Consider the following 72,089-nt stretch of genomic DNA (forward strand, 5'->3'; position numbering starts at 1 on the left):
AAAAAAATATCTTTTTTGTGGCTTCTCATTGCTTCGTTACGACCAAAATTTTTTTAAAGCTTTAAGCCTCTGTGTGTGCTCTGAGGAGAAAAAGAACTTAACGTTTTATCTAAATAAAATAGAAGTGAATTTTTTTTCTATAAAATTAAAAAAATTGAACAGTTGCGCTGTAGTTTGCATCATCAGGTTTTTACAACTAAAAGTCAAAGAATTCTCAAACGAAAAAAAAAGTTACATTAGATCAATATCATTATCAAGAAATTGTTATTTGAGTTTTAGAATTTTTCGTAACTATAAACACAAAGTTTTCATCGAAATATGTCAAGATTTTTCTCCCAGTTTTCTCACTTTTTCCGACCAGTTCTACAGCCAAAGTATTGTATTTTACTAATCTTGTAAGTTTTAATTCAAAAAATACTGTTTTTAGCTTATTGTTTACGGTCTATCTGGTTGAAAATCGGTATAGGAAAATTAAAACGGGTTGCATAAATAGTAGTACTAAAAGCATTCCACCATTCCGGGTCCATTCATTTTCCGAATAAAGGTGCGTAACTCAGACATTCGCAACTTGGTGGAGGGTCACTACAGTGCAGTCATAGTTAACAGATCGATATCGTATTTTCTGTACCAAAAGGATACAAAATTTTCTAGTGACACCCAACAGTCAGTTTTTGTTGTCCCTGAGGGCATTCCGGCTGCTCCTGGCACTGCTTGACGGGTCAGTCTGCTACTCCAATCACTTCACCCTTCCGGTTGAGCGCAAATTAGCATTAACGTGCATAAATACATAAAAATCCTAAAGTAAAGGCACAAGAAAAAAGCCATAATTTTGATCGTAAAGATCTGGTTTGATATAAATGCTTTTATTAACAATGAATTTTACAACAACGAAATGGAAGGTCGGATGACATCTCATCTGGTGGAATGATTTCTACTGATTATAATTTTTTTTTTTACTGTTTTTGATTTTTTTTCGGTTATTTTTATATTTTTTGGTTTTTTCTTGGGTGCGATAATTTTTTGTTTGTTTTCTTGTATATCTTTAGATGTTTTCACATACCACTCAGTGAATGACGGGACGGCCGATCTCTCCACTCTTTCGGATACGTGAATTTTCTGTCCTAGCTATGTTAAAAAACTGAATCAGGGAATCCGGAAGGCTTCTGGGTTCCGAACCACCTTTCCGGCTCTTAGTTAAGAAATTTTTGTAGAGCATCCGTTCGGCTAAAGGGTTCATTGATCGCAATTTTGAACGATTAACACCCAAGAGCGTGTTAATTTTTAACGGGCTAAAAGTTAAAAAACTGACATGTCAATCAAAAATATTCCCAAATCAAAATTTTATAACCATGAAAGAACAAAAAACTAAAAACTCTCAGAAATTACAGGAAAATGTTATCCATGATTACGTAATTCTATTATGTAATTACACTTGTTTAAATTTGATTGGTTAAAAACCTTTAGAGCCTTTCTAGACATGTTTCTCATCTTTGATCGTTTTGTAAATATTGTATTAAATTTTAATCCTGATGATGCACAAAATGAGCGAAAACGTTTGAATTAACATTTTAAATTTCTTATAACCATTTTTGTTAAGTTCTAACCCTTTTTAGCGATAAGCTATAAGCAAACTGTTATATTCTTTTAGAGAAAACAGTCATTAGTTCGAATTTGTTTTTCTCTATTTGTACAGAATTTTACTACCGCTTTTTGTTCATAATGTCAGTAGTGTTTGAGTTAAAATGGCGATGATTGTAGCTGCCAGCTCCCTTTATCACGCCTGAAAGATCTTGAGCAAGAGGAACAAAGAGAGACGCAGCAGAAGGTCTACGCAGTCCCCGGCCTTTCTTTGAACCCCAATACCTTAAACAGGGGAAGGATTTACGAGTGTTATTGGAACTGCAACCTCTGGCCAGTAAGCAGATTTTTATCTGGCACGACGTGCTGAACAACAGCATATCATCCCATTGCACGAACAACTATACGCCCTGCCCACTTGATGACCTACTGGCGTATTTACAATATATTCAACTTCATCAGTCAAGTGAATTGGAGTTGAAGTCACTACGGGTGGTGCTGTCCCATCGAGACCACCTGCCAGGCATTTTCTCAAGGATACGGGCCCAGACCAAGAAACCATCCCATGGACGCCGCAGGGCAAATGCGCGGAGGTGTTGGCTGGGAAACGAACGACCAATAAGTGGTAAAATTTTGTTGTGGCTGTTTCTTCTTTGCTGAGTGCCATATGAGTTTAAGTGCTCGTCGCCAGCAAAGAACAGATGACCGCAATTTTGATGCCACCACCACTCTTTAGATTGATCCTGAAAAAAAACTCACTTGGAAACTTGTGTTAGGTTATTTAAAACATTTTATAAAAATTAATAGCAGTTTACTGAGAATCAAATTTCTGAGAAAATGTCTCGATAACGACATTGTACCAGATTTTTTACGGTTTCGCGTGCCTGATAACGGTGTTTTTTCGGATCGAGTGGTGCACAGTTTCCAACTGAGACTCTTGAGATCTGAGATAAGCTAGGCAAATGCGGATAGGAACAAGGCATCGGGTAACCTAGCAAAAGCAAGAGAGGTAGTGAGAAGGAGTATAGATGAGAAGTGGTGGCCTTCGGTAATATTCTATCTGAACCGGCAAGCAAGGTGCAGTGTCAATAACCTGATAAGCCGACACAAAAGAAAGCTCGAAAAACTTTTGGAAAGACAGGATAGACCATTAAAAAACTTGGATGAAAGGTCAGTTAGAATTTTAGATGAAGTGATGTTGCCGCATTCGGTGCGGGAAGTCTTAAGTTTTGGACGAGAACATCCGGTACAAGAGAAATTCAATAAAATTCTTTTCCTTGCTGAAATTGATAGTTTTTTGTCTGAACTGAAGTTAAATAGAATACCCGGAAAAGAATTATGTGAGATTGAAGCAGCTGCAAAGAGTTATGCTAAGAATGTGAAACAGACCCCCTCTGACAAAGGTGTTGAAAAAGCCAGAATTGATTTGAGGACAACGGTCTTCTGGCAGTGCCGTTTGATAAGGGGGTGGGATTTTGTGTAATGAAAAAGGAGACATATGAGAAAAAACTGAAAAATTTATTACAGGCAAAATAATTTAGTGAGAGGAAGAATCTGACAGACAGCGTGATTATGAAAATTGAAAAAGACATGAGCAAAGTATTACTCGCCATGAAAAAGAAGGACGAGATTAGCGAAGCGCTGTAAACTAGGTTGAGATCAACGGGAGCACAGCCGGCTAGGCTGTATGGGTTAGCAAACGTACACAAACAAGGCACACCACTTCGGCCATCCTTTCTTTACCTGGTAGCTCATATGACAACCTAAACAAAACATTGGCAAAGTACTTTGATGAAATTGAGGGGGCAAACATAGAAACGAACACTCAAATGGCCAGGAAGACCTTGGAGAAAACTGAGTTGGACTCGAGAGTATAATCTCCCTTGATGTAGAGAGTTTGTACACTATTATCCCGCTCAAGGAAGCGGTTGAAATAGCCCTGAGGAGATTATATGAGCAAATCAACCCTCCGGAAACATCTCGCAAGACTATGAAAAAACTACTGAATTTGGCAGTGAGTAAGGTACACTTTAATTGCAATGGTTTGTGGTGTGTACAAAAAGACGGTTTAACAATGGGCGCCTCCCTTGCAGTAATTTTGGCCAATTTGTGGCTCAAAGAATACGAACCTGCATTAAAGAAAGAAGTAACAAAATTGACTGTGTTAAATGAGGGTAACAAGGAAGTGTGCTCTAGATGTCAGAAAAAGGTGACATATCGGACAAAGGGGTAGAATGCGGCCCTTGTTTGAATTGGAACCACTTGGGGTGTACTAACACTTCGGAATCGGAATATGCAGACATCGCTGAAACAGAATGGTATTGCATGACTTGCGAAAAACAACAGGAAGTAGATCGGACTGTGAATGGTGTTAAATATTTTCTAAGATATGTGGACGACATAGTTAGAACGGTCAAGGGCGATCCTGGGGTAGTTCTCGAGGCTGCCAATAAGTTGCATCCAAACGTGCAGTTCACCATAGAAGAACTTGACAGTAACGATATTTTGGCCTTTTTGGACTTAAATGTCAACGCGGTTTCAGGAAAAGAGGTCTTATGTGGTTGGTGCCAAAAACCCACTGATACCGGAACCATTCTAATTTTCAGAGGCTGCGCATCTTTGCAGTACAAAAGAAGCGTTGTTGAAGGGACAGTTCAAAGGGTTTTCAGAAGTACCTCAACATGAGAAGATTTTGACCAGGCATTGGAAAAAAAATGGAAGCAATGGATTGATAATCAATATCCAAAAATTGGTTTGACAGGGTAGTGTTTGAAACTCTTAACAAGATCATTGAGGGAAAGAAAAATGTAGAGGTGAAGGCATCAGAACCGAGAAATGATAAAAGGTTGAAAGACTCCTCCCCTTCTTACAATGCAACATCGAGGCAATCCCTCAATTTACAACAAGAAAATTGAAAACATGATGGCCATCCCTCAAAACTTCCTTTGCTCGTGAACTGAGATCCATAGTGGTTTACAAGCTTACATGTAGTGGATGTAACTCCACCTATGTCGGCCAGACAGTCCGACATTTAGCCACGAGGGTCGATGAACACCGCAAAGGGGACTCCCCAGTAGAGCAACACTTGTTAGAATGTAATAATGAGGTAGGCGGTACTGCTGAGCTGAAGTCAGTGATTATAGACCAAACAGCCAACACTCATAAGCTACTGACAATAGAGGCTTTGCATATTTGGAGGGAGAGGCCGATGATCAACACACGCGATGAATTCAGGAGCCCGGAATTAACACTAAAAACATAGTCTATGTATAACATGGCTAAAAGTTAAAAAACTGACATGTCAGAATCAAAAATATTCCCAAATTGAAATTTTATAACCATGAAAGAACAAAAAACTAAAAAATCTCAGAAATTTACAGGAAAATGTTATTCATGTTTACGTAATTATAATATGTAATTACAGTTGTTTAAATTTGATTGGTTAAAAAGTTTTAGAGCCTTTTTAGGCATGTTTCTCATTTTTCAGATCTTTGATCGTTTTGTAAATAGTGTAAAAAATTTTAATCCTGATGATGCACAAAATAATCAAAAACGTTTGAATTAACATTTCAAATTTCTTATACATCTGCCCCCTCGAGAAACTCCTGGATCCGCCCCAGTTTACATGTATACGGGGGCGGATCTAGGATTTTCTTGAGGGGGGGGGGCAGATTTATAAGAAATTTGAATTGTTAATTCAAACGTTTTCGCAAATTTTGTGCATCATCAGGATTAAAATTTTTGTATAATATTTACAAAACGATCAAAGATCTGAAAAATGAGAAACAAGTCTAAAAAGGCTCTAAAACTTTTTAACCAATCAAATTTAAACAACTGTAACCACATATTAAAATTACGTAATCATGAATAACTTTTTCCTGTAAATTTCTGAGATTTTTGAGTTTTTTGTTCTTTCCTGGTTATAAAATTTCGATTTGGGAATATTTTTGATTCTAACATGTCAGTTTCTTAACTTTTAGCCATGTTATACATAGACTACAATTTAAGTGTTAATTCCCGGCTCCTGAATTCATCGCGTGTGTTGGTCCTCGGCCTCTCCCTCCAAATATGCAAAGCCTCTATTGTCAGTAGCTTATGAGTTTTGGGTGTTTGGTCTATAATCTCTGACTTCAGCTCAGCAGTACCTCATTATTACATTCTAACAAGTGTTGCCCTACTGGGGAGTCCCCTTTGCGGTGTTCATCGACCCTCGTGGCTAAATGTCGGACTGTCTGGCCGACATAGGTGGAGTTACATCCACTACATGTAAGCTTGTACACCACTATGGATCTCAGTTCACGAGCAAAGGAAGTTTTGAGGGATGGCAATCATGTTTTCAATTTTCTTGTTGTAAAAATCATTTGTGCCCCGGATTTTAGCCGAACCTTTGCAGCTTACAGTTGAGGTGGATTGCCTCGATGTTGCATTGTAAGAAGGGGAGGAGTCTTTCAACCATTAATCATTTCTTGGTTCTGATGCCTACACCTCTAAATTTTTCTTTCCCTCATGATCCTGTTAAGAAATTTAAACACTACCCTGTCAAACCAATTTTTGGATATTGATTTTCATTCCATTGCTTCCAATTGTTTTCCAATGCCTGGTCAAAATCTTCTCATGTTGAGGTACTTCTGAAAAACCTATGAACAGTCCCTTCAACAACGTTTCTTTTGTACTGCAAAGGTGTGCAGCCTCTAAAATTTAGAATGGTGCCGGTATCAGTGGGTTTTTGGTACCAACCACCTAAGACCCTTTTTCCTGAATCCACGTTGACATTTAAGTCCAAAAAGGCCAAATTACCGTTACTGTCAAGTTCTTCTATGGTGAACTGCACGTTTGAATGCAACTTATTGGCAGCCTCGAGAACTACCCCAGGATCGCCCTTGACCGTTCTAACTATGTCGTCCACATATCTTAGAAAAACTTTAACACCATTCACAGTCCGATCTGCTTCCTGTTGCTTTTCGCAAGTCATGCAATACCATACTGTTTCAGCGATGTCTGCGTATTCGGATTCCGAAATGTTACTACACCCTAAGTGGTACCAATTCAAACAAGCTTCGCATTCTACCCCTTTTGTCCGATATGTCACCTTTTTCTATATCTATATCTGAAGAAGACAGCTCCTCTTCAAGAATCCGGATTTGTATCTGAGAAAGACTGCGAACTTTATTTCAACAAACTTTAGCTTCCCTGAATGGCCTGAGAATATTTTAAATTAGCATCAAATTCAAATTCAGATAAAGAGAAGCTAGGAGTTGACGGAAAGGTTGATCCATACCCGGTGCTTATGATGATTTTATCTACTGAACAATAGTAATATTAGTAGTAGCCCTGTTTTTAGGCGTGACCTCGTGGTCTGACGATACTGAGACCAATCATGATCTCACTGTTTTGCATGTACCTCAATTAATTTGCGTGATTAATAACTAAAATATATGTATGTATATCTAGGCTTGCAACAGAGAGTGCATCATTCCAGAAATGTTTACTATGTGGGCAGGATTTCCTAATTGGGATATGTTGACTTGTTGCTTCGAGCATCATACTTTTTAATTTCTGCCATGTTGTTGTTGTTGTTGTTGTGGATTCTCAGAAAGACTTCTGATGGGACTGCTCCCAGTTCGTTTCTTCTTAAAACGTCTTCCATACATCCCTGCAGTTTCGACAATCACAAAACAGTATCCATGTGCAAGGATTCGCCTCATTGAATTTCGCCATTTGATAGGTCCACATAAAATTCAAGAGTCTGTTTTTTAGCCCCGTGGGATCGAAGAAATCTACTGTTCCAGGTAGATGATTGGCCACCCGAGACAGCCTGAAACAAAACTCAGCGCGAGCTTTTTCTGTGCGGACTTTTTTAAGGCTTAATGTCGGGCCGTCATTTTGTCTTGTATTTGAGGCAGACTTGTTGGTTAGTAGTCGTATTTGTAAATCGTTTTCACTGTGAAAAAAGCTCGATAGATTCAATAGATTGCATAGCTGTATGAACATAGTAAGGGACAATGTATTCGTTCGTTTCAACAACGTTAGATAATCACTCTCATAACTGTTTGTTACCCATTTTAGCGCTCTTTTCTGGAATCGTTCAAGTTTTGATAAATTTGCGCGGCATATATTAAAACACGAAGATGCAAATGTTATAAGTGGTAAAACCGCTGACTTGTAAACACCCAATTTTACTCTCTGTGAAACCCCTTTTGCCACATTTCTTTTAGCAAAATAGAAAATCTGATTAGCTTTTTTCATTCTCGCCATTAGATGATTTGACCAGCTTAGGGTTTTATCAATATGTACCCCCAAATCTTTTATTGTTTTTACTGATTCAAGCATATGCCCATTGATTTGAATTGAATTTGAGTTTCCTCGAAAAATCAGCTCTTTGCATTTGTCAGGAGCCAACTCCATTTTGTTTCCGTTCACCCAATTTTCTAAAGCCGATATATCTGATTGTATTTCAAATTTGGATAGGCCCGCCGAGAAAAGTTTTAAATCGTCTGCATAAATGAAGGGAGTAGTGAATTTTAGCACTTCTGGCAGGTCATTTATAAAAATGCAAAACAGTAACGGCCCCAGCAGAGACCCTTGAGGAACTCCACTTGTAACTAATTTAGAAGAGGATGATACATTGTCACATTTTACCCACTGCGTTCTGTTTTCAAGATAGCTCGCTAGGACTTCCAAAAAACACCCCCTACTCCAATATTCAAAATGGGGCTCTTTATCGAATGCCTCGGAAAAATCGGTGTAATAAACGAGCACTTCATCGTTCGGATTTTTATCCAGCGCCTCGTAAACTCGTTGTAAAAATGCTAACAGATTAGTTACAACCGACTTCTTTTTAACAAAAACATGTTGACTTGATTTCATGTATTTTTGAAAGTGATCGTAAAGTGGTTCTTACATGCATTTTTTGAGCACTTTAGAGATAATTGTTAATAACGAGACAGGTCTGTAGTTTTTTATTTGCCTTTTGTCGTCTTTTTTGTGTATGGGCGAAATAGCAGCACTTTTCCAGAATTTAGGTACACATCGTACCCTCTTGATATTTTTGAAAATAGCATTTAAATTGGAGCTCATCGGTTTAGCTAAAATTTTCAAAAAACAAAGCGGCAGACCATCCGGTCCTTTAATTTTTGTTACATCCAGTTTAGTCAACAATTCTCGGTTTTTGTTTTGAGATATGTCAAAATTTATGAGGGAAGCATTTTCGCAAGCAATGTCTGTTACTTTAAAATTCAATTTCGGAGTAAATACAGAGTGGAAAAACTTATATAATTTTTCGACTTTTTCAGTTGACTCCTTATATTTAATACCATTTAATTCCATTTCACGCGGTAGGCTCGACTTCTGCTTTTTCAACTTTTTGAAATGTTTGAAAATCATGTTAGTATTTCGAGAACCTAAGATACTTTCTTGGTACTCTACTCGTTCTAGTTCCATATTTTGCATTAAACTGTTTTCAAAATTCGTTATCGTTTCCTGCAAATGGGGAGTAGGCCTTGAGTCGAATTGTTTTCGCTTTGTTTCTAGAATTTTAATCAAATTTGAAGTCTTTGGACTCACCCAAGGTAGTAATTTTTGTCTATGCATGGTTCGTCTTAGAACAAAATTTGAAATTAGATTGTTGATATATTCGTACATTTCGTCAGACATTCTATCGATATTTTTAAAACAAATAGGTGAAAAGGGATATTTTTGCATATAATCAATCATGCCATCATAGTCCGCCGAGCAAAAACTATAAAAACTTTCTTTGACTGGTTTTTTGTCTTGAACATCTATTTCAATTTTCAGCGATATAGGTCTGTGATCTGTTATATCATAGCTTTTTTCAAAATTCGCGCAAATTTCAGCGAAACCCTCCAACCCCCTCATTAGAGCGACATCTAATATATTTGAACCACAAGTTGGAAATTCAATTATTTGATTCATTTCTGCTTCGTCTACTAATTCCAAAATTTCATTTTCATATATACTCGTGCTTTGGTTAATTCTCCAATCCGTTTGAGGGAAAATTATGTCGCCACATAAAAGAACATGATGATTTTTAATGGAGACAATCGAATCAAAAATCTTTTTGAAATCTTCAAAATTATATCTGTATTTGCTATCTTCTGGGGGATTGTATACGCAAAAAAATCAAGAAAATGAAATTGTTCACTTCTATTTGAACCGCTAATGCACATTCTGGTAGATCTAGATTTAGTTTATATGAATTAAAACAATCTCTTACTGCGATAAGAACACCACCGTGATTCGAAGTGTTACCTGTTAATTTGTGGTCCGCTCTATAAAATTTTGCATGCCATTCACTAGATAGTGTAACCAAAGTAACTCTTGGTTTAGAACGACTTTCTGAAAATTTTCCAAGTCGATGTACATTTTCCACGTTTGCATTCACTCGCAGTTTTTCAAATATTTCTTTTATTGTTTCGTTTGCGTGAAAAACATTTTTATTTTTTGAAAAATCTTTGTTTTCAGGAATTCCCTGATTTCTTAGACATTTCGACACATTTTGAAAATTATTTGACTTCTTATCATCTGCTTTTTCATTCTGTTTCGTGCTATTTTTCTTGATTAAGGCTTCTGCCTTCTCGGTGCTTTTTTCGGTAAACGCATTCATTTTTGAATTGAAAATTTGTTCTATCGTGTTTTCGATTACAGGCTTTAGGGTATTGACGACCGGAATAAATTTGCTCTCAATAATATCAGTAGTGAACTTATCTTTAAGTTGCTGAATTGTAGCATCTTGAAAAAAGTCGTCCCTCTAGTTCCCTGATTCCATTGACTGCCACAGGTGTCAAACCAGTGCATGTAGTATCAAGATGCATCCTTGCGTCACATCCCACACAGTGGTACATTTCAGCAGAAGACATCATTGGTTTACGGCATGATTTGCAGCTATGACGTTGATTTGACATGTTTATATGAAACTATTTAATATTGAGCGTAATTGCCATCAGCATCCTCAAGTTCAGATGCAATTTCGCTCAATTTATCCAGAGACTCTGTCCAACTTTCCCAGTCGGGTTTCTCGAGCCACAGCCGCAATTTGACGGCGGTTTTGTCCGATTATTGGGAAAATTGCAACTGGAATATGACCACGTTGTAGTGCTCCGGCGAAGAGTTCCACGTCGTAGTCGCATGTTGTTGTTGTTGTTGTTGTTGGGGATTTACAGCACTGCTTTTGGGATTCTTGGTCCCGGCGTCTTCTCTAAAACAATGTCCACTTGTTTCTGCACGTGATACAATCACAGAATAATTGCCACGTGCACGTTGTCATTTCTGAAAATCTCTCGTTTACAAATTTCCACATCGTGTTTAAAATTCTCGTCTTGAGGCCAATTCGTTTATCAAAATGAATATATGGTTCTAATCGATTTACAATCCTACTGGTTCTGAAAACAAATTCGTTTCTCGCTTTTTTCCGTTCTCACTTTTCGCATCTCAAAAATTTCTGTATTTCTAGCCCGTGTTGTTCGCCTGTTTAACACTATTTCATTTCGTTCATTAGAATCAAGACTGGCAAGAAGTAAGATGTTATTTAGCTGGATGAACATGGGCAGGGGTAAAATGTTTAGCAAGCGTAGTTCGTTGATGTACACTCCCGTTTTATTTCCAGTGATCCAACGGATTACTTTCTTTTGAAATCGCTCCAACTGCAATTGATCCCCCCTCGATATATGTGTACATGAGAGTCCGTATAATAACACTGGGAGTATTAGTGACTTATACAGGCCTAACTTTACAAACGTATTTATCTTTGCTGATAGGTTTCTTCTCAGGAGGTACAGTACTTGGTTTGCCTTCTTTAATCTTGTTTCAATGTGTACCTTCCAACTTAAATCGCCCGACACAAAAATTCCCAGATCTTTCACAACCATCGATGTTCCAAGCACTACACCAAAAAGCATAGAGTTAGCGTCTCCGCCCCTAAAACTTACTTTTGCACATTTATCTAGTGCTAATTCCATTTTGTTTTCAGTTACCCACTGCTGAATTTTGTCCAGATCTTCTTGAATTTCAATTGATGTTTTTTTGATGGAAAGTTGTTTAAGATCATCCGCAAAAATATATGGTTCAGAGAATTTGAGTACTTCAGAGGTAGGTCGTTAATAAAAATGCAAAAGAGCAGTGGTCCTAAAAGTGATCCTTGGGGAACACCACTAGTGACTTCTAAAACTTTTGAGCTGATATTGTCTACTCGTACAAACTGTTTCCTGTTTTTCAAATAGTCATAGAGTACCTCTAACATGCAGCCTCCTATTCCTATAAGTGCAACTTTCTTAAGTAGATCAAAATGCGGAACTTTATCAAAGGCTTTTGCAAAATCAGTGTAGACTGCTACAATTTCTGCGTTTGAGTCATTGTCAAGCGCTTCATATATTTCTTTCAGGAAAGAGAGCATGTTTGTCAAAACTGATCTACCTTTAGTAAAACCGTGTTGATGTTTCGTCAAATACCAGGCAAAGTAAGGGTACAGGTCTTTGTATATACATTTTTCAAGGACTTTGCTGTCAATATTTAATAGCGATACTGGTCGATAGTTGTTCACCATTTTTCGGTCACCTTTTTTGTGAACAGGAGTAACTGCAGCTGTTTTCCATGAATCAGGTATTTTTCGTAGGCGTTTTACGTTTCTCAAAAGTTTGTTCATCGGTTTGAATATATTGCGGTTCGTTTTCTGAAAAAAGCTAGGTGGCAACCCATTTGGGCCGCGTGACTTTGTTACGTCCAGAGTTGATAAAATCTCACTTACTGTCTTTTTCGATATATCAAAATTCGTTAACAAGGGATTTTCAAATTGAATATCTCTAATACTAAAACTTTCTTTAGGATTAAAAACTGAATGAAAGAAGTCGTTTAGCATGTTGACTTGTTCGTTTGGATTTGTGCTTTCAACTTCATCTTTTATGAGTAACTTAGGAAGACTTGTATGTTTATTCAAGTTCTTTAGGTGTTTAAAAATTACATTAGTGTTCCGTGTTCTAAACAATTCCTCTTGGTAGTTTTTCCTGTCCAATTCCGATGATTCAGTTACTAAATTTTCAAACAGTTTAACTTGTTGTCTTCTGTAGTTGGTCGGTTTGAGTATGCATGATTGCCGTTTTGTTTGTAACTTGTTGATCAAATTTGAAGTGCTACTTGTTATCCAAGGTGGAAGTGATTTCCTATGTCTTGTTGTGAGAGGCCCAAAACTCTTTATGGTTTCATCCAAATATTGGGTGTACTCCTCATGCATTTTGTTAATGTTTGTGTGGCATACTGGTTCAAATGGGTTCTCGTTTATAAAATTGTTTATTCCTTCAAAATCGGCATTTCCAAAACTTCTAAAATTTTCCAAGTATGGTTTCGGCTCTGATACCGTGCATTCAATAGACAACATTATGGCATTGTGATCTGAGCAGTCATAAATCTTGGAAACGTTAAAATCTTGTTCGGCACTTGTATAGCAATTCCGATAGAAGGCTACGTCTAGTATGTTCTTCACACATGTTGGGAAATCTATCGCCTGCCTAAAGAGTCCATTTTTAAAAATTTGCAGTATTTGGTTTTCTTCCTCGTCAGTACTGGTGAGGGTATTCCAGTATCTGATGGGAAGTTTCATCAAGTAGATTTCCTGTTACAATGATAAGATCAATGACAGTGCTTCCATTCGTAGATAAAAGGTTTCACCATTGTTCAGTATCATGAATTCATCAAGCAGGATGGGCATATTCTCCTTTGTGTCGCTTCGGTATTCGTGTCTGGCATTTAGGTCTTCAAGTACGATGAGTCCACCAAGTTGATTCCTCTCCACGTACTTGACTGCTGATTTTATCTGGACCAGAAAGGATTTCCTACCTTCTATGTTTTCAGGAGTGATATAGGCAACTCTTCGACTACCAAGCAGACATACTAACCAAACACTGTCGAAGTCCGGGCTTTTCAAATTTCTGGCTCGAGTGTGTAGTACGTCCTGGTTTTTTGAAATGGCAACTCCCTGGATGTTTGCCTTGTTAGAAGATTCGGTTTTGTAATTTTGAGAAGTATCACGGGATAAATATAGTGGGTTCCATATCTTGCAGGAAGGGTAGTAAAATCCAGAAAGGGTAGTAAAAACCTCCCAGGAAGAAGAGTTAAATGCTCCCGTGAGCCCTTCTGATTCTTGGGAATTGCGCTGTAAGATTGTAGCTGTACAATCGTTTCAACTCGGAGCTCTCTGTTCCGAATATTGTTTATAATACTTTTAATCCTCTTCTATCTTGATTGCACGTAATCTTCGTCCGTGAAAATCGTCTGACTTATTTTCGCGGTTTCATGCACGCCCCAATCGAGGATTTGAAATTAATTCCGTCAATCCAAATTGACCTCTCCGAATTCATTCAATTGCATTTTCAGGTCATACTGGTCGAATGTCACAATGATTTGTTCGTATCCAACTTAACGCAAGACAACGTAGATAGTCCTAAATTCTACAGCTGGGGGTTGATTCAATTGTTTGTTCAGTTCTTTTATTTTTTCTTGACTAATCTCACCTTTACGTGAAGCATTATACTAACCACTTCAACCACAGGGAGTCCATCTTCGGTTAAATTTCGGCAATTTACGATTGACCGAATTCGAGAGGAGACACTCATCAGTGAATTAGCTTACTCGGGTCCACTTAGAGTTGAGTTGAAGTTATTGAAATGAGGCGACAGTGAGTTGTTGATAGTGTCGTGTCAAGTAACAAATTCGTCCTTTGGTTCCGCTTCGCTTATATGGGTCAAGATTGACTTCTTCATTTTTGGTGTCCTCTTATGACAATTGAGGCGGGGAAGGATTGAGAAATGAATGAAGCCCTGCCTTATCAAGCTTCTCTTTATGTAGTCTGCTGGAGTATCGAGTGCTCCAAATAAAGAACTTGCGCCAAGGATGATAATTACAGGGCCACCACGGATGCCCTCATCTCATTTAATCTTAAAAGACACTATTTAATAAGATTACCGCTTGGTTGTTATAAATTCAAATCCAATCAACTATCCGACGCATCTAGCATAGAGGTAAAACAACAGCTGTAGAGATGGGAAATGCTAGGGGTTCGAATCTGACCGGGCTCTTTTTTGCAAACTAGTGTTTGTGCTTTTTCGGACTATCGTCCGTCTGTTTTTTTTTGTCGGCTTGGTTCCCGTAGCTCGAAGGATCAGCTTTATTCCAAGTTGCTGTAATCCCCATGCTTGAGACGACAAAGCCCGGGAGTTCGATTCCACTTGAGACCTATTTTTCTGCAATTAGAAGATGTTGCCTAATTTAGATAATTGTCTATGTTTTTTGTCCGCTTATTTCCACAGAAAGGTCTTTTTTTTTGAAAACTTGCCTTCTTTATAACATCCCCACAGGTCTTTGTAGAGTGTAATGGTACAGGCAGTTTTGTTCCGGATATTTTGGGCGTTTCTTGCAATTTAAATGACAAAAACGATATTTTGAAGTTTTTTTTCTACATTTTTTTTGTTAGATTTCAATCATAGTAATTCTTTTTTTTAATCGCAAGTGGCGCGAAACTTGTATTTTTAGTTAAAGAGGATCTATCAGTTAAATTTTGCGTTGAATTATCGTGAATAATATCATGGATAGTAGTGTAACCTAAATTCACTGAATTCTGGTATAAACTTGCATATCTGAACTTATTTTCATTTGGCAATTAATTCATTTGGAAATTTTTTTTATGATTTGTTTCTTTTCAGAATGAATGAAACAGGTGGAAATCATCTCTCAGAACTTGATTCCTTGCTAAACGAGCTGCACAGTGCTACTGCAAACAACGGTATGTATATTCGGTTGTTCGATCATTACATATGATTGACATTCTTTGGCAAATATTCATTGATCATTTTCAGCAAAAATTCTTCGCAATGATAATGCTGCTGATCGGAATCAAATGTTCAAGCCACCCCTGGATAACCTCATAAATGACCTTGAATCTTCAATTAAATTGTGAGTATAAATTTGTGAAAACTCATATATCATAAATGAAAAATATACTATGAACAAACTATGTCACTCTCTTAATCTATCTCAGTAGCTAATTTATGGTTTTTATGCTTGAATCAATTGTAATATAATTGAAACTAATTTGACGTATTCCTGTAGTTTATAACTAAACCAGTACCGATTTTTGTAAATATTTTTTTTCGCTTAAAATGGGTAATCGACTGAGATGATTTCGGCCTATGTTGCGTCGCATGGAGGACGACCCTCGATTGTTTGGGGTATGTCCCAGTTTGAAGCTAATTTGAAAGCTTTTCCAATTGCTTTTGGCTATGTTTTCTTTTCAAACTTTGTTACGACAATAAAGTTTCTGAACAGGTAGTTAGGATGAGCCATCTGCTCTTATGTTTTAACGTAATTTGTCGTTTCTCTTGTATGCAGAAAACTGGTAATGTTTGAATGTTTAATTTTTTCGACATCTAGTAATACAATACCGAATGAATATACAAGTTTTTTTTGACATTAAATACAAAATAGCACATCTACATAGCCATGAAATGAATGGAGGGATAAATAAAAGATCGTTTTTTTATTGATTGAGTGAGAGATATGCCCGATTTTGAAGAGATGAACCCGAATTTGAAGAGATGAGCCCGATATCGAATGGCAAATCGCGCAGTGGAGCCATAAAAGTTAGCACAACTAGAAAGGAGCACTGCAAAAAAGTGCATGTATCAGGACGATGACCTGAATGTTCCGACTGCTTTCAACTTCTAAAGTGTCAGCCCTAAAAGATCCGAATTTCAAGGAGCCTGAATGTCATGTTTTTTCTACGAAAAATGGAAGTTGATAAAATTTCAAAAAAGCTCATTACCCTTGCGACAAGCAAGGATATTGCAATCGGTTATAGACTTTTTTTTCCGTAAACAACTTTGTCCACAGGATCTTCACTTCTAGAGGATCTTTCATCTGAAATGCTCAATCTCTTGAAAATTCTAATAAAAATACTATCACTTAGCTAGTAATTAATTCAAGCCCGTTCAGGTTGTAATTATCTTTTCAAATAAATTTCATTTTTTTGGTTCCTGCTTTTCGTCCTAGTTTCTGTTGGTTCATTTTTCATTTTTTAAACGTTTTTTTTTATCTGGTAGAGTTTTTATTGGCTTACTTTTTTTTAAAGCATGGGTTTTGTTCCAATTTAAACTGTCTTTACTGTAACTGAAACTTCACAAATTTGTAAATTTACCATGTCTGATTTTGAGAGTTTTTTTTTCATTTTTTCAAAATACTCAAACAGCTTCAGTTTCTAATATACCGACTTAGTCAACTTATTTTGCGTAATTTGTTTCACTTTTGATGGGTCATAAAAATTTAAATTTATGAAATTTTTTATGACAACAGTTTGGTTCGGCTCAACAGGTTTGGACCCAAAGTTTGTCCTCTTTGTTGTACTTCGGTAAATGATTAACATCTTTTAAGGACGGTATATTATTTTCATCTGATAGAAGTATGAAGTTATCAAATGTTTTTTCAAGTAATTTTATCCAACATAATTTTTCAGAAAATTTTTCTAACTTCTGTTTTTTTCCATTCTCTGTTTTGTAGCGCAATTTGTTTTTTTTTTGCGTCGCAATTGTTGCGAAGCTCCGCGTCGCCTCTGTGTCATTTTCTTAAAGCAACTTCCCCCCCCCCCCCCCCCCCCACACACAAGCTCAGCTGCACAATCTTCCCAATTGTATTTTGGCTATTTTTGGAACACCACAGTGCAGATTTTGCGCTAATGATAATAGTTTGATAAGCAAGGGTATTGTAACCGGATATGCGCTGACAACCATCATAGACCATGATTTACGCTAGCAAGCGGCGCGTAGTGTCGTGTCATTTAACGAAGTCCACTTTTGTCCAACCCAAGTCATATTAAAAGTGCTCATTTATCAAAGGCACTATTAGTTTGAATTACAGAGAGATGTTAAAAAAGACTCACCCTTGCCACTATCCTTATACCGTGAAATGCACGTTGTTTTTATATTTGTCGACATAAACAAAGGCAGATACAACATCGAGTGGGAATCTTTTGTTCAAAGCTTATGCAAATAGGAAAAAAACACGAAAGCGCAGGAAATGAAATTTTAAAACGCGAAATTCGTTGAAGCAAAAACAAGAACACGACTTCTCGACAAGAGGTACATTCTTAGCAAATGCAGTAGGTAAAATATTGAGTTTAGTTTTGTGTACAAAAAGTTTTTTGCGAATAAGTTTAATCTGAAAGACATTGGCTCATAGAGAATGGAATGTTTGTCAAAACTCAATTGTATTTTGGTAAAAACTGGAATTAGAGAACGACACATCCCTTGGGGGCTACCCCAAGTTTTTTTATTATTACATATGCGAAGCGTTGCGTTTTATTACAATTTTTTTGGAACCAAGTCGCAAATAAAAGTGCTCTTTTGGTGCAACTGTTGGTATATTTCAACTTAATCATATTTAAGCCTATTTCAGCATAGGCAATTTAATAACATATTTTGTTGCTTTTTTTGGCTAGTGTCAGGTCCTGTTTGAGAAATCAGGTATTTTGAAAATGTATGAGATTTGTTTTTTTGTTCTTTTGCGGCGCTTTGGAAACTTTTTGCAGAAATTTCAATTTTTCTCAAAACTACTGCACTGTTTTTCAAAAAAAACCTTTGCAATGGACAAACCGGCTGCTCTTCATTATGCCTGCATATTTCGCTTCTCTTTTCATTTTACCCCACGTTCTACTCTGTTCGAAAGTGTCAGTAGGGGGATTTTTCAATTTCTCAAATATCAATTGCACAAATCTGATATGAAGGTTTCAATCTTGGGATCTCAGCTTCTCAAGCGGGTATTCCATAAAATTGGTGGAAAAAAGTTTTAAATTTTGACTAATTTTTAAAAGTTTTTCAAAAACAACCCTTCCAAATCGGAGATTAAGGTTTTAACCGAAGTACTAAAAAAAGTTATGTCAATTGTTTCCCGAGCTAGCGGCTTTATCAGTACAGTATATCATAAATTTTTAAAGCAGGTGTATCCAGTATTAGCTGGGCCACTAGTTCACTAGTTTACTTCCAAGTGACCGTGGCGCTTATTGGAGGACGTGAGTGACGCTCCTAATAATCAGGTTGGAGAAATCCGGAACCTTGAAATAGTTCTATTTTGTTTTTGCTCGAATCTTCGCTACTTTATTGGTGGCTAGTATTATTAAAATTGCAAGCGGTCTTGGAGCAGATGAGAGAAAGTGATACTCTCAATCTCAACAAAAAAAAATTCATGGTGTTTTTTTAATATTTTCCTTATTTTACTTTGTTTCGCCTTTTTAGAGCTCTATTTTGCATTTTCCTGGCTTGTGTTTGCAAAGCGCAGCTTCGCCTCTGTGTAAATTTGATGGAACTGCTCTGTTATAGTATTTTTGAGACCATATCAGTAGCAGCTTTGCTAATGTGAGAATGCTAGCTGTTTATAGTCAGTTTAAAAAAATTCGCATTATTAAAAGTTGCAACCAGTTCTTTTTAAGAGATTTATTAAGAGTCGATGAACGTAGTTTAGACTGTTTTATAAGTCGCGAATGTTTTTTCGATTTTTTTCAGAAAATCTTAAAATTTGTTCTGGCTCAAGTTTACTTTTTCGCGGTTTGACTTTTGAATTATTTTTAAGTTTAGTTTTTTCTTTTGTTAAAAGGAAGGTAAACTCCACTATCAAACAGCAAAATTGTAAAGGTCACGAAAAACGTAATTGACTTTTAGTTTCGAAAGTGGAATTGAACTTTCAGATTTCCTAGCGAAAGAAAAGTTTACTTATTGATCCAATTTTCTCATTTGGGTTAATGTTATGGAATATGCCAAAGTCTAAGGCTTTTGTCAGATCACTATATCTCGCCAAGTACAAAAAACGCCACTAGTTCGAAAACAAACTTTTAATGTATTTTTTAAGAATATGGCGGAAAATTCTTGACCATTTGCGTAGAAACCGGCTATCCTTGTTTTGAAATAGTTTTCAGTAATAATGACGCCCTGATCATGCAAGTGAAACCCATGAAAGAAGCTGCTTCGTTCATGAAAGAAGCTGCTTCGTTTTCTGGTCGTCTGATTATAACAATCAATTTAATTGCAATGGAAAAATCAAGAAAATTAAAATCTTCAAAATTCTATAGCTCTTGCCATTGTGGTTTTGAAAACTTGGCAAATGAAATCACCGTCAACTCATTCTTGTTTTTTTTTGTGACAGCAATAGAAATGGCAATGTTTTGATTGAGAGGTTTAATCAGATCCTCGAGTTGACTGATAAAAATACCCCTCGTAGACATGTTATTTTTCTCCTTTGGTTTTATCTATTTTATCAAACAAGTTTACTTTTCTTCCTTTGAGAAAAGTTAGAAGCAAGGAAATGTTGATTCTGATCATTGTGTTGTTTTAGAAATGAAACGCGTGGTGTGCGCTCTTCTACATCTTACGATGGAAGAGTCCACCAGCAGCCCCAACCGCAGTCAAGTGATAGGAGATACATGCAAGAAACAAACATAGACGATGTTGCACCCAATCAAGTGAGCATGCTGTTTTTTCTTTATATCAGACCGAAACTTGGTGTCGCGATAGTTAGAAAACCCCAAATTGCAAAATCATTTCTGGGTGGGTGCTGAATTTCAATTAGGTTTTAGACAGGGTGTTGTTTAGAGCTGAAGTGTGTTGTTTTTATCTTTTTTTTTGTTTAAAAAAATGGCACTTGCTAGATAGTGTTTTTTTTTTTCATATCTAATTTTTGAGTTTACATTGGTTACATGTAAACCCAAGCAAGATGACACAAACATTTAAACACAACTTAAAAAATACCAGCTATATCAGCTGGGCTGAGTCGACGTTTTTTCCAATCATGTGGCTCTGACAACGGTTGTTAGTTCAAGCCCCGGCAGGAGCTTTACTTTTTAACAAATTGCTTATCGTTTGTGGCAATCTTGTAATTTTTTGATCAACATGTTTCTAAAACTGTCAATCTTTTTTTTCAGGGCAGATTTTCAGCGCCAGCGGGTGCTCAAGATGACACCGAAGAAATTTACGATATAGCCACAATCTCAAATTCTAAACATCATGCAAATCCTGAGGACATTTATGACAACGCAATATATGATACAAATTACTATGTGTCTGAAAACGTCGAATCTTCAGAAGCGAATAGAAATTCAGAGGCGCCTGTTAGCGAAGTAGTTTCTGTTCAGAGCGAGTTTACTAAAGAGCGAGTTTACTCGGAGCAAACAAACCACTCAGAGAAAACGGTTTCTAACTCAAATCAAAATCAGCCACCGTCAGCTAAGTCTAGATTATCGCGCGGTGATATGGAACCAGCAATGAATCAATCAAAATTAGTAGATGGTTTTCCAGTTAATGGCGATTTCCAGGAATGCTACGATGCCGTGACTCAAAAAATGGCTTCAATGGGAGTACATGCACCCAGTAAAGGAACGTGTGAAAAATGTGGAATGACTATTCATGGACAGGTTAGTTAGTTTAATTAATTTTAAAATCAATTCATTACATCTAAAGATTAATAATTGTTGAATTACTCACAAATAGTGTGTCCAACTGAATTCTTTTTGTCTGTTTTTCAGTTTCAGTTAAAGTTACAGTTCTGATTTTCCGGGTCTTTCCATTTCAGTTACAGTTACAGTTTTTACAGTTTTTTTCTTTCAGTTTCAGTTACAGTTTCAGTTGAAGCTTTCAGTTGGAAAAATTGAATCAAACAACATGTTGAATTTGAAAACAAAACTTACAAAGAAACAAAAACTTAACGAGTTCAATCAAAAGTCAAGTCATTCAATCAAGTCACGGTTACTCGTAATCATTGTTCTTTCACGGAGCCCAGTGTTCGACAGCACTCTAAGTCTTCCTTCCGCTTGGATGGCTGCTCCCGAAAAAAGTCTTTCAACTCCGACTCCAGCGCCGCTGAAACACAGGTTCGCAAGCGCAAACTGAGACAACTCAGGAACAGTAGATAGTCTGTCGCGCCAAAACTTGTGAAGGTCTTCCGAGTGATGTTTGAGATCAATGTCAAATCCCGGTTTCATGTGTTCGTAAGTAGAGATATTCGCGCAATAGCTCTCAAACTGGGCCGAAAGCTTAACGGCTATTTCTTCGGGTTGCGATGCAGATGGAGGTGGAGTGAACAAACTCGGAAAGTTTTCTTCTTCGTCAGATCTGTCTTCGTAGAAATCAGACCATAGCATCTCGGAGTGTCTTGTGTCATCCTTCTTTTCTGCTGTTTCTTTGACTTCGAGTTGCTTTTGCCATTCAGGGTGCTTCTTTTTGAGGTGCAGTTTGAGGTTGGTAGGACCATGCTTCACCAGACTTGTGAACTCGCAGTCGTCGTCCGTACATCTGTACGCTGTCTTGCTCTCATCTATAACAAAGTATTGATGCACCGGGTTGCTACGCTTGCGACCAGTTGTTGTTGCTGCCATCTCGTTCTGGAAACGTATGAATTGCGTCAAGTATTTATACTAAGCTATCTGCAACTGAAACTGTAACTGTAACTGAAACTCTAACTGAAACAAGGACCGGAGTTGGTTTCAGTTACAGTTTCAGTTACAGTTCAAAACATCCGGCTGTTTCAGTTACAGTTTCAGTTGATCAAAACCATTTCAGTTGTGCAGTAACAGTTTCAGTTACAGTTTTCAATTCAGTTACAGTTGGACACACTACTCACAAATAAGTTTGAGGGTTTTCCGAAGAATGTTCTAAATGCTTTGCCGCAGCAATTTATTAACTAATCCAAAAATATCGTTTGAATCAATCACTAATGTGTTGCACCGATAATAGACCGAACTGCGCTCTTATTTAAATTTGAAGGATAAAATTTTTAATTTTAAGTTTGAATAAATCAAATAGTTAATCTATTATATATTTAAATGCGGGCTTCACTATCTCGCCATGTTTAAGCTTTTTCAACGTATTATTTTTGCATGTTTAATCTATATCGTATATTGCAATGGTTAAGAATTTTTTTTCGATTTTCCAATTTGATTTTAGTGGTTATTTTACCGAGTTTAAATTAAGCAGCCCAATACCGAATTAGGGGTTGCGAATTTGGCCTTCAATTTTGAATGCCCGAATCATTTTAGTTAACAAGATAAGACGATTTTTGAGATCTTTTCATAAATTTTCAGAAATTTCAAATAACAAAATAATTTACAAAACTTGAAGTTCCCAACCCGGTAGTTGGGTACTGTTAGAGTACTATCAAGGATTGCGAATCTTGGCTGCAAATATGACTGCTCAATTCTTTGTAGTTTTCGAGATATGACGTTTTTTGTGATTTTTTCAAAAATTTTCAGAAAACTTAAATTATTATTATTTTTTGAAAATCTGAAGTTCCAAATTCTGTAATTAGGGCCTGTCAGAGTACTCTCAAAGATTGCGAATCTTGCCTCCAAGTATGACTGCTCAATTCTTCGTAGTTTTCGAGATATGATGTTTTTGTGATTTTTTCAAAAATTTTCAGAAAACTTCAATCATTGATTTATGAAAATCTGAAATTCCCAACCCTGTAGTTGGGTACTGTTCGAGTACTATCAAAAGTTTCGAATCGTGCCTCCAAGTATGACTGCTCAATTCTTTGTAGTTTTCGAGATATGATGTTTTTGTGATTTTTTCAAAAATTTTCAGAAAACTTCAATCATTATGATTTTTAAAAGTCTGAAATTCCCAACCCTGTACCTGGGTACTGTCAGAGTACTATCAAACATTGCGAATCTTGCCTCCAAGTCTGACTGCTCATTTTATTGTAGTTTTCGAGATATGGCGTTTTTTGTGATTTTTTCAAAAATTTTCAGAAAACTTCAATTATTACAATTTTTTAAAAATTTGAAATTCCCAAACCTGTAGTTGGGCATTCTCAGAGTACTATCAGGGGTTGCGAATCTTGCGTCCAATTATGACTGCTCAAATCCTTGTAGTTTTCGAGATATGACGATTTTTGTGGTTTTTCAAAAAATTTTCAGAAAACTTATAATAATTTTTTTTCGCAAAATCTGAAATTCTCAACCCTGTAGTTGGGTCCTGTCAGAGTACTCTCAATGATTGCGAATCTTGCCTCCAAATATGACCGCTCAATTCTCTGTAGTTCTCGAGATACGATGTTTTTGTGATTTTTTCGAAAATTTTCAGAAAACTTCAATTATGATTTTTTCAAAAATCTGAATTTCCCAACCCTGTAGTTGGGTATTCTCAGAGTACTATCAAGGATTGCGAATCTTGCGTCCAATTATGGCTGCTCAAATCATTGTAGTTTTCGAGATATGACGATTTTTGTGATTTTTCAAAAATTTTCAGAAAACTCAAATTATGATTATTTTTTAAAAATCTGAAGTTCCCAACCCTGTAGTTAGGTCCTGTTAGAGTACTATCAAGGATTGCGAATCTTGCCTCCAAGTATGACTGCTCAATTCTTTTCGAGTTGTGACGTTTTTTGTGATTTTTTCAAAATTTTCGGAAAGTTTAAATTAATTATTTTTCAAAATTTGAAATTCCCAACGCTATAGTTCGGTGTTGGCAGGCTACTCTAAAGTGTTGCAAATCTTGCCACATGCGACTGCTAAACGCGACTTCTCAAATGCTTTTATTTTCCGGGATGTGACGTTTTTTGTTTTTTTGAAAGTTTCTCGAATTTATCTACAAAGAAATTCAAAAAATTTGAAACTACTAGCTTGATGAAGATACAGCCTTATTGTCAGCGTACACCCAGGCGTCTCAAATCTTGCCTCTTAATATGAATGCTCAAGTCCTTTTAGTTTCCGAGATAAGACTTTTTTTAATTTTTTTTTCGGGAAATTTCTCCAGAGGCCCATTAAGTTTTCGAGATGACGCTTTTAAAATGGGAATAAAAAAAATTAAAAAGTTCGAAATTACCAACCCTGTAATTGGGTGCAGTCAGAGTACACTAAAAGTTTGCAGATGTTGTTTCCAATATATGCGGTTTTTCATGAGTTGTCGGAAAATTTCGAAGCACCGGAGGTGCGTTAAACGCTAGTCTTAATTTAAAGTTGCGAGTTCTTAATAATTAATCTGGTCTTAACTTTTGGAATTGTTCAGATAGTGACTGCACTGGGAAAGCTGTGGCACCCGCCCTGTTTCTCATGTGTGTTATGTGTGAGACAACTGGCCGGGGAGACTGACTTCTTTGACAGACATGGGGAGGCCTTCTGTGAGTCTTGCTACCAAAAGAGCTTCGCGCCCAAATGCCACCAGTGCAATCAGCCAATCATAGATGTTAGTTTGGTTTGGGATTTTACACCTAATGCGGGAGATTTTTGAAAGTGGTTTTATGGTACTTTCATTTGAAATGGCATTTTTATTGAATTTGGCCAATTTGTTACATTCGTAGAACGATTAATTTTTGATAGCTTTACTTTTCATAGCCGTATTTTTATAATGACCGACCGTTGAAAATAGGGATAAACTTTGTATTCGGCTGTTTTTTGTTCGTCTTGAAGAGTAATGAACGTAGTGAGTACTATTATATAGGTCTTGCTGATTTTTTTGTTTTTTTTTCAGGAAAAAGTCTCAAAATTTGCTCACGCTCAATTTTGATTTTTCATGGTTTGAGTTGTGATTTCTTTTTAGTTCAGTGCATTTCGATTGTTAAAAGGAAGGCAAACTCCACTATCAAACAGCAAAAATGTAAAGGGCACGAAAAACGTGATCCGCTTCCAATTTCGAAAATGGAAGTAAATAATCAGATTTCCCAGTGAAATAAAAGTTCTACCTATTGATCCAGTGTCCATCATAAATTGTTCTACAAATTCAAAGAGCTTTAAAGCCATCTATTTTTTTCTTCGAAGTTCAAACGTTTAAGTTTTTTGAAAAAAAAGTAAGTTTTTGTTTCAGTTTCCTTGCGTTCATTACTCTTTTCCAACTGTCAGTTGGCTATGTTTTTTTGTTTTCGATGCAAAATCAGGTACCACAAATAATCATCGGAATGGGTCGAGATTCGAACGACCTTAAATCGACTATCTTTGTTTTTAATTGTAGGTGTTGTGAAAAGTCTGGATACGCTCTGAAAAGGAAAGAAAACGCAAATGGAACGACCTTAGTCAGAGAAAATATCAAAATTTATCAAGATTTTTTAAGTTAGAATAAGAGTACAAAATGGTTATTCTGCTCATAAACGAAATAGGCAATGGAAACTGAATTTGTTTGTTTTTCAGACGTTCGTTTCGGCTCTGGACCAGAACTGGCACCCAGAGTGTTTTGCGTGCAGTCGCTGCAGCCTGAAACTGGGCGAAGGAGAGGTGACTTACCATGAAGGAGTAGATGGTAAAGTGTATTGTGGCAACTGCTACTCACACTTCTGTGCACCCAAGTGTCGGGGCACTAAGTGTGGTGGCCAAAGCATAGACAGACAGTTCATATCCGCACTTGGAGGCCAGTGGCATCCAGAATGTTTCGTGTGTGCGGTAAGAAGTTTTATTTTTTTGGTTTTGCTTGCACTGATTTTTAGGGTAGATTTTCAGCAGGCATAGTACATGTATTTATATATCTCCTCCTGCATCTGAATCATATCAATTTTTTTACGCATAATTAGTTTTTAAATCAGCTCAAATGTGCGTAGGATTGTTTTTTTTCAAGAGAATTAAGTTAATTCTTTCTTTTTTCTTTTTTTTCCTGTTGTGTCGTTCTTTCGGAAATGTTAGTTTTATAAAGTTGAATCAGATTGTTGCATAATTTTTCTTTGGTTTCACCGCAAGTGTTTGGGCTAATCTGTACGGTCAATCAATTTGCCGAATAGACTGAACCACACTTGAATCTGAAAACATTCTCTACTATTACCCTTAAATGGATAGCACTGTTTTCCACTAATCAATTTTTGACCGACTTCAATTTTTCTGAAGCTGCTTTTAGCGCCGTTTTATACTGATTGGAGAGCGAATGCACAGGTGTTATGCTACTAATAGTTAATGTTCATGAAGCTCATAAAAGACGTTATCTAAACAGTTTGTTGTGATAAAAAAGTTTTCAGGAGTGTGAGTGTGAGTTCTCTAGCAGTGGCAACTTCTTCGAGTTCGAGGGCAAGCCCTACTGTGAAACCCACTACCACAAGAAGAGGGGATCCTTATGCCATAGGTGTGCTCACCCAATCACCGGCAGGTAAGAAATGCTAAGAAATTTTTGATCGATTTTTTTAAAAACTTTTTTTTTCGAAAACTGCTCAGTCAAATCTGAGATGAAGATTTCAACTGAAAGAGCAAGTAATAGTTTTCTCTTTTAAATAAGCTTTTGATCCATTTACTTAAGCAGAGAATTACCTACTTAAGCAGTACAATATATGATTAAAATATTACAACAGTTAGATTCAGCATTAGCTGCTGCTTTATTGGTGGCTAGCGTTCGTAAAATTACAAGCGGCCGTCGAGCACCTGTGAGAAACTGATACTCTTAGTATCAAAAAAAGTTCTAAGTGCTTTTTAAATCGTATCCTTGTATCACTTTGTTTTGCCTGTTAGAGCTCTTTTTTGCATTTTCCTCGCTTGTGTTTTGCATGGAACTGTTTCTTTATAGTAATTTTTGGGACCATATCAAAAGCAGCTTTGCTGATGTGAGAATACTAGCTGTTTATAGTCAGTTTAAAAAAGTTTCTATTATTAAAAAGTTTCAACCAGTTCCAAGTAAGAGATTTATTAAGAGTCGATGAACGTAGTTCAGACTCTTTTATAGGTCGCGATGATTTTTTTTTTCATCAGGAAAAGTCTTAGTTTGTTCAGGCTCAAGTTTGCTTTTTCGCGGTTTGACTTATGATTTCTTTTCAAGTTCAGTTCGTTTCCTTTGTTAAAAGAAAGACAAACTACGCTATCGAAGTAAAAGTATAAAATTCACGAAAAACCCTTTCGACTTCTAGTTTCGAAAGTGGAATTTGATTTTCAGATTTTCCAAAGGAATTAAAAATTTACCTATTGATCCAGTTTTCTCAAATTGTAGTAATATAATAAAAAGTGTGTCAATGTTAAATTGTATTTGAAGTTCAGAGAGCTTGAAAGGCATCTATTTTTCTTTGAAATTCGAAGTTTTTTTCTGTTTTCTTGCATTCATTGACTCTTTTTCAACTGTCTGTTGGCCATGTTAATTGATTGTAACCGTTCATTTATGTTAAGGCTATTCTGAGCCATGATTATATGCTGCTATCTGATGCTCATATTCAGTAGTTTGTTTTACTGCCTTTTAAGCATCTAAAGATCCTGGCTAATCTTGTTTGTGAAGACCTACAAACTTTTTTTGCTTGTATTAGTAGCCATTACTCCTAATACTTGGAGGTACATAGCATAACGACAAGGCGTTCACTTTGAGAGCTTCAGATCGTTTTTTCGATCCCCTGCTATGCATTGATAGTGTGTGATACAACTAGCTTCAAGTCTAAAACAGTTTGGACGATTCGGCTGCAATAGTGTTAAAACGTAAAAGCTCCTGACGCATAAAAATGACCTTGAGTTGTAATTAAGAGCTTCTTTAAAAAAATAACTGCAGTTGAATAATAATACAAACGGATTATGCTTAGTCAGGACTGATAGCCTTTCAAAGATCCTCTGCGCATGGCAGAAACCTCAATTATTTATTACCCTTGGGAAACGCAAGGGTATTGCAATTGGGTACTAGACAGAATGTCCGTTTTAATAGGAATGGTAAATATCACTTCTGACATGTTCAAACTCTAGAAATTTGAAGAAAACTACCATAATTTAAGTTGTAATTAGGTTAGGTGAAGACTGTTTCAGGTTGTAATTAATTTTACAAAAAAAAATTATCAAATTTGTTTTCGATTCGTGTTTTTGTCCTAGTATCCTGTTGGTTCATTTTTCGTTTTTTTAAACGGAGTTTTTTTATCCTGTAGGTTTTTTATTGGTTTTTGTTTCAAATTGAACAGGTTTTTTTCGTTCAGTAATTTGTTAATTTACACGTCTGATTTTGCGTAATTTTTTTTTCATTTAAAAAAAATATTTGAGCAGATTGTCATTTCGGTCTAGTCAACTTATATTGCCTTATTTTAAGGGCAAAATTTATTCGTATAGAATTGTCCTCCAGTATCACGCATGTGCTCGACCCAAAACTTGTCGCCTTTACTGCCGTTCGGTTAATGATTTCCAATTGTTTTTGAGGCTGTTTATGAATTTTATCCAATACAACCATGAAGTTTTTGTAGCTGTAGTTTTTCCAAGTTTTGCAAGTTATATTTTCAGGTAATTTTCTCACTTAATTTTTCAGAATTTTTTGTTACTGCCTTTTTTCCACTGAATATATTGTAGCGCAATTCGAAGTTTTTAAGCTAATTCAATACTAATTTTTGTGTTCTGTTACAGGTTTTCATCAAAATGAGTTTCAGTTTGAATTAAACGTTTGAACATTTCGGGTCTTGTTTGTTTTTGGCATTTTGTCAATTGTTTTAAGAATCGATGGCTTTGCGTATCGCAAGTGATGGGAAGCTCAGCTTCGCCTCTGAGTTATTAGTAGTATTAAAGCTCTTGACAGGAGTTATGACAGTTAGGTTAATTATGAATGATCAGCAGTTTATAACTAACTGTTAACTGTTACGATTTTTGCGGTTCAGCGACAAATTTATTTGCGAGTCAACGATTTAATTTTGTGTAGATGCATCACGGCGATGGGCGGGAAGAGGTTTCACCCAGAACACTTCGTCTGCGTGTTCTGCATGAAACAACTCAACAAAGGAACCTTCAAGGAATACAAACAGCAACCATACTGTCATCCCTGTTTTGTAAAGCTATTTGGCGGACACTAATAACTATTTAATTGGCCTTGCTGGTCGTTGATAGAATCCAATATCTGGCTTATCGATTAAAATGTTTCAAAAAGCACTCTGTTACATCCTCTTCAAGAGTGTGAGAATAAGCTAATTGACAAATCTGATGGTATAGAAATATCATTTAGAAAGAAGACTCAATAGCCATTTAGAAAAGACATCTAGAATCAAGTACGACATAGCCTGGGTGTGAAAGTGAAATATCGGTGTACCTAATCCGAGTCGGGCCAGATATTGTTATGCTTTCCTTGTCGTTGAACACGAATGAAAATAAAGTTTCGGTTTATTTGAAATTTGTATTTCAATTTAGAAAAAAAACAAGTTGTGGGTGCAGATTTTTATAATTTTACGTAGGTTATTATGATTTTTTTTTCAAGTTAATTTTGAATACTTAAAAACCATTTTCATTATTGCCGTCTTGCCATATATTTTCTGCAAAAGCTAACATTTCATAACTTAAATTTTATCTATTCTGTGCTTGCTCTGAAACCGTATTTTAGTTCTAAAAGTATTTTAATTTCTGATTTCATTTGATGACTTGAATATTTTCAATGACATGTTTTGTCGTCCAAAACTCAAACCATTATTTTATCTATTATTTGCAATTACTGATCAGTATTACAAAGTTTATTTTGACCGGTACCAGTAACATGTTGAAAAATAACCTTAAATCCTTCAGTGTTATAGATTTTAACATTTCTTGGCGTAGCCGCCCACCTAGCTTCTTAAGACTTGAATGAGCGGATAAATTATACAAATTAGTTCTTTTTCTCTCTAAGATTCACTTCAATTTTATTTACAATTTACGTGGGCTGTTGTTTTTTTTTCTGGGTTATTAGATTTTTTTTACTTCTCCACATTAGTTGTCTATCAGACGAGGTTTCGAAGTGCATATCTTCCTTTTATGTTTGCATTAGAAGTAGCTTGAGTTTGTAGTATTTGTTAAATGCTCTCAATGTCCTCGTAAAACTAAATAACAATTTTGAAATTTTAATTTTTAATTTAACTGTAAAATAATTTGATTTGAATTAATTATTTGATTGTATGTGTTCAGACTAACTTTGTTAAAAACACTCTAAATTGATGATAATTTAGTTTTATAAGCTTGTTTTTGTACAGGAGATGTGACGGGAACTTTTGTTAACACTATATTTTTTTATGTGTTTCAGTGTCAAAGAACACAGTGAACACTCTTATATAGGCCGAGATGTATTTCTGATAATTCATTCAAAAAATTCTTAAAATTTTTTCCCACTATAATTTGATTTTTCGCGATCTGACTTTTGATTTGTTTTCATGTTCAACTCACTTCCTTTGTTAATTTTGATGAATAGCCAGCTATTAAGTCCAATGCTAAGGATAGTAACACAGACTTTTATCTTTCAAATATCACTTTAGCTTCGAAGTATCATAGATCTGTAGCTTAGAGGTAGGCAAGGAGACCGGAAACAAAATAAGAGAGTTCAAAACTAGGCTAAGTCGGATGTTTTTCAATGAATTTTTTCGTATACTAGTTAAAATGCGTCCGCTCTACAAATTGAGGCTTGTTAGTTGGTGTTTTTTTTTCCAAATTGACTGGTACTGCTAATGCGTCACAGTTGGCTTGCGTTACTTAGCAATTATGCAGACTCATAATTGGCGTGCGGTACTTAAGAAATTTTGTTGAATCAGTTGTACGTTATCGTTCGTATTTTTGTTTGTGCTAGTAAAGTGCAACTTCGCCTCTGTTTAAAAGGAAGGCAAACACCACTATCGAACAGTAAAACTCTAAAGGTCAGGAAAAACGTGATCGAATTCTAATATCGAAAATGGATTTTGGTTTTCAGATTTCCCAGCGGAATAAAAAATACTTTCATCCAGTTTTCTGAAATTGAGTTAATTTTTTATCAAAAACGAGTCAATGATAAATGGTTCTTAAAATTCAAAGAGCTGGAAGGCTTTTTATTCGAAAGTTGAAGTTTTTTCATAAATTGTGTTTCTGTTTCCTTGCGTTTATTGACTCTTTTCCCTTTGTCTGTTGGGTCCGTTTCAAAGAAGAAGTTCAAGGGGTTAGAAAAATTCCAGCGGAATAGAAAATATCTGTAATCCAGCTTTCTCAAAATGACTAGAAGATTTAAATACTCAAAAATCCTTATTCTACTGCCTCTAGGCTGTGTTTTGTCTGGATGACAGGTTTCACATAGTTTGTACGCTGGAACTTTTTGGATAGTTTTTAATGTAAATCATCAAACCAGCCGAGGTATTGACCGTTTTGTATGTTAAATTTCTGCTTGACATTTAAGCTTCAACGGCTTAAATAGCATTTTTTGCTAGTATCTGAAAGTTCTTCAGGACTGCTGACATGCAAGACGCTAATGGCTGAGTGGTTTAGAGCACGTGACTACAGGTGCGTAGTTCGAATTAAGTTTTTGTTTTCGTTTTTACAGTGTCTTGTTGTTTCTGACTGTGAAGTGCATTTTGGTCTCGTGTGTTCATTATGAAACACACAAGAACGGTGCCAATTTCAGCACAAATGAAATGGAAATTTGTTTTTTTTTTACGCGTATCTTATTTGGGACGAGTAAAAACTTAAGATCACTCAGGATATTTGACCCTCCCTCATTCAAAAAGCTCTTTTTTTGGCTTACGCTAGGAGAGTTTGCTAATCTTTGTTGAAATGATCTAATACTTTTGCACAGGGTTTTTTAAAAAAGTTGTAGTATTAAATTCGATGGAACTGCTTTTTTATAGTAATTTTTTAAGACCGTATCAGGCGCAGCTTTGATGATGTGAGACCACTAGCCGTTTATAGTCAGTTTAAAAACAAGATCCAAGTATTAAAAAGCTTCAACCAGTTCCAAATAAGAGAGTGAGTAAAGTAGTTCAGACTCTTATGTAGGTCGCGATGGTTTTTTCAGAAGAAGTATCAAAATTTGTTCAGGTTTCAATGTAAAAAACTTCAATTTAATTGTGACAGCTTTCCCAAAGGTTTGTTGTTGTTTTTTGAGTTATTAGTAGTATTAAAGCTCTTGACAGGAGTTTTGACAGTTAGGTTAATTATGAATGATCAGCAGTTTATAACCAACTGTTAACTGTTTCGATTTTTCGGTTCATCGACAAATTTATTTGCGAGTCAACGATTTAATTTTGTGTAGATGCATCACGGCGATGGGCGGGAAGAGGTTTCACCCAGAACACTTCGTCTGCGTGTTCTGCATGAAACAACTCAACAAAGGAACCTTCAAGGAGTACAAACAGCAACCATACTGTCAGCCCTGTTTTGTAAAGCTATTTGGCGGACACTAATAACTATTTAATTGGCCTTGCTGGTCGTTGATAGAATCCAATATCTGGCTTATCGATTAAAATGTTTCAAAAAGCACTCTGTTACATCCTCTTCAAGAGTGTGAGAATAAGCTAATTGACAAATCTGATGGTATAGAAATATCATTTAGAAAGAAGACTCAATAGCCATTTAGAAAAGACATCTAGAATCAAGTACGACATAGCCTGGGTGTGAAAGTGAAATATCGGTGTACCTAATCCGAGTCGGGCCAGATATTGTTATGCTTTCCTTGTCGTTGAACACGAATGAAAATAAAGTTTCGGTTTATTTGAAATTTGTATTTCAATTTAGAAAAAAAACAAGTTGTGGGTGCAGATTTTTATAATTTTACGTAGGTTATTATGATTTTTTTTTCAAGTTAATTTTGAATACTTAAAAACCATTTTCATTATTGCCGTCTTGCCATATATTTTCTGCAAAAGCTAACATTTCATAACTTAAATTTTATCTATTCTGTGCTTGCTCTGAAACCGTATTTTAGTTCTAAAAGTATTTTAATTTCTGATTTCATTTGATGACTTGAATATTTTCAATGACATGTTTTGTCGTCCAAAACTCAAACCATTATTTTATCTATTTTTTGCAATTACTGATCAGTATTACAAAGTTTATTTTGACCGGTACCAGTAACATGTTGAAAAATAACCTTAAATCCTTCAGTGTTATAGATTTTAACATTTCTTGGCGTAGCCGCCCACCTAGCTTCTTAAGACTTGAATGAGCGGATAAATTATACAAATTAGTTCTTTTTCTCTCTAAGATTCACTTCAATTTTATTTACAATTTACGTGGGCTCTTGTTTTTTTTTTCTGGGTTATTAGATTTTTTTTACTTCTCCATATTAGTTGTCTATCAGACGAGGTTTCGAAGTGCATATCTTCCTTTTATGTTTGCATTAGAAGTAGCTTGAGTTTGTAGTATTTGTTAAATGCTCTCAATGTCCTCGTAAAACTAAATAACAATTTTGAAATTTTAATTTTCGCCTCTGTTTAAAAGGAAGGCAAACACCACTATCGAACAGTAAAACTCTAAAGGTCAGGAAAAACGTGATCGAATTCTAATATCGAAAATGGATTTTGGTTTTCAGATTTCCCAGCGGAATAAAAAATACTTTCATCCAGTTTTCTGAAATTGAGTTAATTTTTTTATCAAAAACGAGTCAATGATAAATGGTTCTTTAAATTCAAAGAGCTGGAAGGCTTTTTATTCGAAAGTTGAAGTTTTTTCATAAATTGTGTTTCTGTTTCCTTGCGTTTATTGACTCTTTTCCCTTTGTCTGTTGGGTCCGTTTCAAAGAAGAAGTTCAAGGGGTTAGAAAAATTCCAGCGGAATAGAAAATATCTGTAATCCAGCTTTCTCAAAATGACTAGAAGATTTAAATACTCAAAAATCCTTATTCTACTGCCTCTAGGCTGTGTTTTGTCTGGATGACAGGTTTCACATAGTTTGTACGCTGGAACTTTTTGGATAGTTTTTAATGTAAATCATCAAACCAGCCGAGGTATTGACCGTTTTGTATGTTAAATTTCTGCTTGACATTTAAGCTTCAACGGCTTAAATAGCATTTTTTGCTAGTATCTGAAAGTTCTTCAGGACTGCTGACATGCAAGACGCTAATGGCTGAGTGGTTTAGAGCACGTGACTACAGGTGCGTAGTTCGAATTAAGTTTTTGTTTTCGTTTTTACAGTGTCTTGTTGTTTCTGACTGTGAAGTGCATTTTGGTCTCGTGTGTTCATTATGAAACACACAAGAACGGTGCCAATTTCAGCACAAATGAAATGGAAATTTGTTTTTTTTTACGCGTATCTTATTTGGGACGAGTAAAAACTTAAGATCACTCAGGATATTTGACCCTCCCTCATTCAAAAAGCTCTTTTTTTGGCTAACGCTAGGAGAGTTTGCTAATCTTTGTTGAAATGATCTAATACTTTTGCACAGGGTTTTTTAAAAAAGTTGTAGTATTAAATTCGATGGAACTGCTTTTTTATAGTAATTTTTTAAGACCGTATCAGGCGCAGCTTTGATGATGTGAGACCACTAGCCGTTTATAGTCAGTTTAAAAACAAGATCCAAGTATTAAAATGCTTCAACCTGTTCCAAATAAGAGAGTGAGTAAAGTAGTTCAGACTCTTATGTAGGTCGCGATGGTTTTTTCAGAAGAAGTATCAAAATTTGTTCAGGTTTCAATGTAAAAAACTTCAATTTAATTGTGACAGCTTTCCCAAAGGTTTGTTGTTGTTTTTTGAGTTATTAGTAGTATTAAAGCTCTTGACAGGAGTTTTGACAGTTAGGTTAATTATGAATGATCAGCAGTTTATAACCAACTGTTAACTGTTTCGATTTTTCGGTTCATCGACAAATTTATTTGCGAGTCAACGATTTAATTTTGTGTAGATGCATCACGGCGATGGGCGGGAAGAGGTTTCACCCAGAACACTTCGTCTGCGTGTTCTGCATGAAACAACTCAACAAAGGAACCTTCAAGGAGTACAAACAGCAACCATACTGTCAGCCCTGTTTTGTAAAGCTATTTGGCGGACACTAATAACTATTTAATTGGCCTTGCTGGTCGTTGATAGAATCCAATATCTGGCTTATCGATAAAAATTTTTCAAAAAATCTTCTGTTACATCCTCTTCAGGAGTGTGAGAATAAGCAAATTGACAAATCTGATGTTTTAGAAATATCATTTAGAAAGAAGACTCAATAGCCATTTAGAAAAGACATTTAGAATCTAGTACGACATAGCCTGGATGTGAAATGTGAAATATTGGTGTACCTAATCCGAGTCGAGCCAGATATTTTAATGCTTTCCTTGTCGTTGAACACGAATGAAAATAAAGTTTCGGTTTATTTGAAATTAGTATTTGAATTTAGAAAAGAAACAAGTTGTGGGTGCAGATTTTTATAATTTTACTTAAGTTATTATGATTTTTTTTCAAGTTCATTTTGAATACTTAAAAACCATTTTCATTATTGCCGTCTTGCCGTATTTTTTCTGCAAAAGGTAACATTCCATGACTTAAAATTTATCTATTCTGTGCTCGCTCTGAAACCGTATTTTAGTTCTAAAAGTATTTTAATTTCTAATTTCATTTGATGACTTGAATATTTTCAATGACATGTTTTGTCGTCCAAAACTCAAAGCATTATTTTATCTATTATTTGCAATTACTGATCAGTATTACAAAGTTTGTTTTGACCGGTATCAAAAATTATGAAGCTGGAATGATGACATGTTTTACACGAAATAAAGTTCTACATGGTATTCTACATATATGAACGTTATGTCTTTAAACTCCAGTAACATGTTGAAAAATAACCTTAAATCCTTCAGTGTTATAGATTTTAACATTTCTTGGCGTAGCCGCCCACCTAGCTTCTTAAGACTTGAATGAGCGGATAAATTATACAAATTAGTTCTTTTTCTCTCTAAGATTCACTTCAATTTTATTTACAATTTACGTGGGCTCTTGTTTTTTTTTCTGGGTTATTAGATTTTTTTTACTTCTCCATATTAGTTGTCTATCAGACGAGGATTCGAAGTGCATATCTTCCTTTTATGTTTGCATTAGAAGTAGCTTGAGTTTGTAGTATTTGTTAAATGCTCTCAATGTCCTCGTAAAACTAAATAACAATTTTGAAATTTTAATTTTTAAATTAACTGTAAAATAATTTGATTTGAATTAATTATTTGATTGTATGTGTACAGACTAACTTAGTTAAAAACACTCTAATTTGATGATAATTTAGTTTTATAAGCTTGGTTTTGTACTGGAGATGTGACGGGAATTTTTGTTAACACTATATTTTTTTATGTGTTTCAGTGTCAAAGAACACAGTGAACACTCTTATATAGGCCGAGATGTATTTCTGATAATTCATTCAAAAAATTCTTAAAATTTTTTCCCACTATAATTTGATTTTTCGCGATCTGACTTTTGATTTGTTTTCATGTTCAACTCACTTCCTTTGTTAATGTTGATGAATAGCCAGCTATTAAGTCCAATGCTAAGGATATTAACACAGACTATTATCTTTCAAATATCACTTTAGCTTCAAAGTATCATAGATCTGTAGCTTAGAGGTAGGCAAGGAGACCGGAAACAAAATAAGAGAATTCAAAACTAGGCTAAGTCGGATGTTTTTCAATGAATTTTTTCGTATAATAGTTAAAATGCGTCCGCTCTACAAATTGAGGCTTGTTAGTTGGTATTTTTTTTTCAAATTGACTGGTACTGCTAATGCGTCACAATTGGCTTGCGTTACTTAGCAATTATGCAGACTCATAATTGGCCTGCGGTACTTAAGAAATATTGTTGAATCAGTTGTACGTTATCGTTCGTATTTTTGTTTGTGCTAGTAAAGTGCAACTTCGCCTCTGTTTAAAAGGAAGGCAAACACCACTATCGAACAGTAAAACTCTAAAGGTCAGGAAAAACGTGATCGAATTCTAATATCGAAAATGGATTTTGGTTTTCAGATTTCCCAGCGGAATAAAAAATACTTTCATCCAGTTTTCTGAAATTGAGTTAATTTTTTATCAAAAACGAGTCAATGATAAATGGTTCTTAAAATTCAAAGAGCTGGAAGGCTTTTTATTCGAAAGTTGAAGTTTTTTCATAAATTGTGTTTCTGTTTCCTTGCGTTTATTGACTCTTTTCCCTTTGTCTGTTGGGTCCGTTTCAAAGAAGAAGTTCAAGGGGTTAGAAAAATTCCAGCGGAATAGAAAATATCTGTAATCCAGCTTTCTCAAAATGACTAGAAGATTTAAATACTCAAAAATCCTTATTCTACTGCCTCTAGGCTGTGTTTTGTCTGGATGACAGGTTTCACATAGTTTGTACGCTGGAACTTTTTGGATAGTTTTTAATGTAAATCATCAAACCAGCCGAGGTATTGACCGTTTTGTATGTTAAATTTCTGCTTGACATTTAAGCTTCAACGGCTTAAATAGCATTTTTTGCTAGTATCTGAAAGTTCTTCAGGACTGCTGACATGCAAGACGCTAATGGCTGAGTGGTTTAGAGCACGTGACTACAGGTGCGTAGTTCGAATTAAGTTTTTGTTTTCGTTTTTACAGTGTCTTGTTGTTTCTGACTGTGAAGTGCATTTTGGTCTCGTGTATTCATTATGAAACACACAAGAACGGTGCCAATTTCAGCACAAATGAAATGGAAATTTGTTTTTTTTTACGCGTATCTTATTTGGGACGAGTAAAAACTTAAGATCACTCAGGATATTTGACCCTCCCTCATTCAAAAAGCTCTGTTTTTGGCTTATGCTAAGGAGAGTTTGCTAATCTTTGTTGAAATGATCTAATACCTTTGCACCGGGTTTTTTAAAAAAGTTGTAGTATTAAATTCGATGGAACTGCTTTTTTATAGTAATTTTTTAAGACCGTATCAGGCGCAGCTTTGATGATGTGAGACCACTAGCCGTTTATAGTCAGTTTAAAAACAAGATCCAAGTATTAAAAAGCTTCAACCTGTTCCAAATAAGAGAGTGAGTAAAGTAGTTCAGACTCTTATGTAGGTCGCGATGGTTTTTTCAGGAAAAGTATCAAAATTTGTTCAGGTTTCAATGTAAAAAACTTCAATTTAATCGTGACAGCTTTCCCAAAGGTTTGTTGTTGTTTTTTGTTGTGTAGCTATCCTGCTTGGTTGCAGTATCTGACTTTTTGTGCCCATAATTAGTAGTGATATTAGTGATACTTAGCTAAACAGTCGAAGAATTTTCTTGTTCAATGATCGATTGACACTAACTCAAGACGACTGCCCTACTTGCAGTTAGACATGGGAAGCTTCATGAGCAGGCAGCTAGGCGACCAGCTGGACAATCAAAAGAAATTCATGGCCGAATTGAGTGGAGTGACCATGAATAGACAGGAACGAATTCAAGCAGACTTACTTGATCAAACCACTGCTAATCTAAACATTTTTTTTTCAAATATGGCCATAATGAATAGAAACGCGATTATTTGGTAACGTTAGAGAAAACCATGCAGATTGAGGAAAATGTCCTAACTTTGTTCGATTTTAATAAAATCTGTTTGCTTTTTTCAGTTAGCTGATACTTGGGCATGTTTATTGTTCCGACTACTGAAAGTGACGAGGAATTTTGTCTTCGAGCTGGGTTTAGTTTTTTAACTTAAACAAATTTTCAAGCAAAATCAGGTATCACAAAAAACTATCGGAAGGAGTTGAGTGATACAGTATGATAAAGCCCTGTAAGTTGTGATTCGAACATTTTAAAAATTCAAAGAAATTTTCCGGGTGTTGATAGATTTTTTTGTCTAATTTCAAGCAAGTTGAGCGAGCGATTAGGTCTTGTAGTGGGCGTATAATAGTCTTAACATTATACTTGCGAAGCTAGTGTATTAGTACGGCCCTTCTTTTTTCCAAGGTAAGTCGCAAATATTGGTGCCACATTAAGGGTTTCTTTACAGCTTTTACATAGCATCTGCTTTGATACTCGAATAAGTTAACACAGTTGATGCATTTTTAATTGATCAAATGAACCGGTAAAAGCTATTTGTTTCCAACAACCTAACAAAAAAAACTCGATTTCAGAAATTGTCTAACCTTATATATCGCAATTTTTTGAAATGCATAATTTATACATAATATGGCTTTATGCTTTGCGATTTATTACATGCAAAATTGTGTTTTTTTGTATTTGGTGCTACTTTTGCTGCATCGAATTGACAATTTATTAGCATATGTAGCTGCGTTATTGTTGGCTAGTTTTTGGGGATTTTAAGCATCCGTGGCTGAGTGGTTAGTGCGTGAGACTCCAATTTGCTAGGTCGCAGATTCGAATCCGACACTTAGCCGAGTTTTTGCTAATTCGAGGCTTATTTCTACTTTTTCTCATGTCACTTGATAGAGCTGCTTTCTGGTCGTTTTCTCGCAAGTGTTAGCGAAACACAGCTTCGCTTCTGTGTCTCATTTTACTAATGATTTCGATCAGTTTGAAGAGTAAATATATTGGCTAACAATCATCATTCGGGGCGAGCTACGAATTTCCGTTGACTGCTAATTTAATAGTGGTTCCGATGAAGATTTTTGATTAGCTCAAGAACGAGAAAATGCTTGAATATTAGTTTGCTTTTTTGATTTTTTTTACTGATATGCCGTGAAAAATCAATCGATAAACCTGCTGAATTAAAACAATATAGCGGGTAGATTGGCCGCATTTTAAAAGTTCAATTATTTTTTTAATCTGTTAAGTGAGTTGTTGTCCCATTTCCCATATTGAAGAATTTTGTTCTTCGATGCTTAAAATTTGTGTACAATCAAGCTTTGTGTCGTGTCTTTATAGGAGGTACCGTTCGCCCAACTGATAATTTTACCGTACCATACCTTGATGAAACTAGATAGGAATGTACAGATAGTTGGTAACTAGATCTTAAAGTTTTGTTTGTTGGAAAATTGTTTCATTTGCAATTTTATAATACGATGTTAGCAAGTTTTTCCGGATATCATCGCTTATTAAATTATTGTTCGGACCATTGAAAATGGGGAGGAACGTATTCGGATGTGTTTTAGTTTTTCTCGACGCAAAATCAGGTGCCACAAATAGTCATCGGACCAAGCCGAGTGATATATCTTATTAAAGCTTTTTCAGTCGTGATTCGAAAGTTTTTAAAAAAAAAAAAAAAACGCTCTCCTAGTGTCAAGAAAAACTGGTTTCAAAAGTTTTTAATTGTTAGTCCAATTTCGAGCGAGTAAGCGAGCTAGCAGGCTTATTATTATAGAAGGATAAGCCGTGAAACTTTGGTAGTATATAAGCCAACCGAAGTATAAACCAGCCGAAATATCAATCAGCCAAAAATACGTAAGTTTTATTTAATAGTTATGTAACAATTATGTAACGGTTACGAAAATTATGCAAATTCATTCATATGATGTATATTTTTGGCTAGTTTATATGCTCTGTGCATTTTAGGTTGGTTTATACTTCGGGTGGTTTATTTTCTCTCGAAAGTTTAATTTTCTCCAGTAAAATTAGTTTTCGAAGATTTCATAGCGAAATTTTGGAAATAAATACTTCAAAAAGCTAAAAATTTCTGTAAATGTGCCAGTTTCATCAAACGTCAAATCTGTCTGCTTGAATTTCTTTCGTGAAATTGGTGCAGGTTGAGCTGCAGAGCCAGATGAGGGAGCGAATGACGTCGTTGCAGATTGCGAGGAGTAGAGAAATGTTCTCCTGGCTGGCATCTTTCTATGCTGTAGCTGTCGTCGTTAGCATCGCTGGGTAAGTTAAGAGTTGAGATCGATTTAACAATTCCCCCTATGGTATCTAATTTAAAATCACCACACCTAAAGATATATATAGTAAATTAGCATTAGAGCTTGTATTGAGAATTCAATTTTTGCTGCATCCTGATTGGTCGAAAAATCGACCATTTTGATCTACTTAACAATCTCCCCCCTTTCATGAAAGGGGGATATTGTTTAGTAGATCCCTGAACTTGAATGGGATCTTCTCAATTTTTAATTTACTTGCCTAACAATTCTTGAAAGAGGGAGGTGATTTTGTTAAGTAGATCCAGAGTTTAATCCTGGAACTTCGTGGAATTTTCAACTCAGTGTCAATTGATTTGAAATTAATGATCCTGCGATTATCAGCGTTATCATATTGGAAAAATTGGCTAACCGAATTTGTTCCCCGATAGCCGAAAACAAATTCGGCTCTTTCACGTAATAACACGTAAATAACACGTAATACAAATATACAAATAACGTAATACAAATAACCGTAATAACACGTAAAACAATTATAAAACTCGTTATTTTGAAAGGGGGGAAACTGGAAAAGAGCCGCGCATCCTAATTAGTCCGCATGTCAATTTTCATAATTATCGGACAATGTGAACAGTAACTTTACTAGTAAAAAATTGCAGTTGGGGGGGGGGAAGGAAAAAGAGCCACAAATTCGTTCCGGGATAGCCGAAAAAAAAAGTTTGTTCCACGAGACCCAAAATTTTTTTCCCCGGATATCCGAAATCTTTTTGTTCTGGATAGCAAAAAAAATTGATTCACACAGCCAAAAACACTAAAGATCTTGATTTTGATCAAACTTTCTGCGACATTTGAAAAACTTTTGACAATGAATCGAGGTTTTATACATCCTGCATCCATGAATCGAGGTTTTGTACACTTCTTGGCGTGTGGTCGCCGAGACCATCTCAGGAAATTTATATAATATTGTTCTCATTTGGATATTTACTGGATTGGCAGTAAAAAGTTTTATCGGATAGCCGAAAAAAAATTTCCCAGATAGCCTAAAAAAGATGTCGTTAACAATTTATTTAACAAAATCACTTGAATCATTGGTAGCAGCACGTGCGCTACCTTGTCATGCTGATATGCTTAGTTGCGAAAAATCAAACTAAACTACTGGAGTTTGCTAATTTTGAGTAGTAATCACTTGAATCATTTGCAATTTTTTGGGCAAAACCTACCTTAGAAAAACTGCCTAAGAATGTCTTTTTGGATTGTTTTTACTAAAATTCGCCAGCGGTGCAGAAAAATTGGTTTAAAATGGGATCGTTATAGTGATCTGGTAAGGCTCGAAAAATAAATTTGATCAGTTTTCCTTATACCTCAGTGAGCTTTAAAATTTTTACGTGGTATGTCAATCGGCCAGATGAATTTGTTTTGCCTCTTCTACAAACCAACGGTCGATTCCACTTCACGTTCATGAGAACTGTGCTTCAGATTTCGACGAAGTAGAAAACCAGCTGTGGTGGCACCTCTACTTCCCTTGACTTTCCTGGTGGGATACCAAGCTGACCTGGCCTACGGGACCAAAATGAAGAGAATCTTTTTAGAGGCAGATCACATCTATAAAGAGGAGAGAGACTTGCTGAGACTGCCGGGTGGAAATGTCACTCTGCCCGATATTGACAGAATTGTTGAACAACTTGCAGAGAAAACTAAATGAACCTACCGTAAGAACTATCGGGTATGCAGATTGCATGATTATTCAAAACGTGCTTTTGATTGAAATGTAAAATGTTAGGAAAAATGAGTTTATCAAGAAACGTAACCTTAAAAAACGTATTTGTATCATAATCTTTGCTTTAATTTTGTATTGATTTGAAACTCAGAGCTGCACATATCAAAGTTTACACATTAAATATTGAATGATTCTATCAGTTAGTTAATATAAATTCAACTCTATAAATATTTCTGTGGTTTTCTTTCAAGCGACAATAATATGCATGCAGTTCCATAGTTTTTATCCACGGTCATCATTCATTCCACTAGCGAACTTTAGTGAGCGTCAGTGTTATACTGCGACTTATCTTTTTTCTGACCTAAGTCGCAGATATTGGTGCCACTTTTGGTGCAACATTACGGTTATGGATAGTCTGTGCTTTGACATTCGAAAAGTAATAAGTTAACACACATGATGCATTTTAAATTCACCAAATGAACCAAAAACCGCTTTTTGTTTCAAACAACAGTACATTAATAAAAACTGGATTTCAGAAGCTACCCAATTCAATGTATTTCGCAATTTTTTCAAATGCATAGCTTATACATAATGTGGCTTTATGTTTCCGATTTGTTTCATGCAAAAATAGTGTGGATGCCTTCAGTTTGTTATATTCCAAACTATTATTTGCAAAATTGTGGTTCGAAGACCATACGTAGTAAATTTTTACTCAATCGAGGCTTGTTTCTAATTTTTTTTATTTCACTTTATCAAGCTACTAAAGCTGCTTTTTTTGCCGTGTTGTCGCTAGTGTTTGCGAAGGGCAGCTTCGCCTCTGTTAAACATAGAGTTGACATCAATTAGATCGACGTGTTCCTGAAAGCTTGGAGTTTTATAGTTAAAAAGGAAACAGTTAGCTAATTTTTCCACCTGGAGATTATCAAATGGAACAAGGAAAGCCGGTACCAGTGCAAGTAACACAGAATGTTCCGAACGTAGCCTTAAAAACTGCATTTTTTCTCTCAATTAAAACCTTTTTTCCGTGTGGTGTGATAAATTGAACAATAAAATAGAAATTAGGCAAATGCGACAGTCATAGTCAAATAGGGCAATTGGAAAACCTTTTTTTTTGTGGAAAAATGTCTAGACAACCAAAATTTAACTCGTAAAACCAATTTGACAATTTTTTTAATGCCTACGAGACCAATTTAAAAAAACTCAAAAGGTTTTTCTCATTTTATCCAAGAAGTATATTTTTGATTTTCTAAAGGGCGCAAAAAAACTCCAAAAATTTACTTTACTAGAGTAAAAATCAGTTCAAAATGGTTTTTCTCGATACTCAGAATTTTTTCATAATTTTAAAATGTTCGAAGAACGACTGAAAGGCCTTTAATATGATTTATCACTCGACCCAGTCTGATGATGTCTTATGGTACCTGAATAGCATAATATAATGCAAATGTTTCAAATTGCTTTATTATTTCATGACTTCATATTCAGAGCGCGCAGAATCCACATGATTTTGTTAAACGGTGAACTGATTATAGACTTCCCTAAAAATTGTTATCTCTCAGCGGAATGCAAGTAAACATTGATCATCTTGAAACATCAGGTCATTGTTTATTTGAAACCTCGCAATCATGATTGGTTAGCTTGAACGAAGAATGTTTTTTTTGGCACATTTGAAACTTTCCGTTAATTTTTGAAACATCGGGTTAATTTTAAACTGAAGCCTCGCAATCATGAGAGGCTATTTTGTACAAGGAATGAAAATTTCGCATACCTGAAATATTTTTTATAATAGATTTTTTAAGCTGGTTTTCAGATGCGAAGATAGTTAACTAGAAATTTTGATTAAGCTGTGATTCATCTCAGAATGAAGTCTTATCATTTCATCTTGTTTCATGTAATGCAATTTAGACTCTGCGCAAAAGATTTTATGCAATGCGTATTTGGCTTAACCCTGAAGATGAGTTCAACTGTTACCTCTCGAACAGACAACCAAAAAAATTCATTCCAGTGTTTCGATTGAAAAGAATATTTGAATATATTTTTTTGCTCATGAAGCGATAACAAGATACCAAGAATTAAAATCAGTTCTGGCTTTTTTATATTTCTAATTGCTGATTTTTTTTTCAGATTGATTTTTTTAGATTTGATGAAATGCTGAAACAATGTTTTAAAGAGCTTCTACTTGAACAAAGAGCAGTAATTTCTTTTATATAAAGCAGGTGCGTTTGCTAGTTCAACCAATTGAGGACAGGTGCGGCCACTTCATGAATATCAAAACCCATTATATTTAAGGAATATAATGAAACACCCTATATTAATTTCAGGTTCCGACCAATGTTGGTTTCTACTAAAAGGTGCAACACTTTAAATAGTGCGTAAAAGTTCAAAAGCAATTTAGGGCAATCAATCAAATAATGCCGTAAACGATAAAGGGAAAAACTTCAAAAAATAACTAAATGTTAATTCACAGTTTGTTACAATTGATTGCCTAAAATTGCTTGGAATTTAATAATAATGAAAAAATTGTTTCTCTTCTGACTCTTCTGAGAATTTTTTTTCCGACCGTGTTATGTAAATAAAATTCTTCATAACAATCTAATGGTTTTTTTTCAATTTAATGTGATCCAAATGATGAGTTGAATTTCTTTATTCATTTACTTAAAATTGGTTTCAAACTGATAATCAACAGAAGCTTGTTAACTTTCTCGCTTAAAAGTTGTAGTCTGATGAGTATATGTTATGCTCATAATTTCAATAATTGCTGGCTTGATTGTAATCACAGAAAGTGTAAATTTCAAATCTTTAAAAATTTATTTCAAAATTGTGAGGCAGATTTTTTTTTTCAATTTTTTTTTGCAGAAATTTTTTGAATTTTAAGAAACTCAAGTTGCAGTAGATATGAAGCACAAAAAAATAAACGAAAAATAGAGTTCAGAATTTTGCTAATTCAGCAGTGAAATTTGCTAAAAGGAAGAAAATGAAAAGTGATTGCTAATTCATTGCCAAATCAGCGCTCTTTATGTTCTAGTATTTGATACAGTGCTGATTTAATATTTCCAGATAAAATAAACAAAATTTGTTTTTTTTCTAGACGTCTTTTTCTCAGATTGGGTTGAAACTTACAAAAAAGGATGAAACACAAAAGTTGCTTAGATTTTCATCAGAATTGATACGGTGCAATTACTTTCATAAGTCTCAACCAAAATTTTGACCCAAAAATGTGTGATTTTGATTTTAAAATTAATCAAAATAACGCTGAAACTAGTGTTAATTGATATAAAAAAGTTTATTCAAAAGAAGCTTCTCACACAACTCAACAAAGTTTTGCAAGTAAAACGTTTGAAATTTGCTTAATGCAAAGATTTTGATTTTTATATAGTAAAATTGACCTTCTTTGGCCATCAACCAAAAGTATATTCTCTTTTACAGACTTCTAGAAGTTTTATCCTTCTAGAATTTTGCTGGGCTGTATAGCAAGCTTCTTTTGATTAATTTTAAAATTGAATTAATACTGTAATTTCAGCGTTTTTCTTGAATAATTAGGGCAAAATTTTGTTTGAGAATTTTGAGAAAAAAAACGCCCATTTTAATTCTGGTGAAACTCTAAGCAACTGTTGTTCAGTTTACTTCTTGTCTAATGTTAACCAATTTTGAAAGAAAAACCATTTGAATTTTCCAGTAATGTTCGCTGTGTCCCGTTAATTTAAATCTGCTCTGTTTTTATAGCAAAACATTTAAAAATGCATCGCTAATCTACCACTAATCGCTGAAGTTTCGGATTTTCCATCAGTGAATCAGTGCTAATTCAGCGCTTAAATTTACAATTTGGGTTAATTTTACCGCTAAATAATCGATGGCGATCACTGTTTTTAAAAAAAAATTTCGATTGCTAATTTCCAATGGGAACTCAACTCGCGTAGCAAGTTTTTTTTCGTTCTGTTTCTGCTCTACAGGCGAAGTTATTTCAAGTCAACCAAATGAGAGTTGGAGGGTACTGGGCTGTGATAGAGACTACAGCAGCAGTGGACTCAAGAGAGGAGTTCAAACTTGTTCAACAACAGTTCTGTCAGAGAAGTCACTGAGGACGAGGAGCAATGTGTGCAAGTGAGATTTGTTTCGCTTGTAGCAATTCACTGCTGTTGTTAGTGCAAATTTTATGTACAGATTTTTTAAGAAGCATGGTTTTTCACTTAAACACTTTAACAGTTTTGCGGGATGTTCGGAGTAAGTGTTTTGATTTTTTTTTCCAGACAAACTTTGACTTCTAACTTAGTTTTTATTTTTTGAGAAAAAGACATTAGCAACTTTCAGAATATGTATAAAATCAGTCAAAATTTGCTGGTTGAACCAGCAGTTTTTGTTAGATTTTTCTTACAATTCTGAAAGATGGTAATGTCTAGCACTCAAACATTAAAAACATCTTATCTGCGACTGTTTTTTGTAAGGTAATAGGGGCACAAAGTTGTGAATTTAGCCACTTTGGGATGCATGATTCCGAATAAGTTTCCAAACTTTTTGAAGTGTAGAGCAGGCTACAAAAAATTGGCTGAAGCCTCTTTCCGAATTGAAATGAGGCAGGGTAACTGATTTTAAAATTGCATGAATTTTTTGTCCTTGACACTTGCCTTTTGGGGAAAATTTTCTGAAATTTTTTTTCATCAGAAATAAAACTGCAGTTGGAAAAATGAGGACTTCGGCCTAATGCAAGCATTCAAACTAAGTGTTAGTACAATATGACCAAGGTGTACCGGCTGGTGATAATAATAAGTTATAACATCAAAAATATAGGTTAGCAAAAAGGTTAGTTATAATATAGGTTAACAAAAATATTGGCTAAATTACCTTCGAGATAACTTTAACCGAATATTTAGGAATTAAGCAAGTGTAAATTTTAGAAGCAGGCGCTCATCAATAATGATACTTATCGAAAGTTTGATTGTATGAATTAAATAAGTAAAATAAATTTAAAAAAAATTACTTTTCCATGAAAGTATAGAAAAAAAAATATAATGACCGATTTTTTTTTATTAGATGCGCAAATGGAGCTAACTAAAGTTATACAATGGATGAAGTCGGGAATCCCGAACACCGTCCGAACACTCGACGAGGCAATTGCTTTCTGCTCGGAGATCGGAGGAACTCTTTTCGGCGAACTGGATGGCACAGTCAAACAGCTGGTATATCTGCTGCGTGAACCAGAAATCATCAACATCATGTTTTTAGGAGCACTCTATGACACAGCAACTGCATCGTGGATAACCCTACGTGTAATTGATATCACTGACAAAATTATATGGGCCAGCGATCATCCAATTGACCCAGTCAATTATCCTGGACTTTATCTCGTCGACAAACATGTAGCAACTACAAAACGAGCAAACGATTGAACAATTAAAAATATATATTAACTTATTTTTTTCGTAAATTATTTTTTTTAGTGTAGCATGATATGTATAGAATGAAATAACGCACTGGAAAAATAGGGTCTAGGACAACAAGCCGACGGGACTTCAAGCCGAAAGGACTTGAAGCCGAAATTAAAACTTTACAAGCACCCCAAAACGCTATTTTATCATCTGCAAAATGTTGCTTTTCTAAAATTTTGGCAAGTTTAGTCCATAATAAGCGTTATTCATGACAATGCAGCGTTTGTGATTCGCATCCGTTAATAACATCAGCCGGTTTTTGAAATGCATAAATTATAAACATGAAAAATGCCTTCAACCATGTTTTACTTTTCAACTTTCGGGAACATCATTTGGAAGCTTAAATTATATGCAAACGCCAATAACTAGTGAAGAAAGATCATGAAATTCAGAAATTTTTCAAAAAAGTTTTCAAATTGTTCATATTTCACGACTTTATAAGGAATTATTCGGCTTGAAGTCCCTAATTTTACAATTCGGCTTGAATACCCGTCGGCTTGATGTCCGGCACCCGAAAAATAATATTGCTCTAAGTGTAGAGAAATCAAATTTTTGTTTCTTCATCAATTAAATAAATCTTTTTGAAATTTTTGACAACAATGAAGTTTCATATCAACACATTATATTTGTGCCAAAAACTTTTACAGATCAATCAAAGCGCAATCGGACCATTCACGACTTTGCCCTGATATACAAACTTTCTTGTCTGTTTGATGTGCATGATTTCAATTGATTATAAATAATTAGAAAATCAAGCTCACTCAGTAATGCATATGAATAGGATCGTAGATTTTAAAATTATAGAATAAAGTTTTTTTTTTCAACGTTTTTCTGCTGTGCCAGAGCGCAAGTTTCCTTGAAGAAGAATTTTGAGCTCGAACTTTTTTACTGGGGAAAAACACTTGCGGTTGGAACAAACACACAACTGGAAAAACTATGTAGAAATCAAATCAAGCAATCAACTTTGTCAATTTATTAGACAATTTCTTATAAGGTAAAACTTTTTAAGTAAAACTAAAGATATCTTTACAAACTCATAAAACTCAGGCAATGCGTAACAAAATTTATTTGCACAATCATTTTTTTATTAAAAAATACAACTAGAATGTGTCCAATTCTTACAAAATTTTCAATTTGACACTCCAATAATTTATTAAAGTCACAGATCTCTTGCTTTTAAGAACAGCCCATTCCTACATAAAGAGTTGAGGTGCTCGAACATAAGCATCTGGCTTTTGAAACCCAATTAATATTCGTTCGATAAAAAACATCGGCTGAGCAGGTCGATACAAAGCTTCACAAAGGTCGATAAGAGAGTCATCCCAATTCGATACTGATTCAATTAGAGACCGTCGACAAGTTAATCAGGGCCGGTAGAAAAGTTGAATAGGATCCATCCGCGAGTTGATCGGGGTCAAAACATGAGTGCAACTTTATGAAAATTTTTGTCTCTTCTAAATATTTTTTCTATTATAAAACTCTTTTAGACACCAAATTTTTTTACTTCCCACAGTGATTAAAAAGCCGCTTGTCAATTAAGCTACCAAATTGAAGGAATGTTTTCTTTTCTTGGTAGAAAAGAAACAAAACGTAAACCAAAAAACTGCAAAAGCTTTTGAAGAAAAATTGAGGAAAAGTTTAACAATGACTAATGATTCGAAAAACAATTTTTTTTGGGATTAGTTACGGGGTGACCTCGCAGGGATACTTATGCTTGATGTAGCAATATATCATGAATCAGTGCTGCAATTGTACTGATCATGAACAAGTGGCCACTGATCAGGGCCGGGAACAGCGATGAATATTTTAACTAAAGGGCACCACTGAATCATGAATAATTCAGTGTGGCGATGGCTATTCCGAAAACTAGCGCTGATTTGGAGATAATTAGGCGCTAACACTGAAATCCATCGTTGTTTCAGATATGATTTAGGGCTAATTCAGAGTTTGGGTTTTCAGCGCTGATTCGGAGATATTTTAGTACTATTTCAGAGTTTTATCTACGCTTTTGTCCTGATCATGCGTAAGTCACCACTGATCAGGGCTTGAAACAGCAATAATGATCTATGCGACGCCAACCCGGGTTCACACTAGTCGAACACTATAAAAATTATAATTTTCCAACATGTTAGCTGCACAGTTAACGAAATTTAGGAATCTTCATCAAATTCAAAGATGTTCGGTTGCGAAATTGGATCGACCCAAAAAGTGGAGAATAAACAAACAAAATAGCACAATTTCGTGCTAAAAAGCAAATGAATTTCTTACTTACCTTAAACCAGGCTCGAGAATTGAAGTGCTTTAACAGTCCATTCCAGGTTAACCAACTGTTTACTGTGTACAAAATGCCGCGAAGAGTTCATTTTATTGCGGAAATTGGAAGAGTTCAAATTTATAAATGAGTTAAGGAAAAAGGAAACAAAAATGACAACTTAATTGTTATCCGAAAAAAAAATTTTGAAAACTTTTTTGATTGGTACTTTTTTGCTTTGATTTGAATGCAATGTGAATGCAATTTGAATGAGTTAGCGTGGACAAAGTAACAAACAATCTTTGATATTCACCAAATGCAATCAAAACACATTTGTTTTTAGCCAAATGTGAGATTGTTTTATTAAAGAAATAATTTTCAAACTCTTTCGGAAACAAGTTAAGTGTGCATTTGAGAAAATTCAATTCAGTTTTGTTCGAAAATTTAAATCTGATTCATGCTTAATTAATGTTCAATTCAAGTATCGGCGATTGAATACTCGTCAAATTAGTTTATTTGGGCTGGCTTATAAATGTGAGAAATCTCAAGTCCAATTTTTTTTATCCAACATTCGGCAAAATGAGAAAATAAATCGGAGCAACCAAAGGGACATACTTTGATTGGGTATTGATTTTGATATCAAAAACTTCTCAGAAAAATTTTGCACTCAAGCTTCGATTGGCTTGTTACGCTTTTGTCGGATTACATATTTTTCACAAAAACGGCAATTTTTCTTTTGGAACCAATTTTTGTTGAGTTGACAAAAAGTCATTGAGGGTTTAGTTTCGTTGGATATCTTAAAAGTTTTGAAAAACCACTTTGAGAGATATACGATTATCCAGGGTGTCCGCCAAATGAAAGGACAGCTGTGAAAACGACAAAGTTTTAGATTGGGTCTTAAAGTCGACGCCACATGCAATTCTCTAATTGTTTTTCAGAACAATTAAAATACAAACCACTTAATTTCGAACAGTTAAATTTAAATGCTTCAACGCAATTTTTTGTCGTAGTGTCATTTCGTCTTATTGTTCTGTTGACTTACTTATCGTTTTCTAGGTGCAGAGACTTTGATGGATGTATTTTTTTTGAAATGCAGTTTTAGGCTTCATTCTTAGGTTGATGAAAGGTTAGAAATTGTATGGTTAAAAGATTTCGCTTTTTCTTCATTTTCTTTTTTAAGTTATTTTCTTGATTAGTCTAGCTGAGTTAGAACCGATGTGGTTAACTCATAGAGTAATTTCGGATAGGGTACACCGTCTGCTCGTCACGCTATCTTAATTTCGGCCGGATAGATTCGTGCAACTTCTTAGTCTAATACCGATCCTAATCTTACTCTTATACTATCTAGTCTCAGGTTGCTTAACTAGTTTCTGCTAGGCTCAATAGATCTAGGGTATACTGGTTTATTGCGGCTGCTGAAGTTCTCTTGGAGAGGCAACTAATTTCTAAGTTAAATTCAAATCTCTCTGGTGCTGAAATTACAAGTAATTTCAGCACTTACAAATAAGTGGGTTGTTAGTTAGATGGATCATGATTGGTTAATATTAAATACTTTACAGTGGTAAAATATCTAATTTATCCAATCATAATATGTAGTTTAGATCAGGTTCCACCCATCCGGGTTTACAGAGTTTTTTAGAATAGTCTTTCTGCAATTCAAAGGATGGATGATGGACGTTGGTATTTGGCGAACATCATTTTTCTTCTGGGTTCTCTTGTTAGAGAAGTTCCAGGATCAATCGTTGTGTCTTCTTATGACAACGACTGGGTTTTCTCAACAAACTCAAATCTGATTTCAGAATGGTTTGCTATGACAGGTTTTTCTGTTTCATGTAGAGAACTTCTTTTGTGTTCAACCTAGTCTGGGAATGGCGTGGAGATTGTGCGTGGAGGGGATGCCTGGTTACTCGGATCTGTACGTATACTTGAACATCGAGGTGGTCACTGGTCTAGTTCAAGGAAGTCCTTTTCTGCGAAGTCAAGTCGTACTATAAATCCTTTGAGTTGTGATTGTGGTTGGCATATTGATTGTGGTTGGCCATTCTTTTTCGAGTGTAGTGGGGTCATTTTGTCTTTGGATGTTCGTCTTTGGTGTTGTATGTTAATCTATATACTGCAAGGTATAATTTACATTTTATAAAATTTTTATTAGTTCAGTGTTTTAATTATGATTTTGGTTATTTGTTTTCACAAAAGCTTTTTGTTTTAGTTCGGTTATTTTGAAGAGTTACTCACCCTTGAGTACCTCTTATTAAAAATAGAAGTGTGGTCACAAAGCGTGGATGTAGCGCGGTGGGTTAGGCCGGCTATAGAGCATGCTCAGGACGTCCTCTCTAGTGGGTTAGGCCAGGAGTGGGAGTATGATTTCGTGCGGTTTCTGTGAGAGGTCCTGTTATGTGATAACGTTTTATGTTGGGTTTGTTGTGGTTTTTCTTATGTTTCGTTGGTTGTGTCCTTTTTTCAAAAACCAAATTGTTTTTGGTATGGGTTTGTCTTTCGACTTTTTTGTGTTTTATTATTTCTTTCTTAGACTTTATAATAGTCTTCAAAAGAATAAATTATCCAGTTTTAAACTGGGTTAATCCGGTTTGAGTACCGTTGGTTTCCTTTTCTTAGTCATGCTGTTATTCTATGATTTTTGGTGTTTAGTAAGCTGCGTTGGTTAGTTTTGTTTGGTATATAATTCCTTTCCAACCGGGTTAAAGGAAAGTTTGAAATTTGTTATCTTGTGTTAGAATTGTTGAGTGTGAAAACTTGAAACTGAAATTCATTATTTAAACAATTCTTCGTGGGCGAGCTGTGCGAGTTTGGATAGAATTCTTGTGCGAGTGAATGGAAATATCAAAAGGTTAGTACTGCATTTTCGTCTTATCAATTTACTACATAGAATTTCAATTTTACTGCTAGTTTTGGGGAAAATTTAAGTTACAAATTTTCATCATTATTAGAATTACTGCTTTTAGGGAAAAAATTTATAAATTAATTTACTACATTAGTATGAATTTTATTGAATTTATCTAGTGCAAAATATTAATAGAGTTTTGAAGAATTTGAAGAAGTTTTAAATTTTTATTTTTCTCTTGTGTCGTTGCAGATTATCGTGGGATGAAGACTAAAAATCTAAATAAGACATGGATAAAGATTGGTTAGTATTTATTTCAAAAACTATTAGTGAAAAATATGTATAAATTATACTTACCTGTTAGTCGTCGGGGAAAAAACCGTGGGGGAAGATGTTGTGTATTATGTCGGAATTTGTTAGTAATTTTGCTAGTATGCGAATGATGTTTTTAGTTTGAAGCAGTGGCCAAAGCAATTGAAGTGCTTTAATAGTTTTTAGTTCTTCAGTGCCAACTGCAAACTCATAAGGTGTGTTTTGGATGAGATTATATAATTTGTGATTGTATTTAGTGTTGTGGATGAATTCTAATATCGGGATTTCTATAGGTTGAATAAATTCATGTGGGATAAGGAAGGGTCTGGATTCTTCTGCGTTGAAGGTCTTCGTGATGGGACAAAAAATATACATTTGGGTTATGGGATCATAATTGCGAAGAATACCGTGAAGGTTAGTATCTTTGATGCAATATGTGAAGTTAAGAAAAAATGGTGAAGTGTATTTAGAGTTAATAAACTGAAAACGGTGGTGTGGTTGTCTTGATGGAGTGTGCAGGTCAAAATGATTTTGTATGAAGCGATAGTATGTATATGTGTGGGTTTGTTTAGTTCGTAACATAATGTCGTGTGAGCAGTGCAAATCGCGTTCATGTGGTGCAAGGAAATTGAAGGTTAGTGAAAATAATTGAAATCTTTCTTGAAAACTTTCGTAAGCTTGCATGTCGGTTAGTGCTTCAGAAATGACGTGGTCGAATTTGCGATCAAATATATTGAGTTTAAATACATATGGTGTTTTGATGAATAATGTTTCTGTGATTTGTGGGTTAGCGAAGCGATCATCATCTAAAAATTGGTCTTGGTTAGCTCGGATTATGTAATGATCGTAATATTCTAGTGTATATCCGTTAGCTCGGGGTGCAGTGAATGTTTTTAGTGACTTTTTATATCCTATATAAGTAAATTGTCTATGTGTTAGTGGTGTGGTGAGTCGATATAGCATATTTTGATTTCTTTCTATATCGATGTGAGTATTAGATATAGGTAGGCAAAGGGGATTAGGAAAATGATAATATGATGTCCAATGAAGTGTAGGCATTAAAACTTGTTCATCTACAAAACTACGTGTGCCGTTAGTGTCGTTAGGGGTGTTCAAAGTATACTGTGGAAATGAAGGTAAGGTGATTGCTAAAAAATCTTTCGTGTTAGTGTGATTTGGATGATTAATATATTCACGGGCTGTTCCTGGTTTTGTTGGAAATGGATGGTTTGGGAATTTTCTTTTGAAAGTGCGATAAGCTCTATTAGTGCTATTTGATGATTCGGTGGGTGTGGATGATGGTGCTAATGATGCGGTATAAGCTGAAGAGGGTGTAGGGGTAGATGGGTTTGATGATTCTATTGTGGATGAAATCTGATTTATAGTGGGGGTGTCAAGGTGGAAGGGTTGTTGTTGTAGGGTGATAAAATTATCTAGTTCTTGGGAGATTTGGGGAGTATCTGGAGAATTGGATGATCGGTCTGAATGAAATGAAGAGTAGGTTGGGGTGGCTTGTGAAGCATAAGAGGGTGTAGAAATGGATGGGAGTGGGTTATTTGGTGGGATTGGTTGAAAAGGGGGTGTTGAAAAAATTGAGGAGTTGGTTTGAAAATTATTGGATGGAGATGGTTCAGAGTCTGCAAATTCATCAGGGGTTTCAATATTTGGGTTATTGAGTTGTGAAATGGAGTATAAAGCTGAGATATGTGAATTAGTGTCTGAATTCATGCCTGATATTATATTACTGGTTGGGAAATCGGGTGGCGGGAAAGCAAAAAGTGGAATTATTGTAATTGGAGTGTTGAGGTTGGTTGGATGGGAATTTGAGCGGTGTAGGGATCCAAGTTGTCGGCTCATCGTGGGCTAAAAAAATTATTATTTTGAGACTGAAAAGCGGTGGTATGGGGTTGTTCTATAATTTGTTCATATGTATTTTCATCTAGTGAATGATGTGTCATTATATGTTTAATGGGACTTTGTGATATGGTTGGTCTAAAATTTGGATTATGTGTTATTGCTAAATTTCGAAAATTTCGTGGAACTAGGGATAATGGATGATTATGTGGTAGGGATGGTAACTGTGGTGCTGTAGGCGTTATTTCTACATTGTTATGTTCTTCGTCGTATGTGTTCTGTCTTGTTGCTATTTTTGTGTTGTATTCTTTTATTTGTGCGTCTAAAAGAATTTTGTTTATTGATGATGAAAAAATTCCAAAAAATCCTGCAAATAGTATTCGTGCTACACTTGCTTGTCTATTTACTTGTGTGTGTATAGCGCATGTATTATAGATTCCTTTTAAAAGTGAAAAAAGAAATCCTATAAAGTTAAACATTGCGTATAAAATAGTTAATTTTTCTAAGATGTAATAGGGCCATCCTAGAAAATCAAGAATTTCATTTTTTAGTGTAACAAAGCTAAAAATATTTATAGGTGAGATATCTTGTGGTCGGTATTTTTCTCCGTTTAGATATATATAGTCTTTAATGTCTTTAAAATATCCGCTATAATCTTGTGTATAAATATCTACAAATCCTGCGGTTTCGGCAAGTTTGCGTAAGTTTTGGTCAATTGATTGTCTTTGTATAGTGTCCATTTGTGTCAATAATTCTTGGAATTGTTGTGTTCTAATGTGATGTTGGATATCGGATTTTGAATATATTCCAATTGATTGTAGGTCGATATTTGGGTTTCGAGCAATAGCTCTAATGCTTTCAGGTGAAAATTTTTTGAGTGATTGCATTAATGTGGGGTATGGGGTATGGAGGTAATATTTATCTTCATCTCAGGGTTCAGTTGTACTACATTGTGGCTATTTTTTGATCCACATGGGACTGCGGTATCCCAGAAATAGGTTCGTCTTGAAAGTGTGTCAACGAAATGTACTTTATTCTTATAAAAGATAGGGATTCTTTTATAGCATCGTTTATCTTCAAAAACATATAGTGGTGATACTTTTTTGGTACAGGTATAAAACCATAAAATGTTTCCTTCGTAGTCTAAAAAATTTGATCTATTTCCTGATAGTAAATATCCTGCGTAGGGTATTTTTAATACTGCTAGTGCAAGTGATTGTAGGATTTGTGTCCTTTCTAATTCGCATAGTTGGTGAAGTGTTTCTAATTCAGAGAGTGACATTTCTTGAAAAATTCGGCTAATTGTGTAGTCTTATTTCATATCTAAGTGAATATCATAGTGGATATTACCGAAATATGTACTATTCATTAGTGATAGTTCTTGTAATCGTGTGCTTCTAGTGTCATGGGGTTTTAGATGTCCACCAGGTTGACCTTTACTTTTTTGAAAATTAACTGGTATATATGATGTTCCTTCGTTTATAGGATGACTTGTGGCGTATGGGTCGATTTTTATTTTTCCAGTGGTCATGTCGAATCCTTTTTCGTATTCAACTAATATTTCGGAGTATTGTGTTTTGTGAAGTGGGTTTCTGTATTTACATGCAAGTTCTGTTTCTTGATATATTTGAAAACGTGTCAATTTATTTTCTATATTGTGTATGTTTCTAAAATTAGAACTTTGTTTTCGTGATGGATTTACTTGTTCATATGGAATTGATTGTATAAAATATTTTTCGTAAAATTTTATCATTCGAGCGTGTATTTTTGCTACTTGAAATGTTGTACATGTGTCTTCGGGGAACCAAACAATTGTTGCTTGTGTTCGTGTTGTAGGGTCACAATAGCCTTGATCGTTTTTACAAGGTAATCTAATTCCTTGATAGATCATTGTGTTGTCAGATAAATCGCGTGTGAGTTGTATTTTTTCGAGTTGTATTTTCCAATCGAAAAACATTATTTGTTGATATCCTTTATTTTTTGTGTCTGCTTTGCAGTTTGATGGGTTATTTATACCAATGTGCAGTATCCAGTGTTTATCGTGTATGTCATAAGTTAATCTTCCGTGTGCGCCGTTAATGTGGATTGACAAATATCTAATAATTGGAGTATATTATTTACGCGGTATGCTTTTTCATGTATTGGTGATATCGTAGCGTTGGTTTTGCAATATCCTAAAAGTCCTAAAGGTAATGTTACTTGATACGGTGTATTGTTGTATACATGTAACGAAATAATATCTGAATTCGAGTTTTTCAAATATTTTATGGATGAAATTGTGATTTTGAAAAACTTATGGATAGGTTTGAATTCAAAGTCTGACATATAGAGTTGTTGTTTATTTTGATTTTTATCATATTGGTGATTTTGTTTTATTGAACAATTATATATGTTTCCTGAAAGTGGTTTCAGGTGTTTTCTTTGTTGGTTATATATTGGATAAAATTTTGAAAAGAATGGTGGTTGTTTATTTAATCTTTGAAAAAATGTTAGGGATGTGTCTTTTGTTTTTGTGTATTTATCTTTGATTAGTTTTTTACTATTCAAGATGTTGATTGTTGGTATATATTTAGAGATAAATGGTATTCCAATGATATTGTGTTTAATATCAGTGATATGAAATATTTGTTTAAATGGTTTATTTAAAATTTTATTTGTTCTATTGTTCTTGTGGGGAGAAGAAATAATTGAATTTTTCCATAGTTTACCAATGTTGATCCTTGTGCTGTTGCTAGTTTACTGGAGGTTGCAAGAGGTGTTAGTTTTGGGTGTAATGTTTTTATCTCATTCCATGTGGGAATGTTTATTATGTTTGATTCTGCTCCTGAATCAATTAAAAAATCAATTTCAAGATCTGGTGGTTGAAATTCTTTGTTTTTTGGACTTTCTAAAAGAAATGGTATTGTCCAAATTTTTTTTTTGGCTTGTTCTTTTTGTATATTTTGATAGATGTGATTTGTATTTAAACATTTTGTTTTGTCATTTTCATTGGTTTTATTTACAGTGTTGTTTTCGTTAGTTTCTTGTGCCGTTTGTGTGGAATGGATGGGTTCAATATAATAATTGTGAAGGAGTTCTAATTGATTTTCATATATATGTGATGAAAAAGGTTGTTCATATATAATAGGTTCGTAGTCATTTTCGACTGCTATCATATTGATGGAGATGGTGTTTTCTGTATCACTTTCTGAATCTGATGATCTACAGTTTATTTGATTTAGTTGTAGTTCGTCATTTACTGTGTCATCAATACCTGGGGGGTCTGATGTTGTTTCTGGATTTGATTGTACTTGATTAATACGTCTTTGATGTTTAGGTGTACTACTTCTGTGGCGATTGTTAGAATTATTATAATGGTTATTATTTCTGTGCGGTGATTGGGAATAATTTCTATAACGATTATTATAACTTGAATGTCGATTTTGTGAATTGTTTCGTGATCTGTTTTGATAATTATCGTTTGATCTGTTATAGTTTGATCTGTTATATGAGTTATTCCTTGTTCGATTGTTCGGGTAATTCTGATTTCGGTTGTTTGAATAACTTCTATTTCGATTATTGGAGTAGTTTCTATTTCTATTATATGATGAGTTTCGTGATTGATTGTGTGGATAGTATTTATTCCTTGATTGGGAATTAGATCTAGAAACAAATTGTGTTGTATTTGAATTTGATCTGGAGTAGTTATTTCGACTATTTGGTCTATTGTAATGATTTTGTGAAGAATTCTGTGTATTTCTTCGTTCTGGTGATCTTCCTCTATAACTTGAGTTATATGGTGATTGATTTCTCGTGTAATTGGTATTGTTCGGAAGTGGTTTTCCTGAACTGTTGTTGCTGTATACATTTTTGTTTGGTAGATTTTGATCTTTCTTCATGTATTGATAGAATGATTTATTTGGTTCTTTATATTTTTGAGAATTGTTTTGATTGTCCTGTTGTTTTTGTCTACATTCAGAAATACTATGTCCGTATCGTCGGCAATAATTACACCATTTTTTGAAAGATGGTTTGCCTTTAAAGTTTGGGTGTTTTTCATAAATATTGAGTATTTCAGTGATTTTTTCAACGAGGTCTTTATCTGATTCCTGTATATTGTTGATATTTGTGGTATTTGTTTCAATTCGATTAACATATTGTAATTTCAGATTTTCTGTTTCTTCAAGTTTCATTGTGATTTCCGCTTGCTCTAGTTTGTCTACTAGTTTTCGAAAATCTAAATCGGGCTCTCGAATTGAGGAGGGATGGGATGCTCTCTTTTTCATTGCTATTTTCCTTAATTGAGGTGTTAAGGTCATCATTAAGATTTCTGTCATTTTTGTGTTTTTATAGTCGTGTGTATTTAATGAATATGCTTTTCGAACTAGTGTTTCGATACGTACTGCTAGTTGTTTGATGGTTTCATTTGGTAATCTGCGATTTTCATTACATAAAACTCTTTGTTGTTGTTTATTTCTCTCGGAGTCAAACTTTTTTAAAAATTCTTGTGTAAATCTTTTCCAATTTGATTTTATTTCTATAGGCAATACTGAAAACCATTTTTGGGCTGCGCCGTCTAAGGTTGTCTGTATCAACGCTGTGCGTCGATGTATCCAATTTTGATGTAGTGGCGTATTAATTGGTTCAGGTCCTATATTTAAAATTAAATTTGCTGTTACTCCATTTAAATAATCTTCTACAGAATATTCAGGGTCTGTTCCTGTGAATACCATTAATGGTTTGTTTGATGTTATTGATGATCCACCCATAAGGTATGGTTTCATTGTCATTTGTAATGATTCTGCGGCATTTGGCATTTGTGAAAAATTTGAAAGTTGATTTTTTGTTATTTCGTGTTGTTGAAGGTAATATGGGAGTGGTATTTCATTTTGCATTTGTGTTGGTTGATACGAGTGTGTAATCATTGGGTTTTGTGGCTGAATTGGTTGAAAAGATTGTGTATTAATTGGGTTTTGCATTTGTATTGGTTGTTGATTTTGTGTATCTATTGGATGTGGAGAAAAATTTCTATGATATGTATGTGGTTTCTGCACTCTTTGTCCACGATATTCTTGAGTGTATGGTGCAAATATATCTGGTTGTAAATAATCATCATCAGAGGATATATAATCCGTTTGATGAGGTGCTTGTTTTTTATTTTTATTCTGTTGAAAGAATGGGTAATTTTCACTACGATCCTGTGGAGGATGTGAATTAGTTTGAAAATTTACTGAGTTGGTTGTTGCCATTGGGTTATCCCAATATTGAGATCTTATCTGATTATTATTATTTTTTCGTGGGGGATAGTTTGTTTTTGATGAATGTGCGTATTTATAATTGTGTTCTGCAAAAGTGTTTTTTGTGAACGTTCTGCGTGTTTTTGACCATTTTGTCATGGGTCTATATGTTTGATAATCCATTTGTGAATATTTTGGAGCAACCGAAGGTTTAACGGTTGATTTTAAGGTTACCTGTGCTAGTGAAGTGTTTGTATTTCTTGGTGTTGTTAAATTTGGACGTATCGGTGAAATACTTTGTTGTGTAGTTGTTGTTGTCTGGACGATTTCTTCATTTATGAAGTGTGATGGTGTTTGAACATCTTGTTGAGTGAGATTCCTAGTTCCATTAAGGTTTTCATTGTGTATGACGGTCGAATTTAAACTGTTATTTCGCGTATCAGGTAAAAATGTATTGTAGTTTAATGGTGTTGCATCAATGGTTAATGGTACTACTCTTACATAATCTCTTGCATAAGATATTGTACTTATTGCTTGACTTGAGATTGATTGTGGGATATTTATGAATGCATAATGAGACCATTCGGGGTCCCAAACGTAGTCTGACTGTTCTGTGATGGCGGTATCATCGTTTGAAATTTGAGGTCTGAAATTTTTTTTTGCTTGTGAAATTAAATCTATATTATGTGTGAAATAATCTATTATAAACCATGCCAAAATTTTTTGTAAGTCATGTTTTGTATGTTGTGAAACTTCATCTTTAGTGAAATTTTCTTTAATTATATGTAGGAAAGTTGAAAATAGTGTGATTTCATGTCGTATCGTTATATGTTTGGATGTCTCTGTCGGTGAGGCATTTGAGATTGGGGTTTCGTTTTCTAATATTGAAATATAACTATATATTATTGCAAAAACTTCATTAGTAAATATGGAGTTTGCTCTTTGTGAGTTATGATATTGTATGCTTTTTATATATTCTAAGAATACTTTTGAAAATTCTAAGTCAAGATCGTCTGTTTGAATTACATATCTGCGGTGATTCGGGTTTGGTGTACTGAATTCTATGGTGTAGATTCCGTATTGTTGTGTTAAATTACATATATCTTTCAGATAGTGATCAATAATCTGTCTTTTTATTTTAACATCTGGGAACTCTGCTTTACATGGGCTGATTCCGGGTTCAAACAAATTTAGGAGGAAATTCTTGCAAAGATCATATTGTCCTCTATTATCGGGTGCATCTACGAGGAAGGGGTAGATATCGTCATCATCTGGACTATCTTCACTTGGAGTGTGTGTTTGGCTCATTTTTTCCTTTAAGGACTGTTAATAGGTAATTATCGATGTGTCTAATAGGTTGATTCCAATTATACAAGTGTACTGGTTTGTGTTTATATTGCTTTTTTATTCTTCTTTTTTCTCTTTTTGATGAATTTGAAGTTGTTTCTGAGTCGGAAAAATATAATTGATCGTGAATGGGACAATTTTTATCAATAGATTCTTTTAATTTATAAAGTTCGTCTAAATTGCTGGCTTCTGATTCTGAAAATGCGTTTCTATTTTTGGAAAATCTTTTTCGTGTTATTTGTCTTTGTTTGGTTATTATTTTCTTTTTTAGTGTTTGTCGTTTTGTTCTAATATATCCAACTGTTTGTGTATGAGGTGTGATTACAAGGTCGTATTTTTTGTTATCTATTTCACAGTTGTGTAAAACGATTGTTTGTTTGTTTCCTAGATTTTTAAATGACATAAGGTTTAGGATGAAGGATGCAAAAAGTTGTTAGATGATTGCTATTTTCTTAAACTGTTAGTCCTTACGATTTTTTGGTTAGCTTAACCGGGGTCTATTTGTTCAGGGTTGGAGAGAAAAGTATATCGATTCCGAAGAATGATTTTTTACTTTCTCGTGGCTAGTATAAGCTAAGGTGTTAACTTACTTAATCTTACTTAGGGGTAGTGATTGTGTTCAAGCGTTGGAGAATAGTAAATCGATCCACAAGGTTCAGGTATAATTAGAACGCGAGTAGTTCGTTAGATACTATTTTAAACTTACTAAGTCTAAGATTTATCCTGGGTCTGATAAGAGGAGGGTTCAAGTGAAGGATGAATAACCGAAGTTCTTCACTGTTTATCCTAATTTGAATGATTAGTTTTGTTCAAAAATTTCTATTAGTCTTGGGTTTTTTGAAAGGGTTGGATAGTGAATCGACGTTTGAGGTCGTTAGACACTAGCTAAATGGGTGGGGGAGAACAAAATTGTTCTTTTTGATCCAAGGATAGGCCTTGATGATCAAGTTTTAAATTTAATGAAATAGAAAAATTTAATGTAGATCCAAGGATAAGCCTTGATGATCTGATTTTAAAATTATATTTTAAGTTTAAAATGGTTTAAATTGTTCAAAATGTTAGTTTTTGATATTTAGTGAGCTTATGATTGCTGTTATGTTTAGGTGATGAAGCTGGGACAACTGATGATTTTATGATTACTAACAATTTATTGTCATGCTACTAATTTTTGTTTTGATTTTCAATAAATATTTTCCAAACATGTTTTATATAATACTGCAGAATTTAGGAAAACGATCTGAGATCTTTTTATCAATCGTTATTGTATATTAATAGTTTTGTTTAGCGCCTGAAATGATCATGAAGATTGACTTCAAGATTTTATGTTTGCAAATGAAAATCTAAATTCATTGCTAATAAAATTCTAAATATAAAAGTTTGTGTTGGCTTTTGCCGTACTATCATATAACTATTTGGTAAGTTTCTACTTTGTCGTATGTCGTCTCTGGTTCGAGGTCTTCTTCCAATTCCGGGTAGTTCTATTATCGTTCGGAATATTGGCTCTGATCTATTGAGTCGTAGAGACATTTCGATTAAATTATCGTCGTATAACATTTTAAAAATGTTTTGTCTAAATTCTAATCTATTTTTGGTTAATTCTAAGCTATTAAGGTCTTGTTCGAGACTTATGGTCGCACCAGATGAGTTAGAACCGATGTGGTTAACTCATAGAGTAATTTCGGATAGGGTACACCGTCTGCTCGTCACGCTATCTTATTTTCGGCCGGATAGATTCGTGCAACTTCTTAGTCTAATACCCATCCTAATCTTACTCTTATACTATCTAGTCTCAGGTTGTTTAACTAGTCTCTGCTAGGCTCAATAGATCTAGGGTATACTGGTTTATTGCGGCTGCTGAAGTTCTCTTGGAGAGGCAACTAATTTCTAAGTTAAATTCAAATCTCTCTGGTGCTGAAATTACAAGTAATTTCAGCACTTACAAATAAGTGGGTTGTTAGTTAGATGGATCATGATTGGTTAATATTAAATACTTTACAGTGGTAAAATATCTAATTTATCCAATCATAATATGTAGTTTAGATCAGGTTCCATAGCAGTCCTATTTTTCAGTTTTTACATGCAAATACTTTTCTAAAAGCCACACTTTTTTTTACTTTGCTTTGTTTTTTCATTTTCACGAGAAAATTCTTTTTAATCTTCGATTTTGGGGGGAAAAGATAACTTTAAGAAATACTTATTCAGTGCAATGTATTTAGCTTTTCCTGCAAAGTAAGTTTTGAGATTAGATTACGAATTTAGTTCTGTTCATCAGACTGGTATTGTGGACCGGTGTTGTCATGATCACTTGGTTGGATTGCTTTATTCTAGTTAGCAATCGTAGAGATATGAGTGCTAAATGTGTTCTTAATTGATTTTAATCCATTCTTAACCCTCTTTTTAAATTTTCTTTAATGAGTATTATTTCAAGAGAGTGTTATTTTAAACATTTAATACATATAAAATGTTGCATTGATTCGTTGCAATTTCAACCACGACTGAATGAGCTTCAAGTACACGCGAGATCATCCCGTCGGATCTCGTTTTTGATCTCTTCAGATGATCTCGCGCCCTCCAACCCCCCCCCCCCCCCCACCCCACCTAAATTTAGTATATGTTGACGCCGATCAAAATAAGTATAATAAGGCGCCTTTAGAAAAACTTTAGGGTCAGCCAGTCAAAAATGAACATCTCAATATTACAAAGCTGAAAACCTTTGCGTCGGCAGGGGCCCAAAACTCTGAGAGGAAAAGAAAAGGGCGTCCATACTTGGGCACCTGCCCCCTCCCCTAAATCCACTACTGCCTGGTTCGACGTGGAAAAAAACATCTGCGATCATGGACATGCATGGTGATCGGAGCTCAAGCCATTTCACTTGTGACAGTTTTTGGAGGTGCTGTTTGGAAGACTTTACTATATACAAAGTCATCTTAGGCAAATTGGCAGTCAGAAAAAGCATGTAGTCCACTGTTACTTTTGAGTTACGCAAAAAAAATCTGATGAGTTCTTGAGAGTTTTTTTAAAATTGTTTGGTGATTAGAAAAATTGCGGTTTTGTTAGAATGGAATTTTGGCTCAGAGTTTTCCCGAGGGATGAGTTCCAAAAAAGAACTTAGAATTTATAAAACCTCGCAGGTCGATCAAAACGAGGCTTGATCAAAACGAGGCAATGATTTTAAAGAATTGACAAACACAGCAAGATACGGGGTTGCATTTCTGTGTTCTGGTTGCTTTCTTGCTATATGTAAGTTATCATCATGTCTCAATAAAGTTGTTCTGTCCTGTTTAATTGAGTTTAAAAAACAGAAATTGATTTCCAGGCAACTTTGTTTTTACATTTAACATTTAGCTGCCAAAAACTTAATTAATTTCCGAAATTTTATGTAGGCGTAACAAATCTGAAAATTTTGTTTAGGCTAAAAAAAATGTATGTTTTTTTTCGAGAATTATTTTTCTAGCTTCTCCAATTTAAAACAAAGCCCATTTTACCTAAGAATTTAAGTTTGGTCGAACAATGTGTTTATAAAACTTTTAGAGATAAATTGGTGATTATAAGTATGTCAGTGGCAAAGCGCTGAGTAGTTATCTTGAACTGGTGGAAAAAAAAATTGAAAAGGATCAAAATTCAGACATTTGGTAATAAAACGAGCCATTTTTGCCACGAATGTTTTCAGGCTAGTATACCAACAGTTTTTGTTATAAAACCGCATTTACAACTATTAATACTAAACATTAGACTGAGAGATAGTCATGGGACCTTCTGGTCCGTTTTCAGACCTTTCTGAGCTGAAAAATTCAATTGTTTCCTTGATAACCTAACTCCGATTTTCATCGGTATCGACCAGAACGCAAAAACTCAAACATGTACGGGCTTTCTAAAAAAAACAAAAAGAAGAATTATCAAAAATAACTTGTTGAGATATTATTTTAAATTTCGTAGCTGAATATTATGTTCAATAGATCTTCATTGTTCAAAATGAAGTTATCTGAGAAAAAAAAGTTTTTTGTTTTTGGCTGTTTTGAACATTTTTTGGGTAAACTTATCCCAATTTATTCCATAGTTAAAGATACAACTGATCGTTTTTCTTAATATTATATGCAATGAATTTTTTGTTTCAAACTTTGCACCAGTCGTGTCGTTAAATTTTGTTTTTGATATTTTACTCAGGTCTTCATCGGTTACAACGTAGCGTAACTATCTAATAGGCAATTTTTTGGATTATTTTTTTGGTGGAATGATTCAGTAGACGTATACAACTTGTGTACTTCCCGGGCTAATCTCATTATGCCGAGCCTACGCTTAAAGAAAGTTATTCTGTATAGTCTGCATAGTAGAATTATTCTCGTGAGATCAATATCTCGTTGTTCCATAATACTCATGTTTGAAGTACCGTGTAATAAAACTCCTTATGGAATAATAGGCTGCACAAACGCGTTGTATACACTTGTCAACTGTTTTTTGCTTGAAACTTTTCCAGTTTGATAGAATAAACCGCAAAATGTGTTTATTTTTTTCCTGAGAATTGAAACGTGCGTAACAAAAGTTAAATTCTTGTCTATTGTTTTTCCTAAATACCTAAATGATTTCCTGTTTTCAAAATCGTTTTGATTGATTCGTGCTTCTATAACAATTTTCTGTTTTGATTTTTTAAAAATCATTTATTTTGTTATATCGATATTGAGGTTGAGAGTGTTTTCTTTCAGTCAACGCTCAGTTTAATTTAGCGCTGTTTGATTCTCTTGAGCTGATGAATCATTTATTGATGAAGTTGAAATCGCAGTGTCATCAGCATAGAGAAAAGTATGATTGTTTAGTTGACTTGAAGATAAATCATTCAAAAAGATAATGAAAAGAGTTGGACCCAAAACTGAGCCCGGCGGCACTTCACAATAATTTTTTTCCGTGATAAGTCACGCTAAATGAGGTACAAAAACTCTGTCTTGTTTTCAAAGTAAGACGTCAAAAGGTCAAAAATGGGGTACACAGTCCATAAGATTAACATTTTTCTAATTTTTTGCTTATGACCAACCGTGTCGATAGCCTTTTTTAGATCAAGAAAGTGCACTGCGCTGACTTTTTTTGGTTGCCCCATTCAAGACGGATATTTTCAATTATCGACACTACCTTATCAAGTGAACTTCGATGTTGCCTGAAGCCAAATTGTGTTTTCTGTAGAAGTTTTTTATTGCTGAAAAACACGTTTATTCTAATGTAAATTAGTTTTTTTTCAAGTTTTGCCCAAAGCGGGAAGTAAGGAAACTGGTCAGTATTTTTCTGGTTTGTGTTTCAATCCCTTTTGATGAACCAACATAGTTTTTGCAGTTTATAAGGTTGCTGAAAACAGCCTTTTTCAAAACACTATCGGAATAAATTTTTCAGCATTGGCGTAGTTTCGTCAACTATTGATTTCAAGAAAAAAATTCAAATTTAAATAATCTGTACTATTTTCTGATTCCTAATTTGGCTGGGTCTCAAGATCTTGAGCCATTTCAACTGGCCTGAAACTCACTGTTTTTAAAATTTGTGGCCTCTTCTGTGCTATGTCGACTTTTTTGTTGCTATTTTTACCCAATGGTTGAAACATAATTTTTGAAACCTTCGACTTCTGTTTCACCGAAAACTTCGTTTTTATTCTTTGGTTTACTTTTACCGGTTACCTTAATAACCAGTTTGAAAAACTCCCTACTAATACTTTTAGACTCTGTGTTAAATTTTTGTTGCTAGTATAATCTTTTCTTGTCCCGTATCAGATGCCTAAATTGTTTTTGCCGGCTGATTATATTTTTCACGTGTTTAGGTTGAGATAGATGCGCCAGATTTTATCTTTCTGATTTGCTGGGTTTTTTTGTATTATCAACCCAAATTTTTCATTTTTAATCTTAACTTCTTTTTTTGGTAGAAAATCTAGTATTCCAGTTAGAACTGTAATGAATTTGCTAAAAGCGTTTTCATAATCAATGTTTTTGAAGTTGTAACAAAAATTTTATAGTATCATGCTAAGTTTTTCTCTGAGGTTCTGTATAAACTTACTCCAATGTTTTTTACTCTCTAATTGTAGTCCAAACAATTAGTTATTGTATTATCAACCCAAAATTTTCATTTTTAATTTTAACTTCTTTTTCTGGTAGAAATACTAGTATTCCAGTTAGAACTGTAATGAATTTGCGAAAAGCGTTTTCATTTTCAAGGTGTATGAAGTTGTTACAATAATTTTATAGTATCATGCTAAGTTTTTCTCTGAGGTTCTTTATAAACTTGAAATAGTCAGTTGTTTTACTTGTCTGCATCGAAACTTAATTTGAAGATTCAAGTATTGTTTTTGTTTCATATAATGCAGAGTAATCATCTGAAGTTTTTATTTTGAAAAATTTTAGACATTTAAAATTGCTACAAAAATAAATTGAAAAACGATTATGAGCTAATTGCTTCACGTGTCTGTGTTTTCGTGTTTATTAATCTCTTATTGTAGTCCAAATAGTTTATTAGTTCAACATTATTTTTTCGAGGTTCCTGCACTGTTTGCGTTGAAGTCAAAGCAAACAATCTGCGTTGCATCAGGAGGAATGATTAATTTTTCCAAGTGTGTTTCCATTGTACTACAGGTTTGTTTAATAACTGAGCTGGGTGGTTTTTAAACATATGTGATGAATCAATTTTTCACTTCTGCTTTGATCTGTATAGTTAAAACTTGTATTTTGTCGGAAGTTGTTTGATTTACTATCTGATAATTTAAATTGTCTCTGATGTAAAATCGAACATGTCGTCTAATTGTCTTTGGACAGTTTATTTCAATATTATCAGATGCTAATTTTCTAAGCAAATTGGTTTTGTTGTTCTTTCAGCCAAGTTTTAATTATGCAAATTGCGATTGGTTTTTCGTTCAAAATTCAAAATGTTTTGTAATACTGTTAGCTCCTCGAAATTATTTGGTATCAATTGCGCATTTTGTATAAGAACAGTATCCTTTTAATCCAAGCTTGCATTTGGTCACCTGATATTTTAGCTCGGCATCGAAAGTTTTCCCATGTTTGTTAGTTTATCTTTTTAATGTAACTGTTTTTTAATTTTGATGGAATAGATGATGAGTGAGAAAATAAATGCAAAAAAAATAAAGTAAAATGAGTCAATAAATACCTAATAAAGATTTTTTTTTTAATTTTTCAAAACACGTAAATTGTAAGGAATTTGGTAAGGATATTGGTTCTCACCGCGAAAGTCACAGTTCATCCAACCAAATTAAAATGATTTTTTCTTTTAATTATTTGCTTTTCAAGTTCATTTCTGAATATCCCTTGTTTCTCTCTTAAGTGCTGCAAAAATCACAACAGAAAAAGACTGCCCGCAGAACTCACAGGCAGGATCACCAGAACTGAGTGCAAATGAGAAGTAAATGTCAACTCTATGGTTTTTACCAAAAAAAAATTTAATGTGATTTCAGTAAAAAAAACCACAGTTTAAGAAAAAAAAATTATGATTATTCAACAGAAAAGAAAGAGAAACTGAGTTACTAACGAGGCAAGTGGGGCCTTTTCCGCTCATTGCCATTTCATGAGCAAACATTAAACCAGGCAATTTTATCAACACAAATGATCCTCATTGAATTCATATAAGTTTCAATTTAAGTTTATCAATCTAGATGTTTTTTGGTTTTTTATGGAAAGGCGACTTCTCAACATTGGCTTCTTTTTTAGCCTAATTTGTTTCTCGTTTGTTTGTTGCTGTATCTCGTCTATTTACAGCTGTTGGCCACAAACGAACATTATCCTCGGTTTTGTCGTTTTCACTAACTTTTACGATAGCTAGCAAAATTGACACAATACAATTATCAGTTGCTGCTATCAGTTCCATATCCCTTACAAACGCTCTAAGTTCTGCCTCGCACTCAGGCAGACTCTCGCGAATATGAATAATTTTTCTATTGATAGGATTTACTTTATTTGGTTAACTGTCATCGAGTACGGTATAATTCGTCTTTATCAACAAAATAGATAAACTTGCAAATTAGACTTGGCAGAAACTTTTCCTTGGGATGGCCCAGTAAGATGAAATAAGCTTTTTGATTTGTAATCTTTTTTTTCTTTTTCAAAAATTATATGTCAGATTTGATAATTTTTCAGCTTAATAACCAAAATATTTCACTCAAATTTCAGAATTTTCCGATAAAATAGTCTTTTTTTCTAGCTGTTCTGCTCAATTAGAATGTTTGCAAAAAACGCTTTGTTAAAATAATCGAAATTCTTTTCATCGAACTGAAAACTTTCAATGCATATCAATGTCGACCGTTTTGAATTTCACTGCTCTTTTTTCTGAAACTTGACTGGTCTTTTTTCTTAATAGAGCAGTCAAAACACCAATTTAACTTGAATTCTTTTTTTATAAAACTTCAAATTCGGGGAAAACAACAACTCATGTATTGGTAGAAAAATCATGACTGTAATGATCGTAAACTTTTTTATACAAATATTCGTGGAGATATTGAAGTCAAAACGAACTCATAATTACTTCCCGGTTTTCTCAAAGCTGTTTCCAAGCAAATTATTGTTCCAACCAATCAATAAAAAGAAGCCAAACAACTATGGTCTAGGGTCTGTTTTCGAACCCCTGCCGACTCACCCAAAGGGTCCCCCCTTTGGTATTTTTTAAGAAATCCATTTTTGACCGACCGACCCTAAAATTTTTCTAAGGGCGCCTTTGGCGCCAATTTAAATACTACTTTTGAGGGGGAGCGCGCGCCAAAAAAACTCGATTTTTTGTCAAAATTTTCCAAAAAGTTCCCAAAAACGTCTTTTTTGACCTGTTTTTTCAAAAAATTGCCTCCCCCCTCGAGAAAATCCTAAATCTGCCCCTGACTGAAATACCCATCTGAAACAAAACTTTGATTTAATTTTCTTACATTCTTTTGTCAAAGGAGTTGTTGGGTCTGAATATTTTTTCGCTAGTTTCACAGCATCTAATTGTCTTTGTTTTACAAAAAAGCTTGTCCTAGTTTAGTTTTTTCTAGTTTTTTTTTGTTTCTTATTTTCCACAAGGCGCTCTAGAATCTGATTCGAAGCAAAATAATTTAACAAAATGAAACTTTTATCACAAAAAAAACAAGCTTGTTCTGGACTTTTCTTGAAAGCAGAAGTTCAAAAACTATGTCGAGCTATTTAGGTTGTCCGAATTTTTCTTAAACAACTTCGATATATGATAATTTAGCCAAGACGTTTTAGGGCAGCTACTTAATAAACTGGATCAAAATTAAGTTTTTCACTGCATCATCACAATCGAATTTGGTGGATATTTTTGTTGAAGTTGCCCATATTTAAATCTTTGGTTGATCAACAAAAATTTTTCATAAAAAGAATTCGAAAGGCGAAATTATCACGAACACAATCCTAAAAACCGTCCAAGTTGTAATAACATTAAAAAAATACTTTAAAATTTCTGGCAAAGTGTAAAGAGGGTCAAAATTTCGGTTCATAACAGAAAAATGAAAGCTGTTTCTCCAATCATTCAGAGTATATATAAATTTTTGTCTGCTTGTATACGCTTTAAAATTGTCATTGAATTTGAAGGAATTTTGTAGAGCTTCAAACATTAAGGTTAAAAATACAGAAAGAAGAAATCAATATTTTCTTGCACGGCAAATTATGAAAACAGCAACAAGGGCCAGACAAGACTAAGATCACTGTTTGACCAGCCTTCAAAAATTAAAGCGGTTATTGTAAAAATGTTTACTGCCGGTGTTAAAACTATGAGATAATCTGTTCAGTTAAACATCGAAACTATGAACTTTTTTGAGAATACTAAAGAAATTTTTCATGTTTTAATTTAATCTTTATGTTAAAGAAATCGCCGGGTATAAAAAACTGCGCAGCATGCTTGTATTTGTTGAAAAAAAGAATTTTTTGGTTTAGTTCTTGAAATGGGTGGTTTTCTAATCTTTTTCCATCACAAAAAGGTTCAAATACAAATCTAAGAATTTATCGAAAGAGCCAATATTCAAAAATAGACTGAGATATTTCGAAAAAAAAAATCAAGAAAAAAACCAAAATCTGACTCAAAATTTGACTCTTTTGAGCGCCACAAACGTGTTGAAACCGCGTTAACCTAAAGGTCGGATTTATAAACAACATTAAGAGGCCAAACTGTGCACTGGATAGGCGCACATTTTTGTGTCTGAATTTTCCTGGATTCCCGAGACAAGTCTTTACACATGTTTAAAATTTGTCGCAACGA

General features: G+C 34.5%; 2 protein-coding genes across 2 annotated transcripts; both read left to right on the top strand.

The window, feature by feature from the left end:
• Positions 1 to 15,285: 15,285 nt before the first annotated feature.
• Positions 15,286 to 30,445, top strand: LOC134847705 (leupaxin-like). Its single transcript, XM_063864880.1, has 8 exons — positions 15,286 to 15,364; positions 15,438 to 15,534; positions 19,957 to 20,083; positions 20,543 to 21,031; positions 24,621 to 24,797; positions 25,736 to 25,984; positions 26,548 to 26,675; positions 29,166 to 30,445. The coding sequence occupies exons 1-8, from the start codon at positions 15,286 to 15,288 to the stop codon at positions 29,314 to 29,316; spliced, it is 1,497 nt and encodes a 498-aa protein (XP_063720950.1). The 3' UTR covers positions 29,317 to 30,445.
• A 7,975-nt stretch (positions 30,446 to 38,420) lies between these two features.
• On the top strand, positions 38,421 to 42,821 carry LOC134848318 (plasminogen receptor (KT)-like). Its single transcript, XM_063865716.1, has 3 exons — positions 38,421 to 38,548; positions 40,801 to 40,922; positions 42,389 to 42,821. Exons 1-3 carry the CDS (start codon positions 38,459 to 38,461, stop codon positions 42,612 to 42,614), a joined length of 438 nt encoding a protein of 145 aa, XP_063721786.1. The 5' UTR covers positions 38,421 to 38,458; the 3' UTR covers positions 42,615 to 42,821.
• The last annotated feature ends 29,268 nt before the right edge of the window (positions 42,822 to 72,089 follow it).

The sequence above is a fragment of the Symsagittifera roscoffensis genome, chromosome 6 (assembly GCF_963678635.1).
Source record: "Symsagittifera roscoffensis chromosome 6, txSymRosc1.1, whole genome shotgun sequence".
Lineage (NCBI taxonomy): Eukaryota > Metazoa > Xenacoelomorpha > Acoela > Convolutidae > Symsagittifera > Symsagittifera roscoffensis.

Bases quoted from the DNA above. Each gene is read 5' to 3' on its own strand.
- LOC134847705 (XM_063864880.1), top strand. From the start codon at position 15,286: ATGAATGAAACAGGTGGAAATCATCTCTCAGAACTTGATTCCTTGCTA. The intron at 15,535-19,956 runs GTGAGTATAAAT...GTGTTGTTTTAG, and splicing joins CTTGAATCTTCAATTAAATT to AAATGAAACGCGTGGTGTGC. The intron at 24,798-25,735 runs GTTAGTTTGGTT...TTTGTTTTTCAG, and splicing joins GCAATCAGCCAATCATAGAT to ACGTTCGTTTCGGCTCTGGA.
- LOC134848318 (XM_063865716.1), top strand. From the start codon at position 38,459: ATGGGAAGCTTCATGAGCAGGCAGCTAGGCGACCAGCTGGACAATCAA. The intron at 38,549-40,800 runs CAGGAACGAATT...GTGAAATTGGTG, and splicing joins GTGGAGTGACCATGAATAGA to CAGGTTGAGCTGCAGAGCCA. The intron at 40,923-42,388 runs GTAAGTTAAGAG...ACTGTGCTTCAG, and splicing joins GTCGTCGTTAGCATCGCTGG to ATTTCGACGAAGTAGAAAAC.